This window comes from Andrographis paniculata, unplaced genomic scaffold (genome assembly GCF_009805555.1).
Source record: "Andrographis paniculata isolate CXL003 unplaced genomic scaffold, ASM980555v1 Contig5END, whole genome shotgun sequence".
In the NCBI taxonomy this organism is placed as follows: Eukaryota; Viridiplantae; Streptophyta; class Magnoliopsida; order Lamiales; family Acanthaceae; genus Andrographis; species Andrographis paniculata.
Genome location: NW_026137595.1, coordinates 1,960,279 through 2,024,206, shown reverse-complemented (window position 1 = coordinate 2,024,206; position 63,928 = coordinate 1,960,279). Strand labels below are relative to the sequence as shown.

The following is a 63,928-nucleotide window of genomic DNA, read 5'->3' as shown; positions in this document are numbered from 1 at the left end:
TTACATAAATATTACAAACAATATCATTCAAACGCAAACAGGTTTAAAAACAATTTTATTTTTTATTTTTCTATTGTATTATTACTTATAAAAAATACTAGGGTAACATGCTTTTTTTAATCTCGTAACTGGATCCCTTTATCATTTTAGTCTCATAAGTGGAACATGTCGCAAACTAGTTCCGTAAGTGAAAAAATTTCGTTGTTTTAGTCCTCTGGCGCCGGAGATGCCCGCGTAGCTCGCCGGAAGCCCCGTGTCCTCCAGGTCAGCGACACCTGGCGGACATGGGTTTTATTTTATTTTTTTAATTTTCTTTCAATTTGACCAAATAAAAAAAATAAAAAACAAATAAAATTAAAAATCAATTTTAAATCAATTTTATAAAAATGGAAAAAATGGAAAAAATAATAATAAAATCCTCGTGTCCGCCAGATGTCGCTGACCTGGCTGACACGTAGCCTCCGGCGAGCCACGCGGGCATCTCCGGCGCCAGAGGACTAAAACAGCGAAAAATTTTCACTTATGTGACTAGTTTGCGACATACTCCAATACGAGATTAAAATGATAAGGGGTCCAATCACAAGAATCGTTTGAATGTTAAATAAATGTCTTTTACCAAAAATTACACACATTTTTCAAAAAATATTACTCTATATATTACATATATTCATTATTTTTATATTTTCTACACAATTTTATATACCTCACACAAAAAAATACTCATTCACATTTTCTATACCGTTAAAACAGCCGATACAAATTGGTTTTATTCTTTTATAGTTTGAAATAGAATGTTAATTTAAAATTTTAGTTAATATAATATTTTTAAAAAAAAATATGTATTTTTATTGAAACGGTGTCAAATAAATAATATTAATTTTGATTTGAAACCATAAAAAATATATCAAATGTATATTATTTATGTATCAATGTTTTAATTCAATGAGGACGTGTTCCATTTTATTTTAGTGGTCTATGTAATGGAATATCAAATTATTTATCTTAAAATAGCATTGAAAACATGTGAGATATTAAAATAAATAAAAATTGGCAAGATAAAAATATTTGAAAATACATTGGCATTGAGAAAAATATTTTTATCGTAAAATTTAAAAAGATTCCCGAATAAAAATTAACATTATTATATTATATACAATTTTCAATAAAATATATTACTCTTCAGTACTTTGACAATTTATTTATTTTTTTATTTTGGTCTGTCTCATAACAAAGTATCAATTTCTTTTTTTTTTTAGTAATTGTACTGTCTACCTAACGTTACAAATACATTTCCAATTTACAATATATTATACAAATGTTATTACCTTTATATCGTACAATACTAATAGGGTTAGTTTAGTCTTTTTACCTTTATTTCTACTTTATCCCAATATAATACTAATATTTCTAAAACTCCGTGCAAAAAATAAATAGATATATAGATATGGAATTGAGGGAGTATTATTTTTTACAATATATCACATCAAAATATTATTTAAACAAAAATATAAATCAGCATTTCAATTTAGATAATAATGATTTGACTCAATTAACATTTATAAAAAAAGAATACAACATATACATACTATATATATATGGAAAAAATCATTTTTTTGTCCCAATATAACAAAAGTTTATCAATTTTGGTCTCAATATAAAAATCTTATCAATTTTGGTCTCAATATAATCAAAACTCATCATTTTTGTCCCAATATAACTAAAACTCATCATTTTTTGTCTCAAATATAAAATTTTTATTAATTTTAGTCTCAATATAACCAAAACTCACTATATTTTGTTCAAATATAATCAAACCTTATCTTTTTTGTCTCACCGTCAACCAACCGACGGAAAATGCTAACGTGAAAAGAAATCAAACCTTATATTTATATTTGAAGAAATTACAAAATCTTGCAAGTCCACGTCAGCATTTTTCGTCAGTTTGTTGACGGTGGGACAAAAAAATATAAAGTTTGATTATATTGGACAAAAAATGATGAATTTTGTTTATATTGGAACTAAAATTGATAAAAATTTTATATTGGTACAAAAAAATATTGGTTATATTGGAACAAAAAATGATGAGTTTTGGTTATATTGAGATCAAAAATTTCTCTCACAGAACATTTTCCGTCGGATTTTACTATTTGGACTCTGCGCTTCCCGGAAAAAATACACGTTTTTCTCTCACAAAATATCTTATCAAATATTATTTTAATACCAAATTCAAACCAAAATTTTACCAAACTTATCAAAAGAAACATAGGTAAGGTTATAACCATATTAAGTAGAAGGATTACTCTAAAAGAAATGACCAAATATATATTAGGTTTTTTTTTATTAATCTTTTATTAGATGAAAAGGAAGAACTTTTTTTTTTTGTCCATTTTGTTTTTCTTTACAGAATGGACAATGTATGGGTTCTTTGTTTGTAGGTTTTGATTCGGAAGTTGTATTATTAATTTTTTTAAAAAATAAATATTAAATTAAATATTTATTTGTATAATTTCAAAATTTTACTGTAACATCAAAATTTATCGGTTGTGTTTGGTTTGTGTTATACAAATCAATACTATTTATTCTATATAATTTTTGATAAAATATACTTCATCTGTATCATTGAAATGTTGTCATTTTTTATTTTTATTCATTCCAAAATAAGGTTACTATTTCCTAATTTAGTAATTGTACTACCTACCTAACATAATAAATACCTTTCTAACTTACACTATATTATACAAATGTTATTACTTTTATATTACACAATACTAATAGGGGTATTTTTGTCATTTTCACTGCAATCCAATATACTCCCTCTGTCGCTTAACAATCTATCCATATTTTCATTTTGATCCGTCCCATAACAAAGTATCAATTTCCTTTTTTAGTAATTGTACCATCTACCTAACATTACAAATATTCTTCCAATTTATAATATATTACACAAATGTCATTACTTTTATATCATACAATACTAATAGAGATAATTTAGTTTTTTTTTACCTTTATTTCTATTTTATCCCAATATAATACTAACATTTCTAAAACTCTGTGCAAAAAGCAAATTGATATATAAATATGGGACGGAGGAAGTAATACTTATATTAAAAAATCTACGTACAAAAATTAAACGGTAACCTTTACACTGGATGAATGGAGTATTATTTTTTAATAAAAATATCATATAAAAATATTATTTAAACTAAAATTTAATTTAAAATCAAAATTAAACAAATTCAATTATTTACAACCCTATAATGACTAATTTTAAAAAAAAATACGTAGCACTCAAAACACGGTCGGTGTTTTAAACATGCAAACTTGCATGAGTTAGCGAAGCTGAAAAACGACAGGAAGAGCACAATTCACACTTTAGGTTAATTAGGGCCAATAATTGACTATTTTATTTCTACGACTATCAAAATATTCTACTATATTAACGTAGATATTTTTAAAAATTTTAATATTATTTTTTTAATAATAATTTTTTTAAATAAATAAAATATATACTTCATTCATCCGGCTCTAAGGATCTCATTTACTACCTTTTGCGTCTTTGTACTTAACATTAAAAATATCATTATATTTGTATTATTTTTTACACAAATGTCATTATAATAGTATTATAAGACACTAATAAAAGTATTTTTCTGTCATTTTTTTTTATTTGTACTACGTTTTCATATAATAATTAATATTCAAATATTAATATGCAAAAAGTAAGGACAAAAGTAGTATGTTTCATTAAATATCAATTTTCTGCTATTTTCAAAATTTTCTAAGACATAAGGGTTCGTTTGGTTTTGTTAATTTTTAATAAAATATAGTATTATTATATCAAAATAATATTTAATCAAAATTCATATTCAAACAAAAATCGAAACCAAAACAAAACAAAACTCTAATTAAATAATTTTGTTGGTCAACATGATTATTTTGTATTTATACAATTTTTCTGCCAATCGTAATTATTTTTATTATTAATACACATTTTTATTTTTATTTTTTTAGAAAATGAATGAGTACACGTTTTTATTTGAATCATTGTTTTACCCTTACGCATTTTTTTATTTATTTATATTTTAGAGAAGACCAGCTGTTAGTTTACACATTAGGGTGTTTTTGTCTGGGAGATTGGATTTTAAATTCACTGTTTATTCTATTTTTTTTAAAAAAAAAATATTAAATCAAGCATTTATTTTTTATTTTGAATTCGTTCTCGGAAGTTTTTTTTAAAGTTCGACCAATTTCAATTTTTCAATTCAAAATTAATTTGAATTCGGTATCTATCAAATTGATAGAATTCAATATAAACATAATAAATTTAAATTATGATGATTTAAATATATTAATTTATTTAAAATATTATATTAATATAATTAAATATAAATAAAATAAATACTATTATAAAATTATAAATATTTTACGATTGATGAATTAGTGTTATATAAAATAATTTTTTTTTGAAAATAAAAAAATATATTTATATAATACTCATTAAATAAAATAATTATTTGAATTCGAAATTGATAAACTCGAACTAAAAAATAGTAAAATCAAATTTAAATTAATTTCGAAAACACTGAATTCGGGATATCCAAATATCGTCCGAATTACCGAATTCAAAACTTTGAATTTCATTCGAATTTGATGGGTAAATAAAAAACCGATAATTTTGCACACTCCTAGTACCGGCGTTATCCAACAATATTTTAATCGATAAAATACTATATAAATCCAACCAATAGAATCCCAGATTCTCATAGCCAGGCAAATTCTATCCACTTATTTGTGCCATGCTGGAACACTGGAGAAATGTTATTTTTTCTTTCTACATAATACCTGCTACAATACATAATAGATAGACAATCATTATAAAATACTCCCCGTCTCGAAACTAAGTATTCATTTGTTTTTTGCATGTAGTTTTAGAAATATTAATATTATATTGAGATATAGTAGAAATAAAGTAAAAATGACTAAAATAACCTTATTAGTATGTGTGATATAAAGGTAATGATATTTGTGTAATATATTGTAAGTTGTAAGAGTATTTGTAATGTAATGTTAGGTTCATAGTACAGTTACTACAAAAGAAAATGAATACTTTGTTATGAGACAGACTAAAATAGAAAAAAAAAATACTTGTTATGGGACCGAGGGAGTATAATATAATATAATATAAATATAATATTATATTATTACAATCCATAAAATATATAGTACGGAGATTATTTATTATCTACATAATACCTGCTCGATATATAATAGATACACAATCATTATACAATTTATATTAATATAATATAAATATAATGTAATATAATTATAATCCATAAAATATATTCCCTCCGTCTCAATATAATAGTCTTGTTTACCATTTTTGTTCGTCTCAAAGCAAATAGTCTCATTTTCATAAATAATCATATCACTGTAAAACTACCTTACTTTTTTATTATTATTATACAATTGCCACTATTTTTTACACTAATACACTCACAAGGACAAAATAGTCTTTTATTCGTACTTTTTACCCAATACCAATATAATATCAATATTTCTTAAATCTAATGCCAATCAAAACCCAGATTATAGTTTTGGGATAAAAGAAGTAGTATATTATTTATTATCTTTAGAAGTGGTAAAAATTGACACCTGACATGAATTTGATACGAAATAAATAGATTTAAAAAAAAAAAATTTAATCCGATTATATATACGGGTCGATACGAACCAAACATAATAATAAGTGAGTCGGATTAGAATTGAGGTCTTCAACACGAACCTAACACGACAATTCGTTTATAATATAAGAATATTAATTAATATATTTGTTATATAAGTAAAATAATTTTTTTTAAAAATTATTAATTAATATTGAACATAATCTATATATCGTATTTTTAATAATTTTTACTATTTATTATGTATGTATGTATAGATATTTTTGATTGACTTAAATGACTTTTGATTTTTTTAGATTGATTATTTGATTATAAATTGATTTGAGAAATTTTAATTTTAAAAAATTTTAAATGAATAAACGGATCGATTTCATATTAGTTGGGTTGAGTTCGGATCATCTGAGTTATTTAAAAAATTATTAAATAGGCTAACAAATCATTTTCGGATTGAACATATTTGGATGGGTAAGGTTCAAATTAAATCTTTTTGATCTCTAAATGAGTCAAATTTGAATGGGATAATTTAACCCATTTAAAAATCCAAAGCCAACTCAACCCTACTAAATGCTTAGGAATAACAATGAGTGGGGTAGACGTGAGACCTAACTCATTTATTTAAGGTCGGGTTCAATTATTCGGATATAGGGTTCGGGTCCAAAGATGGACCCTATGTCCCTATCTGGATCCGGACCTAGGGATGTCAAATGGGGCGGGTTAGCCCCAGATCCGCCCCGGATCCGGTCTTACTGGGCCGGGTTCGGGTTTTAAAAATTTGATTCGGGATGGGTTGTGGATTTTGAGTTTTAAATCCGCTCGGATTTGGAGCGGGTTATGGATTTTACTATAAACCCGCCTCACCCCGGAGCCGGACTCGAATCAAGATATTTTAATAATTATTATAATTTATTTATATTTTTATACAATATAAATTATATTATTTTTTATTTAAAAAAATTTAAATATAAAATAGAACTTTAATTCTAAATCAAATTTATCTTCGCATTTGTTTCTCCTACAATTCTCTTTATAGTTGCGACTACTGCTGACCGCCATCACTACGAACTATCGTCAATATTTGATTGTTCTTATTTTTAGAACTATAATTTTTTGGTACTTTGACGCATACTTTTTTTAATATTAAATTATTTTTTAAAAAATTATTTTATTTTATTTTATTTTTTAAAAAACGGATTTATCGGGTTTACCCCGAACCCGGAGGATTCGGGGCGAGACGGGTCCTGAGAGCAGGTTGAAGTGGGGCGGGGCGGGTTCTGGGGCCTGCAAAACCCGTCCCGAACTCGCCCTGTTGACATCCCTATCTGGACCTGACCCGCACCCAATTAATATTACTAATATATTAATTATATATGAAACAATTAATTTTTAATAATATAAATTATATTAAAAATATATTTTTAGCTTTATTTATTTATTTTTATTATTTTATTATAATATTTTTGAATAAAATATATCAATTTTAATATATGTCGGATCCGGGTTCAGGTCCAATTTTAAGTTCAATTTTAAAAATTAAAAAAAAAATCGGATCTATCGGATCCATCGGGTATTGTTCGAGTCGAATCCGAATATGATCAAATTCTGTTCAAATCTCGGATCCAATCATATGTATTCGGGTCGAGTCTCGGGTCCAGTTGGACCCGACCCATGGCCATCCCTATAATTGTTAGCTCTAATTATCTTAACACATCATATATTAGAACAATACAAAATAGATACGTCACACATATGCTACTGATATTTTTATTAAATTATTAATTTTTTTAAATAGATATAATTAATATACTCCAGTATATTTATTTTTTCCATTTTTATGATATTAATCGGCAAGCGTGATAAAAAATAAAATAAAAAAAAAAAAAATTACTTAATAGGTTAACAAATCCCTTTGTTATGAAAATTAAATATTGTTAGAATATAAAATTGAAATTATCTATTTCAATCATAAGAATAAGTACATATTTATAATGATATACAAATTGTCTAAATAAGACAAAAATTCTATAAATTTCTTAAATAAGATAACTATCACAAATATAATATATTGTTTCTAAATATATTTTAACACCGCTCATCAAATTCAATATATGATCGAACAAACTTGAGTTTGTCAGAAGTGATCGAAAAAGATATAGCCGAGATCTTCCTTATACGAATTTGAATTCGCGAAAATTAACTGAAAGTGGTGTAGCCGTCCATTGGATTAGAGTCAGAAGCAAAACTCTCAACACCGTTAAAGTTGAAAACAAGATTTGTTCGCTTAAAAAGGAACTCGAGCCGAAAACAGGACTCGCTCACTCTATAAAACTAGAGACGGAAACAATACTCGCTTGCTCACAACAAAGCTAGAATCGAAAACAAGATTCTCTCACTCTCAATAGAGTTAGAGTCGAAAATAGGACTCTCAACGACGTTAGAGTCGAAAGTAGATTATGTTAGTGGAGTAGTAGAGATGAAGACGACACAAAAATAACAACATTATCGTTGATAAAAGCAAATACATTAATAACATATAAAAATATATACGGGATATAACGGGTTATGGAGGTACCTGAAAAGAATTTGGCTCTGATACCATATTAGAATATGAAACTGAAATTCTTTATTTCTATGAATACGTACATATTTATAATAATATATACAAATCGTCTAAATAAGACAAAAATCCTATAAATTTCTTAAATCAGATAACTACCATAAATATAATACTCTTACTTCTAAATATATTTTAACAAATATATTCTTATAGAAAAATATTCTTTTATAAATGAAAAAGTGTCAAAATAAATTTTAAAGTAAGCAAAAAAATCTTGGATAATCTTATAGAAAAATATTCTTTTGTTTGTTTGTTTTTTTTTTTTTTTTCAGTTTTTCATTGTACATTTTTATAATTTTTATAAAACTTTATTATTTTATCTTATAAAATATTATATATCAAACTATTCTTTAATTGTTATTAAGAGGTTTCCGTGAAAAAGAAAAAACAAAAAGGAATATAAATTGAAGTTTTTTATAAATTATTTTCTCTAAATAAAATTTGTATATGGAATTTAATAGAATTTTTATATCAATTCATATTATAAAAGAAACACAGAATTTGTTCACTTTGTATTTGAATAAAAATGTGTGTTTTCTTTTTTTTTTTAATTTTAATATTAGGTATAAAAAATTGTATTTGTAATAAAAAAAATTATTTTAGATTGAACTGTTATTTTTTTGTGAAATGATAAAATATATTTTATATTATGTTATTTTTGTATATTATATTTTTTAATAATAATTATAAAAAATCATTCCACCAAAAAATACTAAATGATCAAATCCTAAATACCTAGTCCAAGAAATAAATATCGAACATTGATTCAAATAATCTCGTTGATCAATGAATAAATTGATTATAGACCTTAACACTAAAAAATTTCTTACTTTGTTGGTGACAATAATACGATTGATTAACCACTTCAATCCAAAATCCAACAATGATACAAGATTAAATAAAATAACCGAAAAGTTGTAAACATATATTGTTGAAATTGCATTAATAGTAATTAAATTGTTTGGGGGATTAGATTGGTTTTACACTATTCATTCAATTTTTTTCCCCAAAAAATATCAAATCAAACACCTATTTTTTATTTTTATATTATACTAAAAATTAATTTTACATTCAAAACATCACATCAACACCTATTTATATTACATCATACAACTATTCAAATTCAAAATTTTTACTATTCAACTCCGAACTCAAAATCCAAACCCCCAAACAAACACACCCTAACTTTTATTCATTCATATCCATTTTATTTTTTTTCCTTTTTCTTTTGGTTTTGTTTTTTCATTAATATTCACTTTGTTCTTCCAACACTATTTTCAATTGCGATTTTAAAAAATAATATTCCATTAGTCTCATTTATCATGTCTATCTTTTCATTTTCGTTAGTCCCACTTATTTTATCACTTTCTTTTTTTGAAAAAGAATTATATACTTTAATTTTATTTTAAAATTTTTAATTTATAAATTTTAAATTTTAAAATCTATAAATATTTTTACTATACGGTAATTATTTTTACTAATATATTCTTAATTATTTACTAATTATATTCATCGTAATTAAATTTCCGTATCTACAATAAAGTGGATATGATAGCCAAGACGAAAGGAGTAATAATCAACAAAAAAATCTTTTACAAAAGTAAAAAATAAAAAAAATTACATACTTATTATAAAAAAATTAAATACTCAATTTAAAATTATATATTTTTAATTCATCTAAAAACAATGAGTAAATAGAGTCATTATCCATAAAAAATACATTTCAATTTTTTTTCGTCTTTCTCATTCATATATCCATAAAAAGAATACAAAATATAATGAATTTAAAACCTATGAAGTCAATTATATACTCCATCCGTCTCATAATAAAGTATTTATTTTTCCATTTTAGTTCGTCCCATAACAAAATATCTATTTCTTTTTTTAGTAACTGTATTATCTACCTAACATTACAAATACCCTTGCAACTTACAATATATTACACAAATGTCATTACCTTTATATCACACATACTAATAAGGTTATTTTAGTCATTTCTACTTAATTCATACCATATCCTAATATAATACAAATATTTCTAAATTACTTGCAAAAGGCAAATGAATATTTACTTATGGGACGAAGAGAGTATTTCAAATCTCACATTTTTAAAATACATTTTTTTATTAATTCAAATCAAAACTATAATCAAATATAGGGTGCGTTTGATTACCGGTTGAACTATTGAATTAGAAGTTAGGTTGAGAGTGATTTATTTAATTAATATTTGATTTATGACGTAAAATATATAAGGTTAAAAAAATTAAAAATATGTGTTTAGTTATTTTTTAATAAATAAAAAAATATGAACATCATTTTATAAAAAATAAAATTTTATATAATACAAATAAACAAAAATATATAAATATTTATTTATAGTTAATATAAATTAATTTATAAATAAATGAGAAGTTTTGAATGTATATAAATATATTTGTTTTTTCAAAGATATATAGAAATAAAAATTTTAAAAATATTTTGAGTGGGTAATATATATATATATATTTTTAAAATGGAAGCATAATGTCAATTTTGGCCGGGAAGCCAACCGAATACTAGGAGTGTGTTAGACAATTAGCTGATAGTTGTTAGCTGATTTGATTAGTTGTTAGTTGATTTAATTAGCTGGTTTGACTAACTGATTCGATTAGCTGATTGTATTGAAGTGTTTGGTAAAAATAGTTGTTGATATTAGCTGTTTATACGTAAAATAACAATTAAGGACATTTTATATATTATTTTCAATATATTTAGTTGAGTTTTTTCGATGGGTAGACTTTTATAGAATTTTATTATTAATTTTAAAAATTAGAAAAATTTATTAAGATATTTATTTTTATTATTTTTAAAATATTTTGTAAAGAATTAATGCAACATTATTGAAAAGTATATATATTTTTCATTAGAAATAATATAATATAAATATAAAAGAACAAAAATCATTACTATATATATTTTTATTAGATTAATTTTTAATTAATATATATTTACATTAAATTTATAATTTTAAATAAATATATTTATTTTTATAAAAATATTATGTGATAAAAAATACTATATAAATGAATCAATAATATTAATATTTTATATTATCTTTATTCTAATTTTTTTTTAAAAAAAAAAAATTATAAATAAGATAATTTACATATAAAAAACAATTATTTTAAATTTATAAATATGAATTTATAATTATTAGAAGAAAAAAAATCCAAATAATTAATAAATAGTGTAATAAAAATATATATTAATATACTTGAAAGAATTAATTAATTTTAAAAGCGAATAGAAAAAATTATAATAAAAAATCTAATATGAAACGCTGAAATATACAATTTTTTCAAAATTAATTTTTTAAATTCAATAAACTAATTAAAAATACTAATTTACGGAATACTAAATTACTTGTCAGACGGCAAAAAAAACTATTCAATAGGCTAAAAACCGACATTAGGCAAAATAAAAAAAATTACTAGATCCATCAAATCTAAATCCATCAGCCAAAACAGACATTAGGCAAAATACATTCAACTAAGCGGTACTTCGTTACGCTACATCATCATACACATACATACATACAACTGTAGATATATGATCATAAGGCTAATTGCTCTTCTTAGGTCCGGGGCGGCTGGTTGGTGAGCCTAGTGATAGGAGACCATACACACGTTACTACCAAGTAGTCGCCTACCCAAATCATTTAATCGTCTTTATTCAATTCAACATACATTTTTTTTTTTTATATATATATATTTAAAATTTACTACTCATTCCGTCCCAAACGTCGTGCAATATTTATATTTAGCACGAGAATTTAGGTGGAGAGTAGTATTAAATATGATAATTTAAGATAATTTGGATATTAAGTGACGTAATTAGAGAGAAAAATGATTATTTGTTTTTTTTATTTGAGTGATGTGATAAGATAAAGTGAAGTGCGTATTAATATATGTATAAAAATATTATTAATTATTTTTATATTTAAAAATTTTGCAGTGAGTTTGAGAAAAATATATATATATATATTGTACGGTGTTTGGGACGGAGAGAGTACTATAATTTATCAAATTAAAAATAAAAAAATTATAATTTTCCATCAGATAACACGTTTTCCTTTTTCAACGGGATTTTCTAATAAGAATATTTCTATAGAGCGATATATTTCAAGTTCTATATAAAGCTGCTTCAGCCTCACCCCAAATCCCACATCGATAAAATTAAACATCTTCTTCTTCATTGAGCCGCCGTATAAAATGCTGAAGCACAATCTCATTCATTCCTCTTCCTCCGCTCACCAAACCCTAATTCTCTCCCAAAAGCCCGCCCTCGCCGTCGGAGGCAATGCCGCCGCTTGTTCTCCGTTTCCGATTCCTCACCGGAGAAATCCGCTCTCCTTAAGAAAGCCGAGGAACTTCCCCGTGCTTCGGCGGCGCCGCTCCTCCTCCTCCTCCACGGCGGTAAAAGCTATCGTGAGCTCTGAGAAAACGACAGAGGTGAAAGCGCAGTTAATCGTGCTTCCGACCGTCGGAGGCGCGCTGAGTCACCTCGGCTTGAGCAGAGGCCTCGACGACATCACCGACCTGCTCGGGCGGACGCTCCACGTCCAGCTCGTCGCCGCCGATCTGGATCCGAGTAAGTCTGTGGATAATTAATTGATTGATTAATTGGGGGAATATACTGCGAGGGAAGAGATCAATGGAAAACCTAACGCAATCATGAATTCAATAGAACTGCAGGAAAAATAGTAATTCCTATTTGATTTAGGTTTTTAGATTTGGAGATGTTTCCAGTACGGAAATTCTGCAGCAGTTTTGATCGAGCTGATAACCGTAGAAATTGAACGTGTGGTTAATAATATTGGCTGCTCTCTCAGTACGAGGGAAAATTCTGGGGTGTGTTTGGTTGAGTTTTTACGATTGCAAACAATTGTGTGTGTTTTTATTTTTATTTAATAGACACTAGAATTTAAAATATACTCTATCCTCATTCAAATCTATTATCATTTTTTGTTTCTTTTTTTTTAAGTAAAAAAATATCACTTTTTTTTTTTTAAAAACAAAAAAAATATAGAAATTTTTATTTTTACATATTTTTTTTAAAACTCGTGCCCTATCAATTGAGCACACAATTTGATGATAAAAGGAGTATATTATTAGTAAATAATTTAAAATATGGGTGTGTTTTTTCGATGAGTTTGAAAAAAAAATTATTTGAATTTGGTATGAAAATAATGTTTGAAGGAATATTTTGTGAAAAAAAAAAAAAAAATTCCTGAAAAAATAGAGAGTCCAAATAATAAAATTTGGATAAACTCGAACATACCCATATGTTTAAAAATATATATATACATATATATTATATGTATTTATATATTACTGTGTTTGTTTGGGGGATTGGATTTTGAGTTGAGATTAAAATAGTAAAAATTTTGAATTTGAATAGTTGTATGATGGTGATATAAATAGGTGTTGATGTGATGTTTTGAATGTAAAATTGATTTTTAGTATAATATAAAAAATAAAAAATCGGTGTTTGATTTGATATTTTCGAGGAAAAAAATACGATAGAATAGTAAAAATCTAATCCAAATACATATATACACCTTATGTATTAGAGGGGGCTAGGCTTGGATCCACACGGTTTAATTGATATTTTGTCCGTACCTTAATAAACTATTCTTTTTTTTTTTTAATTTTGGTTCAACTATTTATCTAATATTAGGTACATTTATATCATATAATATTAATAAAGTTAATTTAGTATTTTTACATTTATTTATATTACAACTCAATATAATACTAAGTTTTATAAATAAAAAAAACTAATTGATGATAGATATGAGAAGGAGAGAGTATATTATATAGAAATATATTGTGTTTGCTTGTCCAAATTTTTTTGACACAAAAAAAAAAAATTCAAATAAAAATACTAAACAAACAAACCCGTCACAATGCATAGTGGATAGACAATAATACAATATACAATTCATATTTTGACAACGTATAATATATTTCTATACAGCATAATATATTATTGATTCCATTACAATAAACATATTTATAAAATATAGTACAATATATAAATTACCATACAACACAATATTATACTTCCTCTGTCCTAGGTAGGTAATTTGGGCGTGTTACTGTAGACACGAGAATTTAGGTAAAGTATGATTAATAAGTAATTAAGAAGTGTATTAGTAAAAATAACTATTGTATAGTAAAAATAATTATAAATTAAGATTAACATAACTAAATACTTTAATTTAGATGAAAAAAATTATAAAATATAAAATATAATTAAAGTGTATAATTATATAATTATATTTTCAAAAAAAGAAAGGATAAATTATGTGGAATTGATGAAAATAAAAAATATGGACAAATTATGTAGGACGAAATGAGTATTGTACTATATAAACATGCACCGTCTATGTTGACGGGTCAAATATGTTATTTGACTTGGTCACCGCCTTAATCTCCGTCTTATAGTTTATATGTTGTGAGCACCGTCGAAAAACTATTAGCTCGGTAATTTTATAAGAGTTTGTTCTTTTATCATTTTAAATCCAAATCAACACTATTTAGCTACGCAGTTTTTAGTAAAAATACAGTACTGTTATGTACAAAAATATCATATTAAAATATTATTTATATAAAAATTTAAAATTAACATTACATTCTAAATCAATTCTTTTAAAAAAAATGTTACAATTTGTAGTACTCTATTTTATGATGTGTTCGATTGAATCCCATATAGATATATAGGAATGCATATTCTTTTGATAAGTTTGGTAAAATTTTGGTTTTGTTTCTGAAATTTTATGTATTTTGAATATATATATATATATATATACTTTGAAGAAGTGTTTATTTGTATTTATTTTATATTATTATTTTTTGTTGCTTAGGTGAAAGTAGTTAGGTATTTAATATAATATTTTGTTTAGAAATTGATGTATGATCTAATGTTATAAATAAAATAAAATAGTGAAAAATAATTAAAAAGATAAGATAACACAGCTTATATTTCATTAATAATATAAGACGAAAGCACATCTTAGAGATATCTCAGCATTTTTTAACTATTCTTTAAATTAAATAATAAATATTAACTTCATGTATATATGCAGCTAAAAAAATGTTCTTTCTTAAATAAAATTTTGGTTTGTTCGGCTAACACATATTTATCAACACGATTACCGGTATATATATATATTCTATCTTCTCATAAAAAATAATATTTGATATGTTAGCAATACGATTTCACCATAATTCGTATTAAAAATACAAAATTCAAACTAAAAAAAACTTGAAATAAACATAGTGTCGTTCTTAACGTTTTATATAAAATTGAGATTGAAATTGATATTTGTTCAAGAAAAAAAACAAAAATTTTATTGTATTCTTTTGCATTTCATTTTTTTTTTCCTAGATAAAATATCATATTCGAAAGTTATTTTCAAGACAAAATAAGGTATGCAACTATTGTTACAATAATTAATCTAATTCTTATAAATATCTTATTCTGTGAGGTCATGTATTTAAATTCCGACACTTTCTTCAGGTTTTACCTACTACGCATTGTTAACATCAAATATATTATATTTTTTTGCTTAAAAAGAAAAATATTTGGAGATTTTGGAAAATTTTGAGAATTGTGAACATATATGTAATTAAATTAATGTAAATAAGTGTTGAATATAATATTTTTATGTAGAAAATATATGCTGATATTATATTTTAAATAAAAAAAATTAATTTAATAGTAGTAATATTTATTTAAAACATAACTAGCATTAAAATTTTTAAGAGTATGTATATCAACATAACATTAACTTTAGAGTTTGGACTTTAGAGTTTGTTCACTCAGTCTTTTTTGTATTCTTTTAAGAGATTTTTGCAAATTTATATTATTCACTATTTTTTTTCTAAAAAATATTAAATCAAATACTTATTTTTTATATTTTATATTATACAAATCAATTTTATATTAAAAACATAACATAAACACCTATTACATCGTATCATACAATTATTCAAATTCAAAATTTTTACTATTTAAATTCATAAAAAAATCCAACACCCCCCCCCCCCAAAAAAAAAAAAAAAAAGTGGAACAATTTTTTTATAAATATTATTAAAAATATAATATACACATATTAATAGTACAATATATAAATGCAAATAAAATGAATCCTTGCTAGAATCTGGAAAGATAGTATAGCATGGGCAATGCTATAATTTTAAAGATAGGATAAGATTTATTTCAAATGGTATGAAGATTTTATAATAAATGTAATATATGATATTTACAGGATTATTTTATGTTTTATTGCTAGACATTTTGGTGTTCATATGTGTTATTGTTTTGTATTTCCTATTTTAATATATTTTGATAAAAAAAATATATATATATTTTATAATATTTGTATGAAAGATAAAAATTATATATGAATATTTTAAAGAAACATTAGAAAATAGCTAAATTAAAAAAAAAAAAAACCTAAAAACAATAAATGAACACATTAATTGTGATGTTTTTTTTTAAAAAAAAAAAATTGTAACATTTTAAAGAAAATAATAATAAAAAGAAAATTACTAAACAAACTTGCGATGTGTTTTTTTAAAGTTTATTTGAGGTTTAAATTTGGGAACAATAAAATTTTTAATTAATTAAAATAATATATTTATTATAATATAAATAAGTAACTGATTTTGATAATTTTGAGTGTATAAAAAAAATCTTGGTAAATAATATTCTCTATGTCTATCAAAACTGTGTTTATTTTACTATTTTAATATGTACACGAAAGGTGTGATATATAATTTTTAGTAAAAAAATACTCTATTCATCTTCCTTATCTATTATTTTCACATTAATTTACATTTATATCATTACATTTTTTACACTCAATTTCTATTATATGATTTATATCTTTATCAATTCACAAAAATTCCAATTATACCCTTACTTTTTTCTCAATAAAAACAAAAAATAACATTAAAATACTATTATTTTTAATTTTTACGTCCAAAAATTTTGAGCACACTTTTGATGGACGAAGAGAATACTCGATCAAAACTAGACATTAAAGGAACAAATATAACTAAAAAAAAATATCTTAAATATAATTATTGTAAAAATAATATTTTATGATAAAATACAGAGTACATCAAAACTGAAAGTATAACCAAACACAAATAATTAAAAATTATGATATTATTTTTATGTACAAATATATTATACAAAAATCAATTGATTCATATATATATATATTAATATTAACATTTTAAAATATATTATTTAAAAATTTGTTCCTTTTAAACTTTTCTCAGAATTAATTTGTAGTTAAAATAATTTATATTTGAATTAAAAATAAAGTATTGAGTAGAAAAAAATACATAGAAAATATTTGGATAAAAAAAATAAAATACTTCCTTTGTCCACTAACAAGATTTATATATTTCATTTTTGTTTGTTCAAAAAATATATTTTCTTAATAAGTTTGACCACATTATATATTATAAATATCCTTCGATCTAAATTTATTTACATCAATACCACTATATCAAATTTAAACATAAGGACAATATATATATAGAAGTACTACTAACTACTATCTAAATACTATCATTTTCTAATTATGTGTAAAAAATAAATATAAATATATCTTATGAACGAAGATAATATAAATAAAGAAGCCCTAAATTTATTTCAAATCTTGATATTCACTTTACATACTCTATACATTATAATTGTGGATTGTAATTGTGAATTGTATTTGTGGGCGCAATAAACAGAAACCGGAAAGGAAAAAGAAACGATCAAAGGGTACGCCCGCAAAAAAGATGAGGATGATGGCAAAGTATACTACGAGGTCGATTTCAAGGTGCCCTCACACTTTGGCGAGATCGGGGCGATCATGGTGGAGAACGAACACCATAGGGAGATGTTCTTAAGGAACGTATTTCTTGAAGGATCGTACGTGGGAGGCAAAATCGATATTAGCTGCGAGTCGTGGATTCATCCAAAATCCGAAAATCCTGAAGATAGAGTCTTCTTTTGCAACAAGGTACCGAGAATTAGTTTAATTTTTTCGCTCAATTATCATTATCTTTTGTTTTTTTTTTCTTATTATATACTACCTCCGTCCGGCTCTAAGGGTCTTATTTACTTTTTGTATGTTGATATTTGAATATTAATTATTATATGAAAACGTAGTACAAATTCAGGGAAAATGACAAAAATACTTCTATTAGTGTCTTATAATATTACTATAAAAATATTTGTGCAAAAAATTATACAAATATAAAAATATTTTTAATATTAATACAATGAACATGTGAAGTAATGGTCCTCAAATCCATTTTGGCCCCTCTCCCTTATGGACATGTTTTATTGTCGATTTTATTGGCTACCTATCTATTTACTTATCTACATGTTTTCCCAACCACAAGCACTTCCATTCATTTATTTTTGTTTAATAGATTATTTTTTTAGAATAAACTATCAATTTGTTCACTTATAATTTTTAGGTAAAATAATTTTTTATAAATATTATTAAAAAAAGACAATATACGTATACTAATACATACCCACTCACAATATAAATAAACATTTCAATACAAAATATTATTTTTTTTAATATTATCAATATTACTTTCAATAATATAAGAAACATATCCATTAAAAAATACAAAATAAACAAATTCAATGTTACTCAATTTTATATTTTATTAAATTATAGACAATATTATATGTTTGGAGGATTGGATTTTAAATTTACTATTCATTCCATTTCCCCCCAAAAAAATATCAAATCAAACACTTATTTTTTTTTTATGTTATACTAAAAATCAATTTTACATTCAAAACATCGTATCTAACACCTATTTATATCACTTTATACAACTATTCAAAATCAAAATTTTTACTATTTAAATCTCAACTCAAAATCCAATTGTCACTACTTTTTATACTAATACACTCATAATGGCAAAAAAGTTATTTACCCATATTTTTTACCAACTATCAATGTTCTTTAAATTTCGTGTCAAACACAACCCAGGCTATAGTTATGTAACATAGGGAGTATATGATTATATTAAGATTTTAATAATATTTATTTTTATGCAGTACAAAAGTATTTGTATGAAAATGGTGTTATTTTTTACTTTTATTTTTATTTATATAAACTTGTATTAGAATTTTCACAAATTTCTTTAAAAATTTTGAGAAATAAACAATAAGCATTATTTATTTTATTTCTTATTAATAAAAGGTTTAGCTAGAAATTTCACAAATATATTTATACTATAATAATCTCAAGTTTAAAACACTCTATGGTGATTAGAATAAATTATTTGTTTGTCATAAATGTTTTTGCAGTTGATGTATCTTATTTTTATGAGTGAGTAAAAAATTTGAATTTAAATAGTGGAATGATCTGATATAAATAAGTGTTAATGTAATGTTTTAAATATAAAATTTTATTTTTAGTATAATATAAAAATAAAAAATAAGTGTTTGATTGATGTTTTAGAGAAAAAAATTGAAATGAACAGTGTATTTAAATTCTAATTCCCCAAACAAACACACCCTTAAAATTTTAATACTATTTATTTATTCATAATAAATTTTTTATAAAATATATTAAATTTAATTTATATCAACTGCTCAAACAATTTGTATTGCTATTTTACCATGGTAATAAACTAATTATTAGTAGTAATTAATCTTTTATTTATTGGATCCACTCAAAACTCATTTATCTAGTGCCCAAATGAAATTAGCTATTTTCAAATTGGAAGGGAATTGGAAGGGAGAGACTATTTGGGTGTGTTTACTTGTGAGATTTGATTTTCAGTTTTAGTATTTTAATTTTATTTTTTTAAAAAAATATCAAATCAAACATTTATTTATTTTTATTATATTACATTAAAATTAAATTTTACATTCAAAATATTATATCACTACATATTTATATTACATCAAACAACTATTTAAATTCAAAATTTTACTACTCCCTCTGTCCTACTGTCCATTTTTCTATTTAGTCTGTTTCATAACAAAATATGTATTTCAGTAACGGTACTATCTGCCTAACATTACAAATACACTTACAACTTACAATATATTACACAGATACCATTACATTTATAGCACACAATACTGATAAAATTATTTTAGTTATTTTTACTTTATTCCTACTATATCCTAATATAATACTAATATTTTTAAAATTATGTGAAAAAAAAAATGAATACTTAATTATAAGATTAAAAAAATATTTTAGTTCAAAATTTTACTACGATCAAAAATACATCCTTGATAAAACTTCATTAATACGTAATTTATATAAATTATGGGACTAAAGTGTAGTTTTTCACATTTCTATGGCGGCGTACAGTCATACGTTCCATCCCAAACGCCGGAGGGACTCCGGCGGTTCAGAGAGAGGGAGCTCGAGATTCTCCGAGGCGACGGCACCGGGGAGCGCCAGACGAGCGACCGGATTTACGATTACGATGTATACAACGATCTCGGCAATCCTGACGATCCTGACAACGGTGAGAAATTGGCGCGCCCCGTTCTCGGCGGTCCCGAGCGCCCCTACCCTCGCCGGTGCAGGACTGGCCGTCCGATGACTAAGGCAGGTGAGTTCCTTTCCTCCTAACCGATCGGAGAAGATGATGCACACCATGTGTTTATCAAAATGCCTAGCTTAGACTTTGAATAGTGTTTCAATGTTGGTTACGATTCGTGAAGTGCTTTCGATTTTGCATCGAAAATTCCTGAATTGAATTGCGTAAATTGGATTCCATCGATTTGAAATTGCAGATCCATTGTCGGAATCGCGAGCCAACGATGTGTACGTTCCGAGAGATGAGGCGTTCTCGGAGGTAAAGCAGGTTACCTTCTCGGCGAAGACGGTGTACTCTGTGCTCCATGGATTGTTCCCTTCGCTGAAGTCATCGGTCGTGGATACAGACCAAGGATTTCCGCATTTCACGGCTATCGATTCTCTGTTCAACGAAGGAGTTCTGCTTCCGGATATTCCGACGACTGGATTTTTGGGGAATATCATACCTAGAGTGGTGAGAGCAGTCTCCGACTTGCGGAATAACGTCCTGCAGTTCGAAACTCCTGAACTGATCGACAGTAATTTCACGATCTCTCCGCCATTGATGTGATGTTTAGTTAGTTCTTTGCTGGTTTTTATTCTTCGAATTCATTGCAGGAGATAAGTTTTCGTGGCTTAGGGATTCTGAATTTGGAAGACAAACTCTAGCAGGTCTCAATCCATGCTGTATTAAACTGGTTACGGTATGTCTTCGATTTCGATTGCGTTCGTTTCCTTCGAATCATGTCGCGATTTCAGCGAGTTTTGACCTCTTGTATTTGATTTGATGCTTTGGAAAGTTCGTTCAAAATCGTCGGTAAATGTACAGTTCGAATTCATAGAGAATTGCTGAGAGTAGAGTCTTTTTTGTCCGATTACAGGAATGGCCGTTGAAGAGCGCGCTTGACCCGGAGATATACGGGCCTCCGGAATCAGCAATCACGACGGAGATTATATACGAAGAAATCGGAGGCGTAATGTCAGTCGAGGAGGCAAGAACATCGAGAACTCACGGATTAATCTTCATTAGCAAACATCTCGTTCCTTTCGTATCATCTAAATCTTTTAATCGAACGCAGGCGGTGAAGCAGAAGAAGCTCTTCATGCTGGATTATCACGACGCATTTTTACCATTCGTGAGCAAGGTTCGAGAGCAAGAAGGGACAACATTTTATGGATCCCGAACGCTGTTTTTCTTGACTCCCAAAGGCACATTAAGGCCTCTCGCCATCGAGCTTGTTCGACCACCGATGGACGGGAAGCCCCAGTGGAAGCAAGTATACGCCGAAAGCTGGGATGCCACCGGAGTTTGGCTATGGAGGCTCGCGAAAGCCCACGTCCTCGCGCACGACACCGGTTATCATCAATTAGTCAGCCACTGGTAACGCCGTAATTTTATTTTCTCAAACACTCGAACCGTTGCAGCTTCCGAAAAAAAAACTAATCTTTGCTCGACTCAGGCTGCGGACGCATTGTTGCACGGAGCCTTACATCATCGCGACGAATCGGCAGCTGAGCGCAATGCACCCGATTTACCGAATCTTGCATCCTCACTTCCGGTACACGATGGAAATCAACGGATTAGCTCGAAGCGCCCTTATCAACGGAGGCGGGATCATCGAGACTACGTTCTCCCCGCTCAAGTACGCGATCGAGCTGAGTTCTGTCGTTTACGACAAACTCTGGCGATTCGACGAGCAGGCGCTCCCGGCAGATTTGATCAGCAGGTAAATTTTCCATACACTCTGTTACCGAAGATCTTCGATATCCAGCGGGAGTATGAATCGCGTTGGGTTTGGATCGATTTCAGGGGACTGGCTGTCGAGGATCCGAACGAGCCGCATGGCCTGAAGATGACGATCCCCGACTACCCTTACGCCAATGACGGGTTACTCATCTGGGACGCGATCAAACAATGGGTCTCGGACTACGTCGAGTACTACTATGAGGATGACAGCATCGTGAAATCGGATACCGAGCTCCAAGCGTGGTGGGACGAAATCCGAACTGTCGGCCACGCCGATAAGAAGGACGAGAAATGGTGGCCGGAGCTGAACTCGCCGGAAGACTTGATCGGAATCTTGACGATTATCATATGGATAACTTCTGGCCACCACGCTGCAGTGAATTTCGGCCAGTTCGACTTCGCCGGATACTTCCCGAACCGGCCTACCATCGCTCGGAAGCCGATGCCAACCGAGGACCCCAAGGAGCAAGAGCGCGAAAGTTTCATGGAACGGCCAGAGGAATTCCTGCTCGAGTGTTTCCCGTCGCAGCTTCAGGCGACGCTGGTTATGGCCGTTTTAGATATTCTGTCGACGCACTCACCCGACGAGGAGTATATCGGAGAGCAGATCGAGCCGTACTTTGCGCACGATAAGATCATCAACGCTGCGTTTGAGAGATTCAGCGGCAGGCTGAAGGAGATCGAAGGAATCATCGATGCTCGGAACGCAGACCCGAGTCTATTGAACAGGACGGGGGCGGGAGTCGTCCCGTACCAGCTTCTGAAACCATTTTCTGAGCCCGGCGTGACGGGGAAAGGCATCCCTAACAGCATTTCGATTTAGCGATCGGTGTCTCGAGCCTTTGTATCCGACGAATGCCTTCAAACATCATGATTTTTGCGAAAGAATAAATGGCCTGTCGCGGCTTTTTTTCTGATCATTCGATGGTTAGCGATTAACGATATAACAAACTCGATAATCTCATCGCCGGAATAAAATTAAGCGTCGAAAACATGCCATGATAATGTAAGAAAAATTAACGACGACAATGCGAGAACAAGAGGAGAAGGGTGTGCCTCTCTCAGCTGCATTCCACGACGGCCTCGGCTGCGCGACGAGGCGTGTTCTTTCGCCTGTTCCTATTCGGACGAATGCTGCGGCAAACATTCGACTCGTCCTCGACGCTCGATTTTGTGACATCGACATTTTCCTCTTTTTTCGCCTCCTCGACTTTCTCCGCCCCGGGAGAATTCCTTTTTCGTTTCTTCCCATTCGCGTCTTTGTTTGGTGTTCCCGTCGTGTCTTCCTCGCTCCCGTCGTCTTCTATCTTCTGCACTTCGAAGTCTTCTTCATCGACATCGTCTTTGAGTGGCTTCTGCGGCCTCCCTCGTCTCTTCTGCGCCGGAATCTTTTCTTCCTCGCCGCTCCCAGGATCGTCTTGACTAGCCACATTGTGCTTCTTTCCTTTCGCTCGACCCCTCCCCATTGTCCAACGCCTGATATTATCGCAAACCTTATTCGAATTCCTGCGAAAGAAACAACGTAAAATCTGCTGCTCAAACAAATGTACATAACACAGGCATGAAAACAGGCGAATCGCCGAATAACACAAGACAGATAGCTTCAATCATGAGAAGATTACAAAACCGAAAGCAAGAACAACCAGCAGCCATACTCGAATAGAAGAAATCGTTGTTAGATCGATAGTAACAATGAAACAAACCTATGAGCTAATTCCATATCTCAAAAGAACTTCGATGAATCTCAACTACCATGGCAAACTTACATCAACTAGACTTTGTCGAATTCGAACCTCATCAACTACATAGGATAAATATTATCCTATAGAACTCAAGGGAAAACAAATCATCAAAGCATAACAAAATACAGTTCTTTTCTTTGTAGAACCCAAAATAGTTATAGTAATTTTCGCAAAATAACTGAACATTACTACATTTAAATCAATGGTCAATCGAAACCCCAAAACCAAAAACACAACCAGATACTCACGAGTGTACGGCACAAGAAGAATCTTTTCTCAGCATACATATAAATCACAATTCTCATATATATCTCAGAGATCTAAAAGCCATGGCAATAGGAGATCAGCTTCAAAATGCAAGAAAGAAACAAAAGAATATACTCCCTGGTTACTAATCTGATTCCAAACTTGAGAATGACTACCAACATCCCATCTGATTCGAGTCAAGAAATGGAAGTTTAAAGAGAAATTTGAACTTAAAGTAAAGGGAAGACATCAACACATCAACATGCAGAGCAGAACAAAACAGAACAAATGAATCTCTAAATATGGCGATGACTAAACGAATCAAGCAAATCAAATCAACTCAAATCCAAGGGCAGATCAGATCCATGGATACAGACAGACATAGTAGAGAGAGAGAGAATTACAGTTTATAATGAATCAAATATCAATATCAATATCATCACTTACTAGCAAGGGAAGTGTCGACAAAATCATTCCATCCCAATCTGCCAAACCAATGCTCCAAATGAGTGAATCTTCGATTGCCCAAATAGAAGAGAAGAAATTATCCACCAGACCAGAGAGGAAGATTTGGAACTGTGGAGACGACGACGCTACTTCCACTTCCACTTCCACTTCCAAGAAGAGTCAATAAAACTCCGATCTTTACAGATCAAGAAAATCGAAACAGGAAGAACACACCAGCAACAACAGATTGACAGTTCTTGAGAGAGCGAGACACACACAAAGCGTGGAGGAGGAGATTAATAGATAGATATTTGTTGAATGGCTTTGCAGATTGTGCTGCAGCTGCTGGTGGTGGAGAGAGAGAAAGAGAAGAGATAGAGAGAGACAGAGAGGAGTGCAGCTGCAGCATCAACAAATTAAAGTGGGGTCTAAATCTACGATAACAAGTGTGTAAGTCCGTGTTGTGTTGTTCTAGTGTGGGACAAAATTGAATTACAGCTCTATTTTTTACTCTCTCTGACTCTCACTCTATCTGCCCCATCCATAGTAAACATCTAGGTTGAGTTATTTTGTACATTTTACTATATATTTTTATTATTAATTTTTTCTAAAAAAAAAAATATCACATCAAACAATAATTTTTTTTTTTTATATTATACTATAAATTTATTTTACATTCAAAACATCATATCAACCTTTATTTATATCACATTAAATAATTATTCCAGTTCAACTTTTTATTATTAAAAAATTCACACCCAAAAACTAAAACTCACAGACAAACACACCTTTAAACTTTAAAGGCTTGTATTGTTAAGTAAGAATGACTAATGGTGTGAGATTAACTTTGTGACAGTAGATTCTGATATTTAGATTTCAAACATCTTCAAATCTTATCAGCTACACGTTTATTATAGTAATATTTTATTATTCGATCTTTATAATTTTATATAAAAATTAATGGTATAAATAGTAAAGAATAAACTCGTAACTACAACAATCCCTCTAATACAATTTACTTGCAAGCTATTAGATTTAACTATAGATTTATATTTTCTTCATTTTTGGTCAATGGAGCAGAAGTTTCCAAGTATTTCCCTTGCTATAGTAAAACAATACACTGCCCAAAAGCTATTCAAAACGGCATCTAAATATACCCAAGACTTAACCTTTCACAAAATTATAGAAACACAAAGGAGGGAGGAACACTTTGCACTCTTTTGTCAAGAAATGATCAATGGAACCAACCACAGCATTTAAAAAGGTAGATGTTAGCTAACACTAATCAATCACATGTAATGTTACCCCATAAAAAGTCTCTTACCTTTATGAGCTCATCCGATCCAATCCAATTCGACTCGAAGATGTCATGTGGTAGATCAGACAGTCATTAAAAGAGTTCATGAGAGTGTAGCAGGCTTCAATTATGGAAGCCACATTGATGATGATGAGCAACCGGACCGCTGAAATTAATTTAAGGAGCTTCAAGGCAATCTTTGATCTCCATCTCACCCTAACTTGGTTCAACATTCGAGCAGGATCCAATCTTCGCTGCAAAACCAAAATTCCAGCAAAAGACAACCACAGATTGTTTGTTTGTTTTTCTTTTTTTCTTTTTTGTTTTTTTTTTTTTTTTTTTTTTCAGTGTGAGATGTTGTGGCAATTGGGCAGCCCCGACGTGGTCGGGAGTTTTGAACATTCTTCGGTTTTCGACTGGGAAGGAAAGGGATGTGTGCCTTTCTCTGTAGCTAAATTCAAATAATTGCATTGAAATAAATATGGTGTGTGTGTTGTGTATTTACACATGTTTTCGAATCAATTTATAGTAAAATTATTATCAATCTATTAAACAATATAAATTCAAATTATTCAATCATATTCAAAATACAATCCAACAGAGATGGAAACAAAGTGAACATATGTGAAAGTTGCCACATATTAGAAACATTGATAATGACAGCATTTATGGAGTTCTGATCCAACCCAAACAAATATTTATGCTGAAAAAGAACAGAGTTTTACAAACTGAGGAGAGAGAAAAAAAAAAAAAGAAAAAAGGAGTGAGAGAATGGGTGTGGGTGTCCTAAAAGTGGGAAACCAAGTGAGAGATCATTCTGGAAAAAGTGTCATCACTCACACTCATATGATAAATTTGATATGCAACAAAAATTTGCAATAAAAAAATTGTATTGAAGGTAAAACAAGATTGTTTATTAAAAGAATATTATGTACCCAGAATTTATAATTAAAAAATAATAATAAAAGAAAACATTAAAATCAGACCAAACACAATAACACACCTATAGACTTTTGGTCGGTTCCTTTATTTTATTATCATTAGTATTATTTTATGGTTCTAATTCACAATGTAGGATGCCCTTTTTGGACCAAACAATTGATTATTTATTATGCACAGAAATCATAGGGTCAAGTCTAAGAGTTCCTCAAGCACAAAAATCTGTGTACTATCCCTTAAAAGTTACTTACCTGTTATGAATTTCCATTAAAAGAAATGCTACTATAGATAGATTAAATGTAAAAGAAAAGAAAACAATAAACAGAGCAAAGTGTGAAAGAAAAGGAAAGGCCAAAATTTAATCAATAATTATAATATCTACCTATAATTTGTTTCTCACACCTAAATTTAAGATTCAGCAATTATGGCCATGAATGGAAACAAACTTCAGACTGCAGCAAGAAGCAACTGAAATTATAATAATATTGTTGTATTGAATCTTTCCCAATGTCAATCAAACTTGATTGCTAAAGATTAACAATAACAGATTTTTTTTTTCAGAAAAATGGAAATGACATTAAAAAGATTTATGAAAGTATGATCAAGGAGATTCTCATTCTAGTGCTTCATGTTTGTATAAGTATTGTAAACATATTTCCAATTTTTGGCAAATAAAGTGATGGATGAAGGTAAAGAATGAGATTAAATTTGATAATTTGACTACCATGAAAGCTAAGCATCATCAAGAAAAGTTATAAGAAAAATGAGAGAGTTAAGTACCTACAGTGAGTCGAATTGAAGCTCCGAAGGAGAAATTCAGCGCCATTGTCGAAGATAGCTTCCAGTTTCATCTTTTACTGCAAACATTTGGAATCTTTCATTGATATGTGATGGCAAGTTACAATTCTGAGTTGAATGAGCTAAAACCCGGGTTTTTCCGAACTTTCTTGTCCTTCATGGCTTCCCTTACATCGCGAACGTCTCCCCACTTGCCCTCGGAGGCATATATGTTTGAGAGTGTCACAAAATCCCCAGGCGTCTTCGGTTCCATCTTGTAATGTTCAGAGATCTTTTCAGCAAGATCATGCCTTTCATGGATCTTGCAGCCATTGAGGAAGGCTCCGATGATCGAATCTGTGGCTTTCACACCAATCTCCTTAATGTAATCGTATGCCTCGTCCAGTTTCCCAACCCGGCACAGAAGATCAATCAAACAAGAGTAATGTTCTTTACTTGGTTCGACCCCAAACAAATCCATAGACCTAAATATTTCGAGGCCCTTCTGCACTAGACCGCCATGGCTAAAAGCGTACAGAACAGAAGTTAGTGTAACTTCATTCGGCTGTAGTCCTTCACTCAGCATCCTCTCGAAAAGCTCGAATGCGCAATCTACCATCCCGTGCCTTCCATAGCATCCGATCATAGCATTCCAAGATGCTGCATTCTTATCACAAATGGAGCTGAAAACTGTCGATGCATCTTTTACCCTCCCACTTTTCGAGTACATGTCAACAAGTGCAGTGACAACAAAGGCATTGATTTCGAGACCCGTTCTGTAAATCGCTCCATGGATTTCTCTCCCGCGAACAATCGCACCAGCCATATTGCACGCCGGGAGCACCACTGTAACGGTCACTTGATTAGGCTTGATCCCGGACATTAACATACGTCGAAACAATTCTAAAGCTTCAACACCCCTCTGGTTTTGCACAAAACCAGAAAGCATTGCATTCCATGTAACCAAATCAGGGACTAATCCATCTTTGTCCATCTGAGAAAACAAAGTGAATGCACCATCACAATCCCCGATCCTCGAGTGACCGGCGATGATCGCGCTCCACGTAAACTCATTTGGCTCGACGCCGGCCAACCTCATTCTTTTAAACAGGGCAACAGCCTCTCGGATGTTTCCTGAATCAGCATACCCACAGATCATCGTAGTCCATGAAGCAATATCCCGTTCAGGCATTTCGTCGAACACTTTACCTGCACAGAATATCTCCCCACACAATCTATACATATCGATCAACCCATTGCACACCAACGCAACCTTTTCCAGTCCGATTTTGTAAATCAGGCCATGAACTTGTCTCCCCAAATCCAAATCCATCAAACCGACGCAAGCTTTCAAGATCACAGAAAAAGTGTACCTGTTTGGGTACGCGCTGCTGCTCCTCGATTCTTGTAACAACGAAAAGTACCGAACAGCCTCTTCAAGAAACCCTAACTCAACCAACGCCATAATCATCCAATTGAAGGCGAATGCGTTAGGGTTTGGAGTTCCTTGCAGTAGTAGCTTCGAAGAATTCAAATCTCTGCAACAGGCGTATGCCGCTATCAGCCTCGAGCTCATCGACAAGCAATCCATGTCGACCTGCTTCGTCACCATCAACGCGTGGACTTGCTTGCACGGATTCAGTGCCTTCGTCTTCATGCATCTCTGCAATAACAAACTGCAACTGTCAATGAAAACTTTACCTGGTGAAAACAACAATCTCCTCATCCTGCCGTACATTCCAACGATCCACTTTCTTCCCTCCTATTATACATAAATTCATACTGAATCATAAACTCTGCAAGATTGTGTACAATGAATTTCTGAAACATATAAATAGATTTCTCTCATAGCCAAATGTGCATATAACAGAACGAACAAATATGTGAAGGTGGTAAAGGCTACAGCTTTTAAAACATTACAGAGCAAAAACACAATGAATGCTGCTGCTATTTGTATCTACATTGTGTGCTCGTCTCTTCAGTGATTAGAGAGAGGGATGCATAAGAGTTAAGAGGAGCAGGAGAGCATGCTGACTCCGGGACGATAAGCCCAAGCCGGCGGTAAGCGAGCATATTTTTCCATTCCAGGCTGATCGTCGTATGGCCGTTCCATGACTTTTAGCAGGCGACGAACTTCTTCAAAGTCTCCGAGTTCTGCTGCGTCGATGGCGCTTTGACATAGATAGTTTCTAAGTATGTACTTGGGATTCACTGAGTTCATCGATGTTTTCCTCTCCTCGTCGGATAAGTCACTCTCAGCAAGCTGCAACAGAAGCTATGGACATTAACAATTTAACATACATATATACACACATACATATATATATAGAGAGAGAGAGAGATAACTAGCCTCTTGTATGTAAGATTTCACCCAGGAGGTCCAAGCATCGCGACGTTCTTTGCCAATGTCCAACAGAACGGCCTTCAGAGGAACCAAAAGCGACTCTTCTGGAATGGCAGGATCAGATTTAACATTTGAAAGCAAACGAAAGAAGTTTGTATAGTCAACTTTATCGACCGCCATATTTTTCAGGAGATCACTGATGAGTTGCTTGTTGTACTTGGGGAGACCGAGTTTCTTGGTCACTAAAGCTTGATACTCATCCATAAACTTCGTTCCATACCTGATAGATAATACATCAACAGCAGGTGTCACGGGCATAGAGCTGTTAAAACTCATGATAAGAAATGTAATGAAGAATACCTCTCTATAATATAATCGGTTTCCTTCTTGTTAATCAACTGGGCAGAGGAGAGAGTCGTGGCAAACTGAGCGATGTTCCATGAGCCAATGTCGGGTTGGTTTGCAAAGCAGTACCGTCTACCAGGAAGATCGGTGATATTTGGGGTATAACTCGGATCAAAAGCATCTAAGAAGCCAAAAGGACCATAATCGATGGTAAGTCCCAGTACGCTCATGTTATCCGTATTCAACACTCCGTGGGTGAATCCAATTGCTTGCCACTTGGCAACTAAGGAGGCTGTAAGCTCGGCAACTTCGACCGCCCAAGCTGTCAGTTGGCATTGCAAACAAAAATAAATGAGCTTGTTGAATGAAGTTATCTTTCCAAAAAGGAAAAAAGTAATAAACATAAATCAGAAGAATTCATCCGGAGCCGGTAGTTTCAACATAAACGAAACAAATATAGAACATTTCTTGGAATGAAGAACTTCCAATAAAAAATGTACTTGAATCTTTTAGTTGAATTAAAGATACCATTCATGCATGTCCCAATTGGTTAATTCTTATAGATGTTATAGGCGAAGTAGTAGCTTGATCATATATGGTAGTTCATTTGAGACGATAAGGTAAGTAATCGGCCACTAAAGTTCTGATTAAATAAAAGTTAATAATTACACATAAGCAGAAAACTATCTTCCAGCTTTATAGTAGATTTTTCAGAAGTTCCTAAGAGACAACAAAAGATATGAATTTAAAGTCAGGTATAAAACAATGGGTGTGCCCTATCAATAAGCTTCTAGCAGGACTAGAGTCTAAGAGTAAAAAAACACTTGTAGCCTTGGGAGTCGAATGATTGCAGTGTCAAATGCATAGCAATTGAACGAGCGTTACAAAGTACAGAGGCAATTGATACGATAAAGATTATCATTTAAAATAATTAGAACAAGATATATGCTCGGGAATAAATTATAGTAAGGGGGATGTTCTTATCTACAAAATGATTACTCACCGGCATACTTGTTTGAAGTTAAATCCACAACTGAATCATCTCCTTCACCAGTGGTAAATGACAGAGTGTCACTTTTGCTCAGGTTCTCTAAATGGGGAAAGTGATGTCTGATGCAATAGTCGGCCAGTTTGTGAACAAGATCAAAATCATCTCTAGTCGCATGTATTTGGTATGAACCAAATCGAAGAAAGGATTGAGCTACTCTGCAAACAATTGCACCGGGCTCATCCTTTGGATTCCCACTGCACGTAAAAGAGCCCATACATGAAAACAAGGAAGCAAAGACATAAAGATATATGAAAACATAATCATTACAGAGTATTCATTTTACAAGATGCATAGAAAGTTCATAACAAGATTAAAGCTGTTAAAATTTGGTTTTCAGTGCTGTCTCTATCTACAAATATTGCATAAAATCAGCAGAGAAATATATATATATATATAGGAAAGTAGTGTAATATTTTTCATAACCCTTGGTTACGAGGTAAGAACATATCAAAACAAAGCTCCAAAGACTTACTCATAAAACATGTCTCGGGTAACATATTTTCCAGTTGTCACCAGACACAATGCTCGAGTTGTTGGGATTCCAAGATTGTGCATTGCCTCACTGCAGAGGAATTCCCGGATGCTACTGCGCAATACTGCAAGACCATCAGCAAATCGGCTGTATGGAGTCCTCCCAGCACCCTTAAGCTGCAACTCCCATCTCTCAGACTTGGAATTGAGAATCTCTCCAAGCGTAATAGCTCGACCATCACCCAATTGCCCAGCCCACATTCCAAACTGATGTCCTCCATAGCATTGAGCATAAGGCATTCTGTAAAATTCAAGGCAAAATATGCGGCTCGTATAGCCACCAATAAACCGAAATAACAAAAGACAAAAATATAGAAAAGAGGTATAAAGTGACACTTACATTCCAACAAGAGGAGAAGCTCCAGAGAATATTTGTGCAAGGTCAGGCCTTTCGAATCTGAGAATTAAAACACATTATACATGAAGATATCAACAGAATTATAGGAAGAACTTCACTTGATATAAAACAAACAAGTTAGACAATTGAATTACTCTCGAGGATCTAAATCAAGTAACTCTGCAACTGACTCCGACCAAGCCACAAGTTGAGGGTTATCAACCTCTGCAGACGGAAAAACTGTTGTATAGCAGGCGTGTAATACCTGCACAAAGTAGCAAGACAACATATGATCGCATCCAACTGAATATATTGAGGAAACTTGAGAAGCTTTTCTATGAATTTCAGTTAAACCAATGCCCAATTATTAACAGCATAAAAGCATTCCATCAGCAAAAACCAAAAAAAGCATTATCCTCCAAAGGTATTATTAATACTGGAAATGTATTGAAATAGAATTGCAAAATATTCAGGAAATTCATATACGAGCAAGAAAAATCGAAGCAAATAAAACCTAATCGTGCTAGGATGATGCATCGGCGATCGAATTGATTTATAAAACACTAAACATGCTAAATGTTTGAGAGCCAAACTAATCCAAACTCGAAGCTTCAAAAACTACAATTCGGAAGTCAGCAAAGCAGTGAAAATAAAATTAAAAAAAAAAAAAAAATGAATAGACAAACCTCTCGTGGAGTTAAATCGGTAATTGGATCGCCGGGAAGCTCTCGAACAAAGGAGTGATCCCATTTCAGTTCTTCCAGCTTCAAATTGACCCTATTTTGACTGTTACTGTCCTCATTACGATTGTCATCCTCCAAAGATTGATTCTTCAAGCTGTCCGAAATAGCGTCGAGGGAGGGACCAGCAGCGGCAGGAGAAAAATCGCGATCCATTAGAAATTCGGGAGGAAGATAGAAGGGAGGAGATTGAAGAATGAGTTTATGGAAATCGAGAAGCGGTGGAGGTGGAGGGAGACGGCGGCGATGGATGGAAGAAATGCCCCAGAGTGAACCCGGCGTCTCGGGAAAGAAGATTTTTGTTTTAATCGTTTTGACATTTTGACCCATCTGTGTTAAATTAAAGAAACTGCGGAGGTTTTTACTGCATCTAATATTTTAGGGTAAGTTTGTTTAGATGCGATTGATATTGAGTTGATATTAAAATAATATACTATTTTTTTATTTTGTGAAAAAAAAATATATATATTTTTTTAGAAACACATAGTTTTTAAAATTTGAAATTTTGAGCAAAAGAAATATATCATTTTTGTTATTTTCAATAGGCGAATATATACAGTATATTTTTCTTATTATTTTTGTTTTTTTTACTTAAAAATATTTAATTTTTTATTTTAGAAAAAAATAATTTTGATATTCACTTGCCACAGTTCGTCTAATGTAATTTGTATTTTCAGGTCTAGTTTGAAGGATACTATATTTGAGGTCATGTTCCACTCGTAAGGATTGCAAATTTTCACATTATAAAAAATAATAATAATCATACACTAATACCAAAATACCTTTTAATTTTTAAAATTTCAAAAAAAATCTTTAAAGTTGAGACAGGGAGAATATATTATAATTTAATAAAAGAATAAGAAAATCAGAATGAAGTCTTTCTTTAAAGTTGAGACCGATAGAGTATATTATAATTTAATAAAATAATAAAAAAATCAGAATGAAGTCTTCCGTGATGTTTATGATAATTAATTATTACTTAATTCAATTAATTGATTTAATCAGTGGAATTTAGTAAAAAAAAAAAAAAAGACAATTGTTTATTACTGTTAGTCCCAAATTCGATTAAATCCGTCGCAACAAACAAATAACAACAATAATAATTAAACAACACAAACGTAGATACAAGTAGATTTACACAGACAATTTATGAGATGATCAAATAACATACAGGTTTTGTAAACAAAAAAACGAAACACACAAAATTAATAACTAGTTCGGTCACACGTGACCTACATTTGGAGGTTCCAACCCAAACTCATATCAACTCATTCAAAATCGATCAAGCTAACAACTCACATTTTATTTTATTTGTAAAATCTACTCAACATACTCCACAAAATATTCTATCTAACAAGACTATTCTCAAAATGGAATTTCACATCTCACTGTCTCTACTCACAAGTTTTTTACAATGGATTGCAATTAATTTCATCCACTTTGGCGGGACGGGACCAATTTTTGGGTTCTTCCTCTGAACTAGAGCTCCACCAAAAATCGAATTGGATCAATTTTTATTTGGCCTATTTTTTTGAGTTTGGATTCATGAGCAAGTATGCAAGTGTATTGTCTTATCACCTGAAAACATCAATCAAAATAGTAATGACAAAATTTATTGCCAACAATTACAAGTACGAGAAAGTAATGAACTAAATATGAGGTATGCGTTACATAATTTTAAAGTTATATCATTTGATTTTACAAATATCCTTCCAATTTACTTTATCATTGTTCATTTAGATGATACCGTGGAGATGGTGATTTCGTTGAAGATATGCTGCAAAAAAAGAATAAGTGAAAGCAGACAAAGAATGTCAAATGACATTCGACTTGTTGAAGAAGTTAGTGATAGAGAAGCTAGTATTCACTTCCCAATTTCTCAAAACCATTTGAAGATATGGGTAGAAGAGGTGTACACTCATGCAGGAGACACCCAGTGGCGTACGAGAGTCGCACAGACATTGAAAAGGGATTGCCAAGCATCCTTAGGAGATATATGCAGTACTGCATTGCTTATGCTTACGAGAGAACATTATTTAAATGTGAGATTGTCTTTCATGATCATCACAAACAATCAAGTTATAAGTTATTTTCAATGATATAAGAAACTGATAGGTAAAAACAAGTACGGTGGCTTAACTTTCTGAAAAAGTTCAAATTTGAGATCGAGTATCGACCGGAGAAGACGAATGTTGTGGAGTGATAGTTAGAAATCGCAACGTTAAATGTTCATATTATATGCGATATTTGATTAACTTTGATTGGATTCTACCTAATTTATATGTGTATTGTTTATTTGATGTATGCACATGGCAAATATTAAATTTGGCGTAATTGGTAGAAAAAGTAAATAAAAATTCAGATTTGCACAACCTAGTTAGTCATAGTCATGACTCCATGACTAACTACACCCTCTTGACATGATAATTTAATTAAAAACCCAAAAGCTCAGCTACAAAATAATTAGGGCAAAAATTAAATAAAAAGAGGTGGAGACACGCATAAGAGAGGAGAGAACGGCCATAGCAGATACGCACAAGAGCAGAAGACTGACATACTCATAGATCGCGCAGAAGCAAATCGACAGAGAAGATTTTCCCCTCCCACCATGACTTTATCTTTCTCTTTTGTTCTTTGTTATTTGATTATGAAGCATATACTTTTCTGGTTTGAGGGGTGATAATATTTTGGTTCTTTTGTTTTGAAGATTCTTAATTTTCTTTATAAAAGTTCTTTTTTATTATCAATATTTGTCTAATTCTGAGAATAACGTTTGTGATTGTTAGATTGATTGAATATTTTGGTACCGATATTTGAATTAGTCCGATAATCTAAAATCAATTCAGGTAGGATATCCGTAATTGTATTCGCACTTGAATAGATGACAACCGGGTTGAATAGTTCGCACTTGAATAGGTGACAACCGGGTTTAATAGTTCCTTCTCGGGGGTTAGACAATCAAATCTAATTGCTTCTCTTAGGTAGTAATTGTTTTGAATTGAGTTTTTCTAAATTAGAATACGATTAGGCAATATTTTTTATGAGTGCACCTAAGTTTATTTGCTTAATTAGAGGTAGTTAACGGTCGTACTTTAATTACCTACACTGTAAGGAAAAATTGGTTGTCAGAGCTTGTTGATAACTATAACCAATTTATTGATACTTTAATAAGAATTAACTTTATTGAATCAATGATAAAACACAAGTGTCATAACTGCATCATCCCTTGAACCAGACATCCCCTTGATAGCTAGTTCTCCTTTAATTTGATTGTTTTGTTATTTTATCTTCATTAGTTAATAAAAGAAAATTCTCCATTTTTATTTACTGCATTAGAACACGAAATGGTGAATCACACAATCTCTGTAGAGACGATCTCTTTCCATGTATTACATTAAATTGTGATCACGGAATAGATAAAATATTTGATTGACCGCGCGACAGATCATGGAGGACACTCTAAGTTAGCGGCAATGTATTCGATGGACGGGAACATTGTGGATCGAATATGCAAGGGAATTAGTACACAATGAGTTCATACACAATGCTCAACCTAGTTGAGTATGAGAAGATTTGCTTGGTTGTGACCAAGGTATATGCCAAATGAGAAGGTCTAAGACAAAATGTTTTACGAGAATATCACGATACCATGTATGTATGGCAGGCAGTGGTGCAACATATCTTAGCCTTTTTTTTAAGAACTCTACTATTGACCAAACATTAAAAAAAAATGTAAAGCATGTTAAGATGTGTTTTGTTCGCCAATAAAGTAATGCAAATAATCAACTGGCCGCAGGACTACTCCAATCATTCACTACAAAAAAAAAATCAATTTTGTAATAAAATTTTTTTGTTCTTAAATCCACTTTTTTTGTTACTAATGATATTAGAGACGGAATTAGAGATGAAATTACTTTAGCTACGTGAACTTTAGGAACAGAATTCCGTTACAAATATACTATATTTTTGTAGTGATTGCTTAGTTGACGTTGATAGTAAACCAACTCGATTAAGTTGCCTTACTTAATATTGCATAATATTGTTTCAACTTACATAAGAACAAGAGTATGAGAAGTTCATCGGACATCATTCTCGACTTTCAACTAACAACAGTGAAAGGCTGGATAGGAACATACAAAGGACATAGTCCCGTCTTTCCACTTTGCCAAGTATTTGCAAGATTTGTAGAAATAGTCCGACTTTACTTAGAAAAGTCTCAGAAGATAATAAAGAAATGAGTCGATCAAACACGGATATTATGAGAATTTAACGAAAAATAATTAGTATTGGTAAAACTATATCAACAAGACCGTGTTCGAGGAGTACATATTTTTTCTAATAAAGTATTTAAAAAAAAATTGTATCAGTGTTACTGTAGACATTATAAATAAAAAAAAAATTATGAAAATATTATAGATATTGATGTTTTATGTAATTTTGTAAATATTTATTGTTATATGTATATACTATATGGTAAATTATATAAAATTCTGCTGTGCTCGTTTCGTTTTAGGTATTGTATCAGTGTTACTGTAAACATAAAAATTTATAAGGAATATGATTAGTAAATAATTAAGAATGTATTAATAAAATCAATTATAATATAATACAAATAATTATAGATTAAGGTTAAACTAACTAATTAGTCTAATAATTTTTTTAAAAAAATATAAATTATAAAATTTAAAATATAATTAAAATGTACTTCCTCCGTTTCAATACAATAGTTTTATTTACCATTTTTGTCTATCCCAAAACAATAGTCTTATTTTTATAAATAACATTATCACCGTAAAACTATCCTTACTTTTTCATTTTTATTACATAATTGTCACTACTTTTTACACTAATACATTCACAAGGGCAAAAAAGTCTTTTATTCATACTTTTTACCAACTGCCAATATAATATCAATATTCCTTAAATACCGTGCCCAACTCAATTAAGATTATAATTTTGGGACAGAATGAGTATAATATTTTTTTAAAAAATGACATAATATATAAGACAAACGAAAATAAAAAATGTAACATTATATACGGTACGGAGGGCGTATTTTATTATAAATGAACAATATACATGTGTTTTTATTTGTTATTTGAAACTTTTGTGTTACAAAACACTCCGTTGAAAACTAAAATTGATTGTCAAAATATATCTAATTATGCAAATAGTATATAAATAAAAATGATGAATGTCTTAAATAGTTATATATGTATAAATAAGGGTAAATTGTTTTTTTTTTAGTTCCATATCTGATCTTCTTTATCATTTTAGGATTTTAAGTCGATCATGTCTGAAAATGGTTCTGTAAGTAAAATTTTTTTCCTAAAATGGTCATTCGGTGCTTGACTCGCCATGCTAGCAGCCGTTGCTGACGTGGCGCCGACGTGGCTAACATATCATCGCTACGTAGATGCCACGTCGGATGACTATTTTAGCGAAAATTTTTTACTTATAGGACTATTTTGAGACAAAGTCTATTTAAATGTCCTAAAATTGATAAAGGAGATCATGGACTAAAAAATAGTTTGCTAAGACATTTTATAAAATAAAAAAATCTACGTGTTGCTGACGTGGCAATGACACGTCAGCAACGTCAACACCACGTCGGCAACGGCAGCCAGCGTGGCGACTCCGGCACCGGAGGACCATTTTAGCAAAAAAAGTTTTACTTACAAAACTATTTTCAGGCAGAGTCCACTTAGAGTTTTAAAACGATAAAGAGAGTCGTATACGGATTTACCCTATAAATAATTAATCAATTATTTATTCCATAGTGTTCTAAAACGGTTTGTGATATGATTTTTAAAAATTAATATTAAATAAATAGTTGATCAATTATTTATTTATTTGTCTGTTAAAACATTTCATTCTTGTTATTTATATATACTAACTTTGAGCTTTGGAAAGAAAATATTTTGTACCTATTTTAATTTAATGGAGTATAAGAGATTTTTATCTAATAAAACAAGTAGGATTTTCTGCATTTAAAGAAATATATATGTATATATATAATATATTATAAAAGAGATTTTTTTATCTTATTATATGTATATATATAATATATTATAAAAGAGATTTTTTTATCTTATTAAAGTATTATATTTTGTCATTAATTGAAAATTTTATTTGGATAAATTATACTCCCTCCGTCCAAGAAGAAATATTTTATTGGGAGTTGGCACGCGGTATAAAATAGGATGTAAAAGACCCTCGCTTTTTGAAGGATTTTAAAAAATAGATTAGAGTAATAATTAGGAGTAGTTTGAAAAAGTAGGAATAATTTTGTTATAAAGTGGGGACCACAGTTACTAAATAAGGAAACAAGACAATTATTTTGGAACGGACGAAAATGTAAAAACAAGACAACTCTTTTGGGACGGATGACGTATTTTATAGATATGTGATATATAGAGTAATATAATGTCCATGTTATTCTTGAAAATTAATGTGAAAAAGTAAAAAATAGAGATATTTTGGTATTTAGTTGAGAATTAGTTATCTTCTTTGAAAAAAAAAATTAAATATGAAATTTTGATTTGAATACACTAAAATAACAAATGAAAATTTTTATGATAGACGAATAAAAATATATTATACTCTTACAAAACAATCAATACTCAACTAAATATATTATTTTTTATATTAACTATACAATTTTTTATATATGACATAAAAAAATATTTTAAATTAAAATACTAAATAAACAAATACGATACTTCTTTTAAAATACATTTATTAAAATTTATGATAAATGAATAATAAAATAAATTAATAAATAAAAAATAACACACCTTAATAATTAAATAAAAAGATTGTAGAAAACATAACTAAACAAGTTCTTTTATTGCTTTGAAAATTTTGAAGATTAGTTCTGTTTCTAATACAAATTAATGCTCCCTCTGTCCCCCGCGATGGATAAATTTTTTTATTAGGGACATAATTTTTTAAGTAGTGTAGATTAGTAAATTATTAATAATAAGTTATGATATTAATTTATTATTTTTTATAGGGTAAACTGTTTTTTGAGCTGGACTCTTATCATTTTAGTCCTGTAAGTGGAGCCTGTCGCAAACTAGTCCCATAAGTGAAAAATTTTCGCTGTTTTAGTCCTCCGGCGCCAGAGACGTCCGCGTGGCTCGTCGGAGGTGACGTGTCCGCCAGGTCAGCGATACCTGGCGGACAAGTTGATTTTCTTATTTTTTTTTTCATTTTTTAATTATTTTTTAAAACTTATTTTTCATTTATTTTTAGTTTTATTTGCATTTTTTAATTTAATCCAATTAAAAAAATTAAAAATAAATAAAATAAATAAATAAATCTACGTGTCCGCCGGGTGTCGCTGACCTGGCGGGACACCTGGCGGACACATTACCTCCGGCGAGCCACGCGGGCGTCTCCTGAGCAGGAGGACTAAAACAGCGAAATTTTTTCACTTATGGGACTAGTTTGCGACAGGCTTCACTTACGGGACTAAAATGATAAGGGGTCCAGTTACGATACTAAAAAACAGTTTACCGTTTTTTATATGAATAATATTATTGGTATTTTAAAAAATTTTAAGATTATATCTCGAAAAAATATATGTAATATGGATATCATTTTGTAGATAATAAAATTTTATATAATACAAATAAATAAAAAATATTTTTATTTATTTATCATTACCATAAATTAGTTTTATAAAAAATAAAAAATTTTAAATGTAGATAAAAAAAATTATATTAATTGAAGAGAGAGATAGAAATAAGGAGTTTTGAGTGGGTCTTACGTATAAGATGTTAGAAGTTTAATTAAATTGATTTATATTTGTTAAGTAAGTTTAAGATTGATAAAGTTAAAAAAAGTGAAAAAAAGTCATCTTTTGTGTGATATGTTAAAAAAAAAAAATTGGATCATCTATAACGAAACGGAAGGAGTATTATTCAATTAACAAAATTTTTTATAAAAATACATTAATTTTTTTTACATAATACTGTCAATATCAAAATATTGTTTAAACAAAAATTCAAATAATAAATTTAATTTCAAATTATAGAAAATAAAATTAAAGAGAAATAATTAATAACAGAAAAATAGAATTCAATAGAATATAAGAATTATGTTAAGTAAAATAGAATTCATGCAAATAATATTTGTATATTTAAGCAATGATTTTTTATTTAATATAATTTTGATTTTTTTAATTGAATATTATTTTAAATGGATGTGTTATAAAATTAAATAATTTATTTTTATAAAAAAGTATAAAATAAGGAATTATTTAATTTTCAACTGTAAATCATATAAGACCATCTCCAACCTTTTGTAAAAGTAAAAATTTTGCTATTTTTGCAGATGTGTTCTTCAATCCATTCTAAAGCTATAGCTTGTCACCCACTCGGATGAGAGGGTGAGGATTTTATTTATTTATTTATATTTTTATTTTAATTTAAAAACTAATTAAAAATTATTTTTAAATTATAATTTTGTTTATTTTTTGTTTATAATGTAAATTATTTTTTATATTTATATATATTTTAATTAGTATTAATTTCTGTATTGTATTTATTATATTTAATCAAATAATATTACATATTTTTATTTATATATTGCATAAATATTATTTTATAATATTACATTTTTAACCTTTTAATTTAAAAAATATTTATTATTTTTTATGATCAAATAATAAATTTTTTATTTAATTTATTAATATAATTTCAATTATTTTCAAAATTAAATATATAAAATAATAAAATATTTGATATTATTTATAAAATTAAAAAATTATAAATATATATATGATAAAATAGAGATAAAATATTATTTGATTATGAAAAATATAGGCTATAGTTGAAGATGAATTAATATAGCCGTTAAGATAGAGTGCGTGATTGGAGATGACTTATATCACCTCCTGTTTAAAAAAATGCCGAAAACAAAAAAAAGGAAAGCAAACTGTTTTTTTTAATCCCGTAACTGACCTCCTTATTATTTTAGTCTCGAAACTGGAGGTTGTCGCAAGCTAGTTCGATAAGTGAAAAATTTTCGTTGTTTTAGTCATTTGGCGCCGGAGACACCCGCGTGGCTCGTCGGACGCCACGTGTCCATTAGGTGTGCCACCATGTCAGCGACACCTGAAGAACACCTTGATTTTACTTTTTTTTTTTTTTCAATTGGACCAAATAAAAAAAATTAAAAAAGACAAATAAAATTTATAAAATAAAATAAAATCCACGTGTCGCTGACCTGGTGGACACGTGGCCTCCGGCGAGCTACGCGGGCGTCTCTGGTGCCGGAAGACTAAAACAACGAAATTTTTTTACTTATGGAACTAATTTGCGACAGACTCCACTTACGAGACTAAAATAATAAAGGGTTCAGTTACAGGACAAAAAGAACATTTTAACAAAAAAAAATAAAAAATAAAAAATTATAAGTTAAAGATGGTTTAAATAAAATTATTTTTATTTCGCTATCCTTATTTATTCATATCAAACAGAAAAACACACCATTATTGTTAGTTATTAATAATGTTATTAAAATATTTAAACTTTTTATTTTTAGATATTTTATGAAAGTTTTTATGTGTTTCTTTCTATTCGATGAATGAATCCGTTTTTTCTAATTTTATTCTACATCAATTATTCCTTTTACTTGTGGTATTGGTATTCGATTGTATATAGTATATTTCTATCCACAATACCTACATTTTAGAGATAATTATACTAATTAATTGATAATTTTTATAAATTAATTTTTATTATGAAATTTTTCTTTGATTCTTGTAATTAAAAAATAAATAAATTATTTAGGGTAAACTGTTTCTTTTAGTCCCGTAATTGAACCTCTTTATCATTTTAGTCCCGTAGAGCATGTCGCAAATTAGTCTCATACGTGAATTTTTTTTCCTGTTTTAGTCATCTGGCACCGGAGACGCCCGCATGGCTGGCCGGAAGCTATGTGTCCAGCGACACCCGACGGACATGTGAATTTTTTTTTTCATTTTTTTAAATTTCTTTTAAAAACTTATTTTTGATTTATTTTTAATTTTATTTGTATTTTTTAATTTTTTTATTTGGTCCAATTAAAAAAATATATATATATTTACGTGTCCGTCAAGTGTCGTTGACCTGCCGGACATGTGGCTTCCGGCGAGCCACGCGGGCGTCTCCGGCGCCGGAGGACTAAAACAACAAAAATTTTCCACTTATGGGACTTATTTGCGACAAACTTTACGTACGGAGCTAAAATAGAAGGGGATTCAATTACGGAAGTAAAAAAATAGTTTACCCAATTATTTATTGTGTAAATTATATACTTGAAAGAATAAATACAGTTAAAAAATTGACTCAATAAAAATTCTGAATTTCAAATTTAGGATCAATTAATTTTTTTTTTTTAAAAAAATTATCAATACAATGATTGAAAAACCACAGAGGGATATGAGCTTATGAAAATTAGACTGTGCTGGTTCATATTAAAAAAAAAGTTAAAAAAAAATAATTTTTTTATATAATTTTTTTTAAGGATAAACTGTTTATTTTAGTCTCGTAACTAGATCCCTTATCATTTTAGTCCTGTAAGTGAAACCTGTCGCAAACTAGTCCCATAAGTGAAAAATTTTCGTTGTTTTAGTCCTCCGGCACCGGAGACGCCCGCGTTATTTTTTATTTTCATTTTTTTTAATTTTTTTTAAAACTTATTTTTCATTTATTTTTAATTTTATTTGCATTTTTTTATTTGGTCTAATTAAAAAAATTAAAAATAAATGAAAAAAAAAAATAAATCCACATGTTCGCCAGGTCAGCGACACCTCGCGGACACGTCACCTCCGGCGAGCCACGCGGGCGTCTCCGACGCCGGAGGACTAAAATAGCGAAAAATTTTCACTGATGAGACTAGTTTGCGACATACTCCACTTACGGGACTAAAATGATAAGGGAGTCCAGTTACAGGACTAAAAAAACAATTTACCATTTTTTAAAATATATATACAATTAAAAGTTAAATATAAATTTAATGTTCCAAAACTCAAAATCTCCATGTATTCTTTTTACAATATATATATATATATATATATTTTAGAAAAGTTAATATATTACCTATGTTAAATTATTTTTTCTCCTAATTGGGTCTTTTATCATTTTAGTTCCATAAGTAGAGCATGTCGAAAACTAGTTCCATAAGTAAAATTTTTTTGTTGTTTTAGACGGAGGCCCGCGTGGCTCGCCGGAGGCTACGTATCCGCCAGGTCAGCGACACCTGGCGGACACGTGGATTTTATTATTTATTATTTATTTTTTTAAATTTTTTTAAAAATTTTATTTTTAATTTTATTTGCTTTTTTTTTAAATTTTTTTTATTTGGTCCAATTGAAAAAAATTAGAAAAAAATTAAAAAATTAAAAAAAATAAAATCCATGTTTCTGCCAAGTGTCGCTGACCTGACGGGACACCTAGCGGACACGTGGCTTCTGGCGAGCCACACGGGCGTCTCCAGCGCCGAAGAACTAAAACAACGAAAATTTTTCACTTATGGGATTAGTTTGCGACAGACTCTACTTACAAAATTAAAAAACAGTTTACCTTTTATTATTTTTATATTATTTACCCACGAATTTCTATTAGTCAAGGTCACATAACGCACACTTAATACATTAAAAATTCCTTGAATTTAAATTATCAATAAAAATATAACTTATTAATAATATTATACTACAAAATATAACTTTTATAATTCTAAAAACATAATATTTTTAAATTATAATTTGTTTTGTTTTTCTTGCACAATCCGGAAAGGTAAAATTAATTTGGCACAAAAAAATGGGATCAATTTTTGTCATTTCTACTGAGGATAATAATTTAATTATAGGCTTAAAAAAATAAATATGGTTAATTCATTTTATAAAAATATCTTTTTTTAATTAATAATAAAGAGTTTATTTGGTTTCGATTTAAAATTAAATTTTTTATTTGAATTTTAATTTAAATAATATTTTGATATAATAATTTAAAAAAACAATCAATTTGTTTATCCAATATTTTTTTTGAATAACACTATTTTTTAATATTAAAAAAATTGTTAAATAATTAAAAATTAAATATAAAATATTATTTTTATATTATCGATATGATTTTTAATATCCAATATAAAAATACATTTATAAAAAATAAAAAAATATTATATTTTTATATTATGGAGACGTTTTTTCATATCTAATTGATAAAATTATTGAAACTAATATTATTGTATTTTCTAATATTTATTAATTTTTTTGAAATTTTCATTATTAATTATAATTAATTGAAATATTTATTTTTATCATTGTAAAAATATTTTATAAATAATAATAATATTTTCTCCGTCCGTCTCTAAGGGTTACATTTTACCTTTTGCATCATGTACTTAATATTAAAATATTTTCATATTTGTATATTTTTTGCGAAAATGTCATTATAATCTTATTATAAGATTCTATAGAAATATTTTTGCTATTTTTCCTTAAATTATATATGTTTTGATATAATAATTAATATTAAAAAATAAATGAAACTCGTCTAGCGGAAATGAAGGTAGTATATATTAGCATGTGTATGGAATAGCGTTTGAGAATTCAAAACAGTATAAATAAAAATAGTAAATAATTTTTTTAAAAAGAAATAGTAAAAAATTAAATATTTGAATAATAAATTAAATATAATTTTTGTAAAACTGAAATAATATAATATAAATAATTATAAAAATTAAATAATACAAAAAGAATAAAAAAATAAAAAAAAAATGTACTGCACCATCATTTCTCTCAATTTCTCTGAATATACGAGATAAATAAAAACAAAGAAATTAAAATGATTTATTTTTCAAATTTACTCAAACAAACAAGAGAAATGCAAACATTTCAATTTCTTTTGTGCCAATTCCCTGTACCAAACACGCCCTAAAAAACTTTTAAAGTGAAAGAGTCAAGAATAATTTAATTATTTTTATAATATATTAAATAAATAAATTGAAATAAATTCATAAATATAATTGATAAGTAGTCGTCCTTATCGTTAGTTTTTTTGGGAGAGTTTGTTAGTTGTTACCACCAAATCTTCAATAAATATTTATTAGTATTGCAGAATAAATATAAACTAAAACCCTGCACCTGCAAAGCCTTCGTGTTCATTCCCTCACACCATCTTCTAGCATATTCCATAGCTCTCTAATCGAATTCTGGAGCTGGAGGTTGAAGAAGATTTGGTTGCAGAATTAATCAGTGGTTTTTAACCATAAATGACAATAGGTTTCACCGTCGGCCTTGAATTCTGTCCGGCGAGTCGCGTGATTTTCCGGCCAACATTCCCGTTCGTGAGTGTGGATACGACGTCGTCGCCGTCGCCGGAGTCTGGCACCGTTTCTGAACTTCTTCTAGAATCTTCCGTCGCAAGGTACTGACTGATGTTATTGTTTTCTGTTTTTTGTGATTTGTTCTGTGTGCGGAGGTTCCTCCATTGTTGAACCTGCAAAATTCCTGTTCCAAGTTTTAGAATTAATTTTTTTTTTCTTTTTGTTTGAGTAAATAAGTATTTAACACGAGAATAGTGTTCATGAATTCAAAAGAATCGATTTTCTAAGGTTCAATTTCGTTTGTGAACGAAGGAAAAAGATCAAGGTAGGGGCGGCAGCTTCTTTTAGGGCAAAAAAGCTTGTATATATAATTTTAATAATATACTCCCCCCTATCCTATAAATATAGTATTAATTGGATTTGACAAAAATATTGATATTATATTGGTATTAGATAAAAAATATAGATAAATGATTTTTTTTTCTATTATTAATGACAATTGTGTAATAAAAATGAAAAAGTAGAGGTAGTTTTATGGTTACACGATTATTTATGAAAATAAGAATATTGAGACTATTGTTTTGGGACGGACAAAAATAGTAAATAAAACTATTGTATTGGGACTAAGGATGAAAAGAATATTATATTCTATTATATAATTTAAATACTCCCTCTCTTCTTCCAGGGTGGCGTTTGCTTTTTGCACGTAGATTTTTGAATATTAGTATTATATTGGATTGTAGTAAAAAAGATAAAAATATTCCCAGTATGGTAATGTAAAAATAATGACATTTGTGTAATATTTTGTAAGTTGAAAGGGTATTTATTATGTTAAATAGACGGTGCAATTACTAAATTAGGAAATTGTAACCTTGTTTTGGGATGGACAAAAATAGAAAATGATAACCTTCAAATGGGACGGAGGAACTATTATTATTATTATTATTATTATTATTATTATTATTATTATGCAAGATTGAGAAAATCTGATCAAGTAACATCCTTATTCTTATTGGTTGCAGCTTTGATTCACTCCAATTGACTTGACTTGTTACCGTAATTATGGAGGCTATTCCAAAGGTAGTTTATCGTTTTAGTTCTTCTTTGGGTGTTTTTCATGATCTTAGATCACATACTGGATGTGAAAAATTAATTTAAATATTAACCATCGATTAAATAAGGATAATTTAGTCAATTTAAACATTATTTTTTGAATCAAATTCAGCACTGAATTGAGCATGTCATCCCATTTGAGTTTTTATTGTGCAAATTTTAAGTAGAACCTAAGCAATGTATTAAGGGTGCGTTTGTTTAGTATTTAAGTTTGTCGTCTTGAATTTATTACCGGATCTTTATCTTGGGCGATTAAAGGGATTATTTTTCAAGATCGGAGCGTCAATTTTTTTTTTTTTTTTTATTTTTTTTTATTTTTTTTTATCATTTACGGGTGAGGATTAAAAATTGAAGTAATGATAGAAAAGAAGTCGGCACTCTGATCTTGGAAAACCAATCTCATTAATCATCTTCAAGGTTCCACTTTAAGGATTAAGAATTGCGCTGATAATATAAAAAGATAACAAGTTCTAATTTTCCATGCATCTTTGAAATATTTTGTCTACTTGGGATAGTTTTTGAGTAAATCTTCCTCATCATTCGTTTTAATCTTTTAGGGAACCATTCATATAGAAGAATCACTGCAACTAAGTTGCGAAGACAATGCAAAAGCGGTCAAAAACAAGAAGTCGGGTGGTTGGGGTCCTGCAGCTCTTCTGCTATGTATGAGTTTCTTTGCTTTTGTACACATCTTTTTATTTCCTTCGAAAGAAGATAAAAAATTGTTTCTATGTTCTTATGATTCAGTGAATCAAGGACTTGCAACTCTGGCTTTCTTCGGTGTCGGGGTGAATTTAGTATTATTCTTAACTCGGGTCCTTGGTCAAGACAATGCATCGGCTGCTAACAACGTTAGTAAATGGACGGGGACTGTTTACCTATGCTCTTTAGTTGGCGCATTTCTTAGCGATTCGTATTGGGGGCGATACCTTACTTGCGCTCTTTTTCAAGTTATATTTGTCATGGTAAGTTCAAGATTTTAAAAGTTCAAGATCTGAATTATCGAATAATTTTTGAGATAATGAAATATGCATTATTGATTTTTTTTCAGGGCCTGCTGCTCATATCTTTATCGTCTTGGTTTATGTTACTCGAGCCGAGAAACTGTGGCGACGGCACGATAACCTGCAAGCCGAGTACTTCATCAGGTTCGGCCATATTCTACTTGGCGATATATATGGTAGCTTTTGGCTATGGCGGTCACCAGCCCACTTTAGCGACTTTGGGAGCGGATCAATTCGAAGAGTTGATCCCTAAACATAGGAATTCGAAATTGGGTTTCTTTAGCCTTTTCTACTTCTCACTCAATGCTGGTTCTTTGTTTTCGAATACCATATTGGTTTACTTCGAAGATACCGGGAAATGGACACTTGGTTTCTGGTTAGCCACCGGCTCTGCTGTTCTGGCATTGATTGCATTCTTGCTCGGCTCCTCTAGATACCGGTATGTCGAAGCATCGGGGAACCCGATACCACGTGTTATGCAAGTGTTCGTCGCGGCATTCAGGAAGTGGAATGTGACTCGTATGGAAGGCGAGTCGTTGTACGAGGTTGAGGGGTTCGAATCCGCCATTCAAGGAAGCCGGAAAATCAACCACAGCGACGAATTCGCGTAAGTTTACATTCAATACGTCCAATCTTGTTTCTAAGTTAGTCATGTTAGAATATGAAATTGGTATACTCTATTTCAATTATAAGAACGCGTAGATGACGACGGTTAGAGTGCTGACATAATCAAATTAACATGGTACTGATTTGACCAAGTTAGTACATTAATTTGAAACAATTATTATTTCATTACAAAGACATAATATATGCTATGTTATATAGAAGTATGTGTTGGGGTGAGTTATATATTATATTATGTTGTATAATCCGCTTATTGTGCAAGAATTACATATGCTACATGAAATTAGATAATATGTCAGAATACAATTGGTATGCTAAAATCAACTATTGTGGCGCTGCATACAACTATAATATGTGTTGTTAATTCATGTGTTTATTTGTATTATAGTGTGTTGTCTGTTGTAATAATGTGCACGGTCTGTCGTCAGTCACACGGTGTGCTATCAGCATGTAACCGCCGCCGTATATATATATTCCAAACATATCTTAATAAGTCCTAACCATATCTTCATCGACCACAAATTTCAGGTTTCTCGACAAGGCCGCAGTAGTAACAGAGGAAGACCGCTTCCCACCAAATCCATGGCGACTCTGCACCATAACCCAAGTCGAGGAAGTCAAATGCCTCTTCCGAATGCTCCCAATATGGCTATGCACCATCACATACTCCCTAGTCTTCTCCCAAATGGCCTCCGTCTTCGTCGAGCAAGGCGATGTCATGAATTCTGACGTCGGAAAATTCCACATTCCGGCCGCCAGCATGTCCGCCTTCGACATCTGCAGCGTCCTCATCTTCACCGGCATCTACCGCCAGATCATCACCCCTATAGCTAAAAGGCTCACCGGCAACCCCCGGGGCCTAACAGAGCTCCAACGCATGGGCATCGGAATAATCATTTCGATGCACGCCATGGTCGCCGCCGGCGTAACGGAAATGGAGAGACTCAAGAGGGTAATTCCGGGAGTCCGCGTCAGTCCGATGAGTATATTCTGGCAAATCCCTCAGTACGTGCTGGTCGGAGCGTCGGAGGTTTTTATGTACGTCGGGCAATTGGAGTTCTTCAACGGCCAAGCTCCCGACGGGATCAAGAGCTTCGGGAGCTCGCTGTGCATGGCGTCGATTTCGCTCGGGAACTTCGTGAGCAGCATGTTGGTTAATGTTGTGATGAGGATCACGACGGGAGGCAATCGGCTTGGCTGGATACCGGAAAATTTGAATCTCGGACATATGGATCGATTCTACTTTCTGATCGCGGCGCTCACAGCCGTCGATTTTGTTGTTTATGTGTTTGCTGCCCGGTGGTATAAGGCTATAAACTTTGAAGAGAGTTCTCATTCTTTGAGCACGAACGAAGAAGAGGGTTGAGTTTGAAAATCTTGTTTGATTTGTCTATGGCTTTTCTTTGTCTTGAAAAGTCGAAAATGACGATTGCTTGGGACTATAAGACCTATTATATATATATATATATATATTGTGTAGTTTAAATTATGTTTTTTTTTTTAAATTGCATTTTTATTTTATTTTTTAAAATTTTTTAGTTATGTGTTTCATTGATGTGTCAATTTTGGATTGCCACTTTAAATGGACTGCATAAAAAAGTACTCATTTTTTATTGTACTAAAGTATATTTGTACTGTTTTTAGGTGATTATCTGTTTTTATGAATTAATAAATTTGCCCTTAATTGTATGGTAGAGATTAAAAGTAAAAAATGAATGAAGGGTAAAAATGTAAAATTTGTGTTTACAAAAGGATATACGACAATAGTTGACAATAGTTGTTGAACAGGACATTAATTTGTTGACGAAGGAAGTATATGTTGACGGAGGAAGTATATATTAAAAATAAAAAAAAAATAAATTAGATGGACGGAGAGAATATATTATGGGACTATTTAAAATCTATAGGTGGAAATTGTATAATATTAATTTTTACACAATAAATTAATAAGTGCCTATCTCAAAAAATCATACATCTACACCAAAATTACCTATTAAATACACTTTAAAAGTATTAAATACAATTTATTCAAATATTTGGATTTTTAAGATGATACGAAAAATATGGAAGAAGGGTTGTTCAAGTTCGGTGATACCGACTATAGAAGGGACGAGGTGTTTTTGAGCTAGGTCCCTTATGGTATTAAAAATCGTATATTCAAATTAGGGTTATTGGCGTCGAAAGTGCTTGAACAATCGTCTTTCAGTAGCGACGGTCGTATCCTTATAGTTGATCCAACAGACGAGGAACACAGATTAAAGTTAGAGCAAGAGCAACGATTTTCGAAAAAACAAAATATGACCATCATGAAACACGTGATGAGGATTCAGTAGCAACGATTTTGGGAAGTACTATTCTCTCGTACATTTTTCTTATAAATATTTCCAATTGAATATTTTTTTTTGGAAAAATCACTCATTTTTTTTGTTAGAGAATTCCCCAGATCAAATTAGCGAGCACGAATATTACAATGGATTCTATTATTTTGTAAATGCTTTTATCGAGGGGAATAATATGATTTGCGAGAAAAATTATTCTTTGCAAATCAATTAATTTTATTTTATTTTATTTTTATAATCACTGTATTTAATTGTCTACAAAATATTATATACAATTTAAAATAAAGGTTTTTTTTTTATTTTCTTTTTATTTTTTATGGTACGTCTGATTTACCCCGTGATTATACTATAAGTAACTCTAATATACTTCGTCTCTGAGGGTCATATTTATTTATTTTTTTTCGTCATTTTATTTAACATTAAAAATATTTTTATATTTGTATTATTGTTTGTACAAATGTTCTTTTATTAGCATAAGACACTAATAAAAATATTTTTGTAATTTTTTCATAATTTGTTTTTTTTTTCCTTTCTTTGTCATAATTTTTTTAAAATTTTTTATTTATTTTTCTTAAGACACACGTGCACAAACGTAATTTTAAAAATATATTTTTTGTTCACACAAATTTACAATTCACAATACAATTCAACTTATAAAAAATTGAATAATATTTTAGAAAAAAATTATATATTCCCTCCTTCTCGAAACTGTAATCTTGATTGTATTGGACACGAGATTTAAAGAATATTGATATTACATTGACAGTGAATAAAAAAATATAAATAAAATATATTTTTATCTTTGTGAGTCTATTAGTGTAAAAGATAGTAACAATTGTGTAATAATAATAAAATATTAAGGATATTTATATAATGATATGTTTATTTATGAAAATAAGACTATTATTTTAAAACGAACAAAAATAATAAACAAAAATATTATATTGTACGGAGGAAGTTGAATTTAATGCAAAAGTAAAATCGTAATCAAACAGACCGAAATGGTGTCAGCAAAAGGGTGGCGATAAGGACGAGTGCGTATTACAGTGGCACTGCACGAGACGCCCACGTGTCGACTTTTGGTGATTTGTAAGACTGCTTATCAGTTATGAATCCTTTTCAGCTCATTTATGTATCTATTTATTATTTTTGTCCTTTACTGAATTTTGTTTTAAATGAATTTGTTTCGGCATGCTCACCTAATTATTTAATTAATGTCAAAGAATTTCAAAATTATATACTAAAAAATACTCCATGTAATATGAGTGTATTGTCGTAGACACATGAATTTAGGTAAAGTATAATTAGTAAGTAATTAAGAAATGTATTAATAAAACTAATTATTTAGTAAAAATAATTATAAATTAAGATTAAGATAAGTAAATAGTTTAATTAAAATTAAGAAAATTATAAAATTTAAAATACGATTAAACTGCATAATTATATTTTCAAAAATAGAAAGAACAAATTATTTGAGACGAACGAAAATAGAAAATAGAAACAACTTATGTGGGATGGGAGGAGTATATTAATAAATTACACAATTAATGCGACTCGCCCTTCAATATGGCGAATTTGGATAAGGTGACGCAAAGTTCAACGACGGGGGCAACCACGTAAACTGAACTAACTATTTTAAGTCGTGAGTTTCATTAATTTTACAATCATTAATACAATTAAAATATTTAAATACATAATTTAAATATAGTACTTCATCCGATTCCATAATGATGTATTTATTTATTTATTTATTTTTTACAAAATTTTAAAAATATTAGTATTATATTAGAATATAGTAAGAATAAAGTATAAATGATTAAAATAATCTTATTAGTATTGTGTGATATAAATGTAATGATATTTGTGTAATATATGGTAAGTTGTAAGGATATTTGTAATGTTAGACAATCAGTACAATTCTAAAAAAGAAATGAATATTTTGTTATGGGATGGACTAAAACAGAAAAATAAATACTTTGTTATGGGAGGAATGGGGTATTATATTGACAGTGGGTAAAAAGTACGGATAATTTTTTTTTTTGTCCTTGTGAGTGTATTAGTGTAAAAAGCAGTGACAATTGTGTAATAATAATGAAAAAATAACGGTAATTTTATAGTAATATGATTATTTATGAAAATGAGATTATTATTTTGAGATAGACAAAAATAGTAAATAGGACTATTGTATTAGGACGGATTAAACGTACATTGTATTATCGATTTATAAATATCTTTAGAGTTTATAATATATTACCTTCGTCCGATTCAAATTTTATTTACCTTTTTTAGTATTGATTTTTAAATATTAATTATTACAAAAAAACGTAATATAAATTAAGAGAAGAAGACAAAACTATTTCTATTAGTATTTTTTAATACTATTATAATGATATTTCTGCAAAATAATTATACAAATATAAAAATATTTTTAATGTTAAGTCAAACCGAAAAAATATTATACAAATATCATTATTTTTATGTCACACAATATTAATTAGTAGATAATTAACAATGTATTAGTGAAAATAATTATTTTATAATATAAATAATTATAAATTAAGATTAAAATAATTTATTAGTTTAATTAAAATTAAAAATATAAATTAAAAATTTAAAATGAGATTAAAGTGTGTAATTATTTTAAAAGTCACATGGGATGTAGGACGAAGAGAGTAATATTTAATATAAAATAACATTATTTTTATATATCCAATAAATTCTATATCATTCCTTAAAACAAAAAAATTTCAATCAAAACACAAAGTCATTATTTATATTTGGGAGCAAAATGAGGAGAGTTTGTTATAGCCAAAAACTCTGATAAATCTCTCTAATGGCAGTATAAATACAAAGCCCTGTGCGCTGCATATTCCCGTTCATCAATCTTGCAGCTGGAGAGTTCTCGTTTTCGAAAAGAATAGTTTGGTTTTGAATCTGTGCGTGGAATTAATCTGCAGTTTTTTCACCATAAATGACAATAAGTTTGGCCGTCGGCCTTGAATCCTGTCCGGCGAGTGGCGTGATTTTCCGGCCAACGGTGCCGTTCGTGCGTGTGGATACGACGTCGTCGCCGCCGTCGTTGGAGCCTGGCAGCGTTCCTGAGCTTCTTCTCGAGTCTCTCGTCAAGTTCAAGAAAAGGTTTTGTAGATCGATCTGTTTGTTGTTGATTGATGTTGTTTTTACCCTCTGTTTTTGTTTATTTGTTCGGTGCGGGATGTTCCTCCATGTTTGAACCTTCCAAGACCTAATAGCTCTGGTTTAGGTTACTGATTTTGCACTCAAATTCGATTCGTCTGATTGAACATTATTTCCTAATTATTTTGCAGTTTTATCTCAAAAACACTGCACAGATTGCTTTCTAGGTTAGAATCAACGTTGTTCTTCAACATGTAAATTTAATAATTCTGAATGCGACACATCACATGATTGTGGTATAATTAGGAAATACGTGACTATGTAAAAATGCACTACTGTGTATGTCTTCACATGGTAATTGGTAAATACTACTGTCCGCCATTGATAAGCAAAGACACAGACACCGAACTAAATGGAGAAACTAAGAGGAAGATCAGACACCTTGAAGCATGCATTATACATATATGTTTATTAAGTGCTTCACATGCTTAGTTAGAATTTAACACTGACAAAGAACTAATTAGAAGAGGGATGACTGATAAATGCTTACCTAATTTTAGAAAGATTTTACAAATTGGTAAATAAAAATGAAATCTATCAGTATCAGAAGAACTCCACCAATCTACTTATATACTCCTTTGGGTGATTAGATGAATCGTCAAGCAAATCTGTGCTTTATTTTTAACAAGAAATAGAGTACTATCAAATAGACTTGTCGTCTCCTTTTTTTGCCTCTAGAAAATTCTGTGGTGCCATGTTATTATGTTCAAATGACATCCGTATTCTTATTGTTTCCAGAGGAAGTTTTGATTCACTCCAATTGACGAGCTTACGGTGATCATGGAGATTATTCCACAAAAGGTAGTTAAACAATTAGATTCTTCATCGAACAATAGTGCAGTTTTTATGTAAAGCTTATGCAATACAACGATAATTTTGTGCAAGTTAACCCCGGCATGGTGAATCAGGTTTATGGAGTTGAGTAGCACCCCCATGGCTATCTCCTTAGTTATATGTCGTTTTAAAGACCCATTCCGTTTGGCTGCTTAGCAGTGGTATTTTGTCTCGAGCTTTTCTTTCCTATTTAGCTATTGTCGTTCTGCATTCATATGTTGTTAACTAGCTCGGAATGTTCTAACTTTGTGCAGCTGTAGTTGTGCATACATATAAATCTTAATCTTCTATCGAACACTTGTATGTAATTTAATGTGTTTCTTTAGTTTCCTCTATGCCAATCTTTGAGTAAATCTTCCTTCTCTTTACTGATCATTGTCTTTAATCTATCAGGGAACTGCAAGTGTTGTTCATGTAGGAGAATCACTTCATTTAAATTATGAAGACAGTGCAAAAGCCAAACTTTGCATCGACAATAGGAAGCCGGGTGGTTGGGGTCCAGCATCTCTTCTGCTCGGTAATCCGTTTCCTTCTCTACTCATCTTTGATTCTGCAAAAGAAGAGAATTTATTCAATTTGCTTCGATCTTTCTATCAGTGAACCAAGGACTTGCAACATTAGCGTTTTTCGGCGTTGGGGTGAACTTGGTATTGTATTTAACTCGCGTTCTTGGGCAAGACAATGCATCTGCTGCTAACAACGTTAGTAAATGGACTGGGACTGTTTACCTTTTCTCGTTGGTTGGAGCATTCCTCAGCGATTCGTATTGGGGCCGTTACCTTACTTGTTCTCTTTTCCAAGTTATATTCGTTTCGGTAATCAAATCTATCCAGAATCATGATCCTAATACTCATATTGTAAATGATTTTTGTCGTTAGAGATAATGAAATGTGCTTATGGTTGCATCATCTTCAGGGCCTGCTGCTCTTATCCTTATCGTCTTGGTTCATCTTGCTCAAGCCGACAAACTGTGGAAACGGCGTGATAACCTGCATGCCGCCTACTACACTAGGCTCGATCATATTCTACTTGGCTATATACATGGTTGCTTTTGGCTACGGCGGCCACCAGCCCACTCTAGCCACTCTGGGAGCGGATCAATTCGACGAATCAGTCCCCAAACAGAGGAATTCGAAATCTGGTTTCTTCAGCCTTTTCTACTTTTCACTCAACGCTGGCTCGTTGTTTTCAAACACCATATTGGTTTACTACGAAGATACCGGGAAATGGACACTTGGTTTTTGGTTGGCCACCGGCTCTGCTATTCTAGCCTTGATTGCATTCCTGCTCGGCTCCTCTAGCTACCGGTATGTTAATGCTTCAGGGAACCCGTTACCGCGCATTATGCAAGTGTTCGTCGCAGCATTCAGGAAATGGAATGTAAGACTTACAGAAGGCGAGCCATTGTACGAGGTTGAGGGGTCCGAATCCGCCATTCAAGGAAGCCGTAAAATCTACCATAGCGACGAATTTTTGTAAGTTCATATCCATTCTAAGTTAGTTGGTTGACTCCCATTTGTAGATAAATAATAAAATGATGTCATATCTTAAAACCTTTAAGCTTTTAAGTGAGACCGTCATTTACATTGGTATCAGAGCTTTAGGTCTCAAGTTCGAGTCCTCCGTCTCTTGTTTGTCGTTGTCCACGGGGAAGTTTAGTTTGGAGGCTTTTATCCCCTTCCTGTGATGGGGCGTGTTGGCTGACTCTTGTTTGTAGATAAATAATTAAATGATGTCAAATCCTAAAAGTTTAAGCTTTTAAGTGAAACGGTCATTTACATTGGTATCAAAGCTTTAAATCTCAAGTTCGAATCCTACCGTCTCTTATTTGTCGTTGTCCACAAGGAAGTTTAGTTTGGAGACTTTTATCCCCTTCCCGTGATGGGGCTAGTTAGTTGACACTCGTTTTTAGGTCTCGAGTTCAATCCCACCATCTCCACTCTGTGAGGGGGCGATCGTGAAGGGCATGTTGGTTGACTCCCGTTTATAGATAAATAATTAAATAATTTCACATCCTAACAACTTAACTTTTTAGATGAGACGGTCATTTCTAACACTATTTATGATTCAATTTCAGGTTTCTCGACAAGGCAGCAATTGTGACAGAGCAAGACCTCTGCTCTCCTCCAAATCCATGGCGCCTATGCAGCGTAACCCAAGTCGAGGAAGTCAAATGCCTCTTCCGAATGCTCCCGATATGGCTGTGCACAATTATATACTCTCTGGTTTTCTCCCAAATGGCTTCCATCTTCGTTGAGCAAGGCGATGTCATGAATTCCGAGATCGGAAATTTCCATCTTCCCGCTGCCAGCATGTCCTCCTTCGACATCTGCAGCGTCCTCATCTTCACAGGCATTTACCGCCAGATCGTCACCCCTATAGCCAAAAGGTTCACTGGCAACCCCCGAGGCCTAACCGAGCTCCAACGCATGGGCATCGGAATAATCATTTCGATGCTCGCCATGGTCGCCGCCGGCGTAACGGAAATGGAGAGACTCAAGAGAGTAATTCCGGGAGTCCGCGTCAGCCCGATGAGCATATTCTGGCAAGTCCCTCAGTACGTGCTGGTCGGAGCGTCGGAGGTTTTTATGTACGTCGGGCAATTAGAGTTCTTCAACGGCCAAGCTCCCGACGGGATCAAGAGTTTCGGGAGCTCGCTGTGCATGGCGTCGATTTCCCTCGGGAACTTCGTGAGCAGCATGTTGGTTAATATTGTGATGAGGATCACGACGGGAGGCAATCGGCTTGGCTGGATACCGGAAAACTTGAATCTCGGCCATATGGATCGATTCTACTTTCTGATTGCGGCGCTCACAGCCGTCGATTTTGTTGTGTATGTGTTTGCTGCCCGGTGGTATAAGGCCATAAACGTTGAAGAAAGTGAGCATTCGAGTTCGACGAATGAAGGAGAAATTTGAGGTTCCGAGGTACGTCTTTATTGATCATTGTCGGAAAGTTTTACTTAGGATTATGAAGGCGAGTAATGGTTGTCTATGATGCTATTTTACTTTTACTCACATTAGTAGTTTAATTATGTTAATTTAAAACTATGTTACATATTAGTAATTTTAGTTGTGACATTTATATAATTACCCAAACGAAAAGAATATATGTTTATTAAATATTATATCAGTTGAAGAATAGTATTTTTTTTTTTATTTAAATTAAAAAACGAACATACATATAAACTTTTAAAATTTTACATTAAGAAAAAAAAGCCCTTACCTAGAAGGTAAAAGGTTATTAGTTGTTTATCATTGTGTGTAAAAGGATTGTAGCTGGTTTGAGCTAGAGATGGAATTCTTGGCCCTCTTTCCCTTCATGCCCTGACACAAAGTGTACATATATACGTCCGAAGGATCATCAGTTCAAACTCTCGATGTTTCAGTTCACTTGAATACATGGTTCATCTAGTGTGATTTATCTTGTCGGATTTAGTTTGCAAAGTACTAGATTCGGTCGGAAATTTACAGTGTGCACTTTCAGGTAACGACTGCAAATTCTGAAGTCATTAAACAGAAAATAGAATTGTACATATATATTATATTGTATATATATACATACTTATAATATATGCTATGTGTGTTTATATATCATATATATATATATATATAATACTATATATACACAATATGTAATAAAAGGGATTGGGGGCTGGTTAGGGAGAGACCGGTGATCCCATGCCATTGGATACATTACAATAGAATTATAGAAAATATGTAATAATAATACTCCGTCTGTCTAATAAGTATATATTTTTTTTAGAATGATTTGATAATAAAATAAAGTATTTGTGAAAAAAAATATGATATTTATTAATAATTATTTTGTAATTGATAATTAAAATAAAAATATGTATATTTTTTTAATTGGACAATGAGAGGATAAAAATGTTGTTTATCATGTGCTGAAAAATATGAGATTGATGTTTTATCTATTGAATTTTTTGGGATGAAATTGATTTATGGAAGATTTGAAGGGAGAACTGTTGATTTTAATGGGTAAATCTTGATAGTTTTTTTTTAGTACGACTCTTTATATTTTTGGGAGATTTCATGCATAGTTGAAGAATTTTTACGGTGGAATCTTGGAGAACAAGTTAAAATCGATTCTAGACTTCATTGGATTTGTACAAGAAAGGTTTTTGGGTGGAGATACAAGCGACATCACAAGTCGAAGTAACGGGATACATCTTGAGTGACGAACGACACGACGTTCAAAAGCTGGTGACAAGTTAATAACAATGCTTACCGATAGAGTTGTGTGGCTGTTGATTTGGTGTTTTTGACTTGAATAACACTTTCTTCTGGCGGACCGAATTCCCCGAATAAGTGCTTCTTATATGATCGTTAATTTGGAACTAAATCCGAACCTTCTAGAAGCTCAAACTCGTCGTAAAATTGGACTCACCCCCGCTCAATTCCCCAATGAATTCGTGTAGTAGAAAAGCCTCAATGAATTCCAACCCCGCCGTTGCATGAAATTCCGTCGCTATTGGAGCAACCTTTATCCATTGATTTATGAGGACACCAATCTATAGATGTCTGAAAGCAGACATGCCGGAATGTGAAATCTTCAAATATTAGAATTGATGTCATCTCCTTGGTCCACAAAGAAAGAGGTCGTTTGAGAGAAAAATTAAGGTATATATAAATGCGACACAGTATAATAATAAATTAAATCGAAAATACTCTAGCCAAGGAAAAACATATCACTATCAAAATTGTGACCATTTTTGCTACAACAATTTCATGTCGACGTAAGGAAGAAGAAGACAATGCCCAACAAATTAAGGTATCAATTGACACAAAAGATGCACGATCAAATCTCAACTCGCATGTACAACTTCGACACTCCAATATTGAGTCGACTCTTTTTATGAGCACGGCCTTCATCGGGCTGGGCCATGGAGCCCGGGATCGCATAAATTTTGCCTTTTCAAAAAAAAAAAAAAAAAAGAAATCGTTACATAGTACCATCATGCAATTCTTCATCTCCGTGCGCAAAATTGCACTCTATTTGTTGATAAATAAATAAATTATGGGTATCCCTAATAGCTTAAGTTTTTAGGTGAGATGATTATTTACATCATCTAATATGGTATCAGAGCCTTAGTCTCATGTTTGAGTCTCACGGTCATCTGTTTGTGGTTGTTCATGGGCAAGTTTAGTTTGATTGACTCCCGTTTGTAGATAAATAAATAAGTTTTTAAGTGAGACGGTCAAGAATGGAATAAACATATTAGCAGTAACAACCGAAGCCGTGATCTGAATGTATTGTTGGTTGGGGTCCATTTCGTGATCTATGATAGCGAGCTTGATCCCGTGGTTAAGGTAAATTTTATCGGAGAAGGTAAGGATGTATCCGCCGACTTGCCTAGCCCGGAAAGCGTCGATGGGGACTTTAGCAGTGATTGAGGCCGGGTCTTGCGACGTGGATGCTTCCGTCGTCGCATTGGCATTGACATTGGTTGTGTTGTAATTTGAGCGTAGTCTTGGCGTCCATAGGTCGTGTTGGCCGTGCGCAAAATGGCACGAGTCCGCGAGTTGGCACTCGTCAGGTGTGTCATATTTGTGGCATAGCTTAGTCTTGAATTTCCGAGGAGGCATCGAAATGGAAGGGTCGTAGCCGAGTATTTCAGCGGCAGCAGCAAGGCCGCCGGGAAGATGATGCGAAATGTAGCATGCCCCTCTGAATTGACACCTGGTGCGGCTGCAATCAATGCAAGTCGCCGCGCCGCACAAAAGATTTTCGATAAAAATATATTATTTCATTTCGAAGAAAGATTAATTAGGTTGAGAGAGGTGAAGATTAGAACCTGAAATGGAATGTACATGGCGTTGGTTTGTTTTCTCTAGCAGAAGTAGATGACGGATCCATTTCTGAAATTTTTTATAAAATTTAAATTTTTAATTTTTTTTTTTTGACGTGAGAACCCGCAGCCACTACCGAAACTGTGCACTGATAAACCTCCGGCCGAATCTAATATTTGCCAAGTGTGAGCTTCTTCCTTGTTAGTTACTTACCGATTTACCTACTTTACATTTCTGGTTTACTTTCTAGCTTTCTTGTTCTTGATTCTATTTTTTCTTTTAGGAATAATATTTCTACAGAAGCAAACATCACAAAGACGACAGTGGCAGTGGCAGTAAGAAATCAACTCAAGGTCTGCCCTCGAAACTATTTTTGTATTTTGTTTATTTAATTAATTTGTTCATTCTTTATTTCTTTCTTGATAACATTATAAATGATCGATGAACACTATTAATCCATTAATATTTCAGAAATGGATCCGTCCTCTACTTCTGCTAGAGAAAACAAAGCAACGCCATGTGCATTCCATTTCAGGTTCTAATCTTCACCTCTCTCAACTTAATTAATCTTTCTTCCAAATGAAATAATATATTTTTATCGAAAATCTTTTGCGCGGCGCGGCGACTTGTATTGATTGCAGCCGCACCAGGTGTCGATTCAGAGGGGCATGCTACATTTCGCATCATCTTCCCGGCGGCCTTGCGGCTGCCGCTGAAATACTCGGCTACGACCCTTCCATTTCGACGCCTCCTCGGAAATTCAAGACTAAGCTATGCCACAAATACGACACACCTGATGAGTGCCAATTCGGGGACTCGTGCCATTTTGCGCACGGCGAACACGAGCTATGGACGCCAAGACTACGCTCAAATTACAACACAACCAATGCCAATGCCAATGTCACGACGGAAGCATCCACGTCGCAAGACCCGGCCTCAATCACTGCTAAAGTCCCCATCGACGCTTTCCGGGCTAGGCAAGTCGGCGGATACATCCTTACCTTCTCCGATAAAATTTACCATAACCACGGGATCAAGCTCGATATCATAGATCACGAAACAGATCCCAACCAACAATACATTCAGATAACGGGTTCGGTTGATACTGTTAATATGTTTATCCCTTTTTTCCGCGACGCTACAGCAGCGGACATTGCAGACATGATAGGCACCAGATCTTCCCGGCTCCGCGTCGGGGCCAGCAACTAAGCTTTGCAGCTACTATTTGAATGGTTCTTGCGGCTTCGGAGACAAGTGGAATTTTGCGCACCGAGAAGAAGAATTGCGCGGTACCAATGTATAGACGAAGTTGTACATGCGACGTCTTTTGTGTCAATTGATACCTTGTTTGGCCATGGGCCTATTTGGATTGGCGGGTTCGATTTTACATTTGAATGAATCATTATAAAAACAGTTTTTTCATAAAAATACTATTTGGATATAATAAAATTGAGAGCGCCGAGTCTGATGGTTCTCCATGAACACCTTCCCGTCGGCCTAACAACTCCTTAGCACTCACGAGAACGCTAGTACAGCCTCGCACACGGCTATCTCTAAAAAATAGCAAGAACACCATAAGATGCACCCGGCAAAGTAGAAGACGATGATGGTAGCAGACCCACTGATAGTCGCAGTTCTAAGAAATCAAAGCAAGGTCTGTTTTGGTCTCTTCCCATTTTCAGCTTCGAAACTATTAATTCTCTGTATGTTAATTTGGTCATATAATTTGTTCTTTCTTGATAATTTAAATGAGGAACACTTTTAATTCTTTCTGCTATAGGAACCGTTCCAAAGCCGCTATATATGCACAAAGTTTTCCAAGTTCTAATGTTGATCTGTCTAAAATTATCATCGAATCTTATGTTAAATGAAATAATATATTTTTACACAAGAATATATACTAAGAATTACATAAAAAAATCTTTGGTACAATTTTTTGAAAGGTTCTTGCTCCTTAGGAGACAAGTGCTATTATGTATAGTGGCGGAGCCAAAGTTATTCTACAGAGACAGAGACAGTTGAAGGATTTTCTTAAAGTAAAAAAATTAGACATGCATATTATTTTTTGCATATTATTTTTTAGCAGAATGAATGATAAATATATATATATAGACATATATTTAATAAATATGAAAATATTAACTTAGTAAGAATTGATCGAATTAGACGGACAAACAATCAATATAATAAAAAAATACCATCGATGTAGTAGTAGTGACAATGGAT

General features: G+C 31.0%; 8 protein-coding genes across 12 annotated transcripts; 4 read left to right on the top strand and 4 right to left on the bottom strand.

Moving 5' to 3' along the window:
* Positions 1 to 12,493: 12,493 nt before the first annotated feature.
* Positions 12,494 to 23,587, top strand: LOC127258906 (linoleate 13S-lipoxygenase 2-1, chloroplastic). Its single transcript, XM_051285971.1, has 9 exons — positions 12,494 to 12,927; positions 18,099 to 18,370; positions 20,708 to 20,954; positions 21,139 to 21,459; positions 21,539 to 21,624; positions 21,802 to 21,912; positions 22,000 to 22,301; positions 22,381 to 22,647; positions 22,731 to 23,587. Exons 1-9 carry the CDS (start codon positions 12,549 to 12,551, stop codon positions 23,488 to 23,490), a joined length of 2,745 nt encoding a protein of 914 aa, XP_051141928.1. The 5' UTR covers positions 12,494 to 12,548; the 3' UTR covers positions 23,491 to 23,587.
* LOC127258909 (uncharacterized) lies at positions 22,935 to 25,537 on the bottom strand. The gene is made up of 2 exons (XM_051285974.1): positions 25,103 to 25,537; positions 22,935 to 24,173 (listed from the first exon to the last, which is right to left on the bottom strand). Exon 2 carries the CDS (start codon positions 24,131 to 24,133, stop codon positions 23,729 to 23,731), a length of 405 nt encoding a protein of 134 aa, XP_051141931.1. The 5' UTR covers positions 24,134 to 24,173; positions 25,103 to 25,537; the 3' UTR covers positions 22,935 to 23,728.
* Positions 25,538 to 26,761: 1,224 nt separating this feature from the next.
* Positions 26,762 to 29,853, bottom strand: LOC127258908 (pentatricopeptide repeat-containing protein At5g59600-like). The gene is made up of 2 exons (XM_051285973.1): positions 28,123 to 29,853; positions 26,762 to 26,850 (listed from the first exon to the last, which is right to left on the bottom strand). The coding sequence occupies exon 1, from the start codon at positions 29,851 to 29,853 to the stop codon at positions 28,237 to 28,239; it is 1,617 nt and encodes a 538-aa protein (XP_051141930.1). The 3' UTR covers positions 26,762 to 26,850; positions 28,123 to 28,236.
* Positions 29,854 to 29,933: 80 nt separating this feature from the next.
* LOC127258907 (uncharacterized) lies at positions 29,934 to 33,775 on the bottom strand. The gene is made up of 8 exons (XM_051285972.1): positions 33,410 to 33,775; positions 32,879 to 32,988; positions 32,727 to 32,783; positions 32,328 to 32,627; positions 31,808 to 32,049; positions 30,820 to 31,126; positions 30,466 to 30,739; positions 29,934 to 30,378 (listed from the first exon to the last, which is right to left on the bottom strand). Exons 1-8 carry the CDS (start codon positions 33,617 to 33,619, stop codon positions 30,124 to 30,126), a joined length of 1,755 nt encoding a protein of 584 aa, XP_051141929.1. The 5' UTR covers positions 33,620 to 33,775; the 3' UTR covers positions 29,934 to 30,123.
* Positions 33,776 to 46,721: 12,946 nt separating this feature from the next.
* LOC127259004 (protein NRT1/ PTR FAMILY 7.1-like) lies at positions 46,722 to 50,928 on the top strand. 2 transcript variants are annotated; one of them, XM_051286117.1, is made up of 7 exons: positions 46,722 to 46,881; positions 47,803 to 47,860; positions 48,451 to 48,556; positions 48,641 to 48,858; positions 48,945 to 49,041; positions 49,246 to 49,504; positions 50,050 to 50,928. In XM_051286117.1, exons 2-7 carry the CDS (start codon positions 47,843 to 47,845, stop codon positions 50,885 to 50,887), a joined length of 1,536 nt encoding a protein of 511 aa, XP_051142074.1. In that variant the 5' UTR covers positions 46,722 to 46,881; positions 47,803 to 47,842; the 3' UTR covers positions 50,888 to 50,928. The 2 variants fall into 2 exon arrangements, with proteins under 2 accessions (XP_051142074.1, XP_051142073.1); XM_051286116.1 differs by having other exon boundaries at positions 48,945 to 49,504.
* A 3,719-nt stretch (positions 50,929 to 54,647) lies between these two features.
* Positions 54,648 to 63,005, top strand: LOC127258708 (protein NRT1/ PTR FAMILY 7.1-like). 4 transcript variants are annotated; one of them, XR_007840347.1, is made up of 9 exons: positions 54,648 to 54,998; positions 55,794 to 55,856; positions 56,283 to 56,406; positions 56,487 to 56,704; positions 56,805 to 57,364; positions 57,967 to 58,816; positions 61,986 to 62,055; positions 62,174 to 62,237; positions 62,344 to 63,005. XR_007840347.1 is itself a non-coding variant. In XM_051285659.1 (7 exons), the coding sequence occupies exons 2-6, from the start codon at positions 55,836 to 55,838 to the stop codon at positions 58,805 to 58,807; spliced, it is 1,764 nt and encodes a 587-aa protein (XP_051141616.1). In that variant the 5' UTR covers positions 54,648 to 54,998; positions 55,794 to 55,835; the 3' UTR covers positions 58,808 to 58,816; positions 59,376 to 59,403. The 4 variants fall into 4 exon arrangements, 3 of the variants coding, with proteins under 3 accessions (XP_051141616.1, XP_051141615.1, XP_051141614.1); XM_051285659.1 differs by lacking the exons at positions 61,986 to 62,055; positions 62,174 to 62,237; positions 62,344 to 63,005 and adding an exon at positions 59,376 to 59,403; XM_051285658.1 differs by lacking the exons at positions 61,986 to 62,055; positions 62,174 to 62,237; positions 62,344 to 63,005 and adding an exon at positions 59,160 to 59,313.
* Positions 60,265 to 61,769, bottom strand: LOC127259104 (zinc finger CCCH domain-containing protein 14-like). Its single transcript, XM_051286252.1, has 3 exons — positions 61,708 to 61,769; positions 61,145 to 61,601; positions 60,265 to 60,423 (listed from the first exon to the last, which is right to left on the bottom strand). Exons 1-3 carry the CDS (start codon positions 61,767 to 61,769, stop codon positions 60,265 to 60,267), a joined length of 678 nt encoding a protein of 225 aa, XP_051142209.1.
* Positions 62,176 to 62,911, top strand: LOC127259103 (zinc finger CCCH domain-containing protein 44-like). The gene is made up of 2 exons (XM_051286250.1): positions 62,176 to 62,237; positions 62,344 to 62,911. Exons 1-2 carry the CDS (start codon positions 62,176 to 62,178, stop codon positions 62,909 to 62,911), a joined length of 630 nt encoding a protein of 209 aa, XP_051142207.1.
* Positions 63,006 to 63,928: the final 923 nt, after the last annotated feature.

Bases quoted from the DNA above. Each gene is read 5' to 3' on its own strand.
- LOC127258906 (XM_051285971.1), top strand. From the start codon at position 12,549: ATGCTGAAGCACAATCTCATTCATTCCTCTTCCTCCGCTCACCAAACC. The intron at 18,371-20,707 runs GTACCGAGAATT...GGCGGCGTACAG, and splicing joins GAGTCTTCTTTTGCAACAAG to TCATACGTTCCATCCCAAAC. The intron at 21,460-21,538 runs GTAATTTCACGA...AATTCATTGCAG, and splicing joins AACTCCTGAACTGATCGACA to GAGATAAGTTTTCGTGGCTT.
- LOC127258909 (XM_051285974.1), bottom strand. From the start codon at position 24,133: ATGGGGAGGGGTCGAGCGAAAGGAAAGAAGCACAATGTGGCTAGTCAA.
- LOC127258908 (XM_051285973.1), bottom strand. From the start codon at position 29,853: ATGTACGGCAGGATGAGGAGATTGTTGTTTTCACCAGGTAAAGTTTTC.
- LOC127258907 (XM_051285972.1), bottom strand. From the start codon at position 33,619: ATGGATCGCGATTTTTCTCCTGCCGCTGCTGGTCCCTCCCTCGACGCT. The intron at 30,740-30,819 runs GTATTCTTCATT...ATTATCTATCAG, and splicing joins ACCGATTATATTATAGAGAG to GTATGGAACGAAGTTTATGG. The intron at 30,379-30,465 runs GCTAGTTATCTC...CTTCTGTTGCAG, and splicing joins TGAAATCTTACATACAAGAG to CTTGCTGAGAGTGACTTATC.
- LOC127259004 (XM_051286116.1), top strand. The intron at 48,859-48,944 runs GTAAGTTCAAGA...ATTTTTTTTCAG, and splicing joins TTCAAGTTATATTTGTCATG to GGCCTGCTGCTCATATCTTT. The intron at 49,505-50,049 runs GTAAGTTTACAT...CACAAATTTCAG, and splicing joins AACCACAGCGACGAATTCGC to GTTTCTCGACAAGGCCGCAG.
- LOC127258708 (XM_051285659.1), top strand. From the start codon at position 55,836: ATGGAGATTATTCCACAAAAG. The intron at 55,857-56,282 runs GTAGTTAAACAA...TTAATCTATCAG, and splicing joins TGGAGATTATTCCACAAAAG to GGAACTGCAAGTGTTGTTCA. The intron at 57,365-57,966 runs GTAAGTTCATAT...ATTCAATTTCAG, and splicing joins TACCATAGCGACGAATTTTT to GTTTCTCGACAAGGCAGCAA.
- LOC127259104 (XM_051286252.1), bottom strand. From the start codon at position 61,769: ATGGATCCGTCATCTACTTCTGCTAGAGAAAACAAACCAACGCCATGT. The intron at 61,602-61,707 runs GTTCTAATCTTC...CATTGATTGCAG, and splicing joins CCATGTACATTCCATTTCAG to CCGCACCAGGTGTCAATTCA. The intron at 60,424-61,144 runs GTTGTTACTGCT...AGACATCTATAG, and splicing joins ACATTCAGATCACGGCTTCG to ATTGGTGTCCTCATAAATCA.
- LOC127259103 (XM_051286250.1), top strand. From the start codon at position 62,176: ATGGATCCGTCCTCTACTTCTGCTAGAGAAAACAAAGCAACGCCATGT. The intron at 62,238-62,343 runs GTTCTAATCTTC...TATTGATTGCAG, and splicing joins CCATGTGCATTCCATTTCAG to CCGCACCAGGTGTCGATTCA.